Source organism: Antechinus flavipes, chromosome 2, assembly GCF_016432865.1.
Source record: "Antechinus flavipes isolate AdamAnt ecotype Samford, QLD, Australia chromosome 2, AdamAnt_v2, whole genome shotgun sequence".
NCBI classification, from domain to species: domain Eukaryota; kingdom Metazoa; phylum Chordata; class Mammalia; order Dasyuromorphia; family Dasyuridae; genus Antechinus; species Antechinus flavipes.
This window is the reverse complement of record NC_067399.1, coordinates 453,898,859-453,970,947: the sequence shown is the minus strand read 5'-3', so window position 1 is coordinate 453,970,947 and position 72,089 is coordinate 453,898,859. Positions and strand designations below refer to the sequence as shown.

At 36.5% G+C, this 72,089-nt stretch overlaps 1 protein-coding gene across 1 annotated transcript; it reads left to right on the top strand.

The window, feature by feature from the left end:
* Nucleotides 1-24,784: 24,784 nt before the first annotated feature.
* On the top strand, nucleotides 24,785-56,510 carry NSFL1C (NSFL1 cofactor). The gene is made up of 9 exons (XM_051979497.1): nucleotides 24,785-24,912; nucleotides 26,458-26,555; nucleotides 34,155-34,229; nucleotides 37,557-37,722; nucleotides 38,816-38,908; nucleotides 41,177-41,286; nucleotides 44,771-44,908; nucleotides 53,612-53,776; nucleotides 56,080-56,510. The coding sequence occupies exons 1-9, from the start codon at nucleotides 24,811-24,813 to the stop codon at nucleotides 56,240-56,242; spliced, it is 1,110 nt and encodes a 369-aa protein (XP_051835457.1). The 5' UTR covers nucleotides 24,785-24,810; the 3' UTR covers nucleotides 56,243-56,510.
* Nucleotides 56,511-72,089: the final 15,579 nt, after the last annotated feature.

Below are 72,089 nucleotides of genomic sequence, written 5' to 3'. Positions count from 1 at the left end.
TTTAAGAGAAAAATTTTAGACAACTTCAATTTATGGTGAAACTTTTCCCATCTCATTGAAAAGTAAGAAGGGAAAAGTGAAAAGGGGAAGGAATAAGCTAAGCAGAAGGGAATACAGAAACTGTGAGGAAAAGGAGTAAGATAGAGAGAGGAACTCTAAGGCGGAGGAGGGATATTAAAAAGGGAGAGCTGTGAGAAGTAAGTGGTGCTCACAAGTTTAATACTAGGAAGGAGGGTAAGGGAGAAAGAAAGGAGAAAAGCATAAACAGGGGTTAACAAGATGGCAAGTAATACAGAATTGGTAATTTTAACCATAAATGTGAACGGGGTAAACTCTCCCATAAAGAGGAAGCGGTTAGCAGAATGGATTAAAAGCCAGAATCCTGCAATGTGTTGTTTACAGGAAACACACCTGAAGCAGAGAGATACATACAGAGTAAAGGTAAAAGATTGGAACAGAATCTACTATGCCTCAGGTGAAGTCAAAAAAGCAGGGGTAGCCATCCTGATCTCAGATCAAGCAAAAGCAAAAATTGATCTAATTAAAAGAGATAAGGAAGAGCACTATATCTTGCTAAAGGGTAACATAGATAGTGAAGCAATATCAATATTAAACATATATGTACCAAGTGGTGTAGCATCTAAATTCTTAAGAGAAATTAAGAGAGCTGCAAGAAGAAATAGACAGCAAAACTATAATAGTGGGAGATCTCAACCTTGCACTCTCAGAATTAGATAAATCAAACCACAAAATAAATAAGAAAAAAGTCAAAGAGGTAAATAGAATACTAAAAAGGTAAGATATGATAGATCTCTGGAGAAAACTAAATGGAGACAGAAAGGAGTACACTTTCTTTTTAGCAGTTCATGGAATCTATACAAAAATTGACCATATATTAGGGCATAAAAACCTCCAACTCAAATGCAGTAAGGCAGAAATAGTAAATGCATCCTTTTCAGACCATGATGCAATGAAAATTACATTCAACAAAAAGCCAGGAGAAAATAGACCAAAAAAATAATTGGAAACTAAATAATCTCATGCTAAAGAATGATTGGGTGAAACAGCAAATCATAGACATAATTAATAACTTCACCCAAGAAAATGACAATAATGAGACATCATACCAAAATGTATGGGATGCAGCCAAAGCGGTAATAAGGGGAAATTTCATATCTCTAGAGGCCTATTTGCATAAAATAGAGAAAGAGAAGGTCAATGAATTGGGCTTACAACTAAAAATGCTAGGAAAGGAATAAATTAAAAAACCCCAGTCAAACACTAAACTTGAAATTCTAAAAATAAAAGGAGAGATCAATAAAATTGAAAGTAAAAAAAACGATTGAATTAATTAATAAAACTAAGAGTTGGTTCTATGAAAAAACCAACAAAATAGACAAACCCTTAGTAAATCTGATTAAAAAAAGGAAAGAGGAAAATCAAATTGTTAGTCTTAAAAATGAAAAGGGAGAACTCGCCATTAACAAAGAGGAAATTAGAACAATAATTAGGAGTTACTTTGCCTAACTTTATGCCAATAAATTTGACAACTTAAATGAAATGGAAGAATACCTTCAAAAATATAGCTTGCCCAGATTAACAGAGGAAGAAGTAAATATCCAAACAGTCCCATTTTAGAAAAAGAAATAGAACAAGCTAGTAACCAACTCCCTAAGAAAAAAACCCCCAGAACCAGATGGATTTACATGTGAATTCTACCAAACATTTAAAAAACAATTAACTCCAATTCTATATAAATTATTTGAAAAAATAGGGATTGAAGGAATCCTACCAAACTCCTTTTACAACACAGACATGGTACTGATACCTAAACCAGAAAATTATAGACCAATCTCCCTAATGAATATTGATGCTAAAATCTTAAATAAAATATTAGCAAAAAGATTACAGAAAATCATTCCCAGGATAATACACTATAACCAAGTAGGATTTATACCAGGAATGCAGAGCTGGTTCAATATTAGGAAAACTATTAGCATAATTGACTATATCAATAACCAAACTAACAAAAACCATATGATCATCTCAATAGATGCAGAAAAAGCATTTAATAAAATCCAACATCCATTCCTAATAAAAACACTTGAGAGTATAGGAATAAATGGACTTTTCCCTAAAATAGTCAGGAGCATATATTTAAAACCATCAGTAAGCATCATATGCAATGGGGAAAAACTGGAACCTTTCCCAGTAAGATCTGGAGTGAAGCAAGGTTGCCCCACTATCACCATTATTATTCAATATTGTATTAGAAACACTAGTCTCAGCAATAAGAGTCGAGAAAGAGATTAAAGGAATTAGAGTAGGCAATGAGGAAACCAAACTATCACTCTTTGCAGATGATATGATGGCATACTTAGAGAACCCCAGAGATTCTACTAAAAAGCTATTAGAAATAATTCACAACTTTAGCAAAATTGCAGGATACAAAATATCCCCATAAATCCTCAGCATTTTTATACATCACCAACAAAATCCAACAGCAAGAGATACAAAGAGAAATTCCATTCAAAATAACTGTCTATAGCATAAAATATTTGGGAATTTATCTACCAAAGGAAAGTCAGGTAGTATATGAGCAAAATTACAAAAAACTTTTCACACAAATAAAGTCAGACTTAAATAATTGGAAAAATATTAGGTGCTCTTGGATAGACTGAGCAAATATAATAAAAATGACAATACTCCCTAAACTAATCTATTTATTTAGTGCTATACCAATCAGACTTCCAAGAAAATATTTTAATGATCTAGAAAAAATAACAACAAAATTCATATAGAAGAACAAAAAATTGAGAATCTCAAGGGAATTAATGAAAAAAAAAATCAAATGAAGGTGGCCTAGTTGTATCTGATCTAAAACTATAATATAAAGCAGCAGTCACCAAAACCATTTGGTATTGGCTAAGATATAGATTAGTTGATCAGTGGAATAGGTTAGGTTCACAAGACAAAATAGTCAACTATAGCAATCTAGTGTTTGACAAACCCAAAGATCCTAACTTTTGGGGTAAGAACTCCTTATTTGACAAAAACTGCTGGGATAACTGGAAATTAGTATGGCAGAAATTACGCATGGACCCACACTTAACACCATATACCAAGATAAGATCAAAATGGGTCCATGATCTAGGCATAAAGAACGAGATTATAAATAAATTAGAGGAACATACGATAGTTTATCTCTCAGACTTGTGGAGGAGGAAGAAATCTGTGACCAAAAATGAACTAGAGATCATTATTGATCACAAAATAGAAAATTTTTATTACTTCAAATTAAAAAGCCTTTGTACAAACAAAACTAATGCAAACAAGATTAGAAGGAAAGCAACAAATTGGAAAAACAACTTCACCATTAAAGGTTTTGATAAAGGCCTCATTTCCAAAATATATAGAGAATTGACTCTAATTTATAAAAAAATCAAGCCATTCTCCAATTGATAAATGATCAAAGGATATGAACAGACAATTTTCAGATGATGAAATTGAAACTATCTCTACTCATATGAAAGAGTGTTCCAAATCACTATTGATCAGAGAAATGCAAATTAAGACAACTCTGAGATACCACTACACACCTGTCAGATTGGCTAAGATGACAGGAAAAAATAATGATGAATGTTGGAGGGGATGCGGGAAAACTGGGACACTAATGCATTGTTGGTGGAGCTGTGAACGAATCCAACCATTCTGGAGAGCAATCTGGAATCATGCCCAAAAAGTTATCAACCTATGCATATCCTTTGATCCAGCAGTGCTACTATTGGGCTTATACCCCAAAGAGATACTAAAGAAGGGAAAGGGACCTGTTTGTGCCAAAATGTTTGTGGCAGCCCTGTTTGTAGTGGCTAGAAACTGGAAAATGAATGGATGCCCATCAATTGGAGAATGGTTGGGTAAATTGTGGTATATGAATGTTATGGAATATTATTGCTCTGTAAGAAATGACTAGCAGGATGAATACAGAGAGGCTTGGAGAGACTTACATGAACTGATGTTAAGTGAAATGAGCAGAACCAGGAGATCCTTATACACTTCAACAACGATACTGTATGAGGATGTATTCTGATGGAAATGGATTTCAAAGAGAAGATCTAACTCAGTTTCAATTGATCAATGATGGACAGAAGCAGCTACACCCAAAGAAAAAAACACTGGGAAATGAATGTAAACTGTTTGCATTTTTGTTTTTCTTCCCGGGTTATTTCTACCTTCTGAATCCAATTGTCCCTGTGCAACAAGAGAACTATTCAGTTCTGCACACATATATTGTATCTATACTGTGACATATTTAACATGTTAACATATTTAACATCTAGGGGAGAGGATGGAGGGAGGGAGAGGAAAAATCGGAACAGAAATGAGTGCAAGGGATAATGTTGTAAAAAATTACCCTGGCATGGGTTTTGTTAATTAAAAAAAAAATTAAAAAAAAAAAAAAGACACCTCCCCCCCCCAAAAAAAAAGAACTCACCTCCTTTCTCTTTGATATTAGTCTATTAGTAGGTCTATTCTGATGCATATTGGCCACAATTAGGATTGGTTAAGGGATAACAATTGGAAAAAAGAGATCCAGTAAGATTTACCTGAAGTAATTGGGCAAAAATTAGGAAAATACTTGGAAACAGAGCTGGATGAGAGCATAGGAAATGGAATGGCAGTGCAGAATGAATTTGAGAAAATAGAACACAAAACATGAGAACTGAAAAAGACCTTAGAATATCAATGTAACATCATGGAAAGAACACTAAAATATGAGGGCTCACCAAAAGAGAATGGGATTGGTTATTTGACTCTCACAACCCTGAGTGCTCTTCCCTTCTGAAGTAGAGAGTCTTGGTTCTAGTGAAAGACAAGAAGTCTCCACTAGTGTGGAGGACTCTTTAGTAACTTCAAGAGCTTTCCCTTCCTGGGAAGGGCTCAACTCTAGATTATATACTTTAAATGTGGAAGACTAAAATTCTGAATGCACTATATAGTGCATATATATAATTACTTTAGATGAAAAGGAAAAGTAGAAGTTTTGTCTAATGTGACTGATATAACTGCAAAAAATGAATCCAATTTTAGCTTTTTTAAAACATATCTAGAGAAGATGGAATTGAGGCCAGGTAATGAAGAATGAATATAAGAATAGTGTCAGGTGTATTGAATCTCAAAATGAGATGAAGCTAGTGAAAAACATGAAAGAAAATAAAAATAGTTTTTTTTTTTTCTTTTCACTGAGACAGTTTGAATTGTGACTTGCCCAGGATCACACAGCGAGGAAGTGTTAAGTGTCTGAGGCTAGATTTGAACTCAGGTCTTCCTGATTTCAGGGCTGGTGTTCTATCCACTGCACTACTTAGCTACTCCTAGTTGCTTTTTTTTTCAAAGTTATAACTAGGGGATCAAATAAACTTACATCTTCTTCTAAGGGTGAATGAGACACTGATTATAGATGATGGAGAAAAAATAGAATTACTCATTCTGTTTTCCATGGCAAAATGATCTTTGGACTGAAAAGAACAAATGAAACATGGATAATAGAATTGATATCTAAAAATAAATCCAAATAATGAGTTGATATCCAAAATAAATCAAGAAAACACAACATCTTTCTGCTCTTAGTAGATTCATTTCATCAAACCCAAATGAACCACATATCAAGGAACTGAATGAGTTGTCAGATGTAGTTCCTGAACTATCAGTAACTGATTGAGCATTGTGAGCATTGTAAGTACTGATGGGGGTGAATCCTGAAACTGTGTCCCCTTTGATCTGTAAAAAAAGGGTGACTTGGGGTCCCAGGCTCTCCCCTGGGAAAAGCATACCTTTCCCAGACAAGCCATTCCCAAGTTAAGTGGCTTCATTCAAGTGTAGATCTTGGTCAAATCACCCTCCATTGAAACTGAGATCTTTTGAGGGGGGAAGGAGAGGGGCCCAGATCCCCTTTAGGGAATTCCCAGACTCTGGGAAAAGTCTTCAAACTCTCAGTTAAGTGAATTAATCTAGGCCTGGGGCACTGATCACATTGAAGGATGGATTCCATGAAGGATTCCATTTTGAATGGAAGCCCAAGCCTCAGACTGCTAATAAAAGAGAATTCTGAACTCCAATTCTCTACAGAAGTCTGAAACAGGATTATGCTTGCTAAAGAAGCTCTCTTCTTGACAAAGTTGCCTGCCAGGACACTGCCCACTGTGAAGATATTATTTTCTCAGTGTTAACCCTTGCCATTTTCCCTAACAGGACCTTTTGCCACGAAGAAGTCTGTTTTCCTAATAGGCTGGCTTCTAGTGAACAACTCTTTTCTTACCACAAAACACATTTCAGGTTTGTGAATTCTTTCACATTGGATTTGCTTCCACCAGAGGGGATTCCCCACCACAATTACCACTAGCACAGCATCAGTACTACAGGACAAAAGTAGATAAATGTCTCAATTTTTAGAAAAGAAAAGGAGACTTTGCAAAATCACAGGCCAATGAGCTTGAGTTGGATTCCTACCAAAATTCTATAAACATTAGGAAAAAGGATAGTAAATCGATCACTTAAAGTGAAAGTGGTGGTGATCACAAAAAACCAACAGAATTTCAACAAGAGGTCCCATAACCCTCTAAACTTACTAAATGACTTTAAGTAAGTCACTTAAGAACAATGGACTTGAATTTCCTTCTCAACAATTAACCAATGTGAATTTATTAAGTACCTTTAATGTGTCAAACACGGTTCTAGGAGCTAGAAAAACAAATATAAAAGTGAAACAGTTTCCGTTTTCAAGGAGCTTACAATCTATTGTATTGGGAGTGATACAATATGCTCACAAATAAATAACTATTAAATATATATATAAAAACAATAAATAGTGATTGCACTAACAATGAAGTAATCAGGAAAGGTCTAGTGATGGAAGAAGCATTTTTTTTTTATTATATCTTTTTATTGACAAAACATATGCATGGGTAATTTTTTTAACACTGACCCTTGCAAAACCTTCTGTTCCAAATTTCTCCCTTCTTCTCCCCACCCCCTTCCCTAGATAGCAGGTAGTCCAATATATATTAAATATGTTAAAATATATGTTAAATTCAATATATGTATACATATTTATACAGTTATCTTGCTGCATAAGAAAAATCAGATCAAGAGAAAAAACCAAAAGCCTGAGAAAGAAAATAAATTGCAAGCAAACAACAACAGAAAGAGTGAAAATACTATGTTGTGGTCCACACTCACTTCCCACAGTCTTTTCTCTGGGTGTAGATGGCTCTTTTCATCCCTGAACAATTGAAACTGGATTGAATCATCTCATTGTTGAAGAGAACTACATCCATCAGAATTGATCATCATATAGTCTTATTGTTGCTATGTATAATGATCTCCTGGTTCTCCTCATTTCACTTAGCATCAGTTCCCGTAAGTTTCTCCAGGCTTCTCTAAAATCATGCTATTGGTCGTTTCTTACAGAACAATAATATTCCATAGCATTCATATACTATAACTGATTCAGCCATTCTCCAATTGATGGGCATCCACTCAGTTTCCAGTTTCTAGCCATTACAAAAAAGAGCTGCCACAAACAATTTTGCACATGTGGGTCCCTTTCCCTCCTTTAAAATCTATTTGGGATATAAACCCAGTAGTAACACTGCTGGATCAAAGAGTATGCACAGTTTGATAACTTTTTGAGCATAGTTCCAAATTGCTCTCCAGAATGGTTAGATTTGTTCACAAGTCTACCAACAATGCATCAGTGTCCCAGTTTTCCCACATCCCTTCCAACATTCATCATTATCTTTTCCTGTCATCTTAGCCAATGTAAGAGGTGTGTAGTGATATCTCAGAGTTGTCTTAATTTGCATTTCTCTGATCAATAGTGATTTGGAGCACCTTTTCATATGACTAGAAATAGTTTCAATTTCTTCATCTGAAAATTGTCTATTCATATCCTTTGATCATTTATCAATTGGGGAATGGCTTGATTTCTTATAAATTAGAGTCAATTCTCTATATATTTTGGAAATGAAGCCTTTATCAGAACCTTTGAATGTAAAAATGTTTTCGCAGTTTATTGCTTCCATTCTAATCTTGTCTGCATTAGTTTCGTTTATACAAAAACTTTTTAACTTAATATAATCAAAGTTATCTATTTTGTGATCTTTTTGGTCCCAAATAGAAGCATTTTTAACTGAGACTTTTAAAAGCCTTTTCAGGGCAGCTAGATGATACAGTGAATAGAGCACCAGCCCTGAAGTCAGGAGGACCTGAGTTCAAGTGTAATCTCAGACACTTAACACTTCCTAGCTCCCTTAACCCCAATTGCCTCAGCCAAAAAAAAAAAAAAAAAAAAAAAAAAAAAAGCCTTTCCAAGAGGAAGAAATGTAAAAAAGGACCAGATTACAGGCATAGAACAGGCACCTAGGTAGAGATAAGAGAAGAGTTGTTGTCAAAAGGGAACAGAGTAGTAGCATATTTGGTTAGAGCATAGAATATATGAGAGAAGGGAATAATATTTCTGCAGGAGAGCATTTTGTTCAGAGTAAGAACATTCACACAGGATTCTCTTTAAGTCAAAGTTTTATTTCTTTTATTTATTACCAAATCAGGTGGGCCAAATCACATGGGTAACTATTGGCAATTAGGGTTAGGAAGAAGAAAGCTTTTAGACCAAAATTTTGGCTCTAATCCATATTAAGAATACTAAAGATGCTAAAAACAGAATCCTTTTCAGACAGTAGTATAGTAACAGGATGTGTTAAAAACTGAGTTAGTTAAACCAGCAACTTGGTTACCTGGGGTTCAAGGAAATATTTCTTAAGCAAGTTGTTCCTTCTGTAGGCTCAACAAGTCTAAATATACTTATGGTAATGATTTTAGAAAGTGTGCTAGTAATTTTCATAAACTAATCAAGGGTTCAGGGTCAAGGTCCAGTATGTCCTCTACAATATGGCATCAATCTGAAAAGACAGGCTAGAATTAGTTTGTTGTTATTGCTGTCATATCTGATTCATCATGACCCTATTTGGGGTTTTGTAGACAAAGATACTGGAGTAGTTAATCACTTCCTTCTCCAATTCATTTTACAGATGAAAAAATGGAGGTAAACTCAATTAAATGACTTGCCCAAAATCACGGTTATTAAATACCTGAGGCCAGATTTGAACTCAGAAAGATGAATTTTCCTGACTCCAGACCTGTCACACTATCTATCCACTGTACCACCTAGTTCCCAGAACCAGCTTGTAAAGAGCTATAAATATATAACCCAGGCATTGTTTAACTCCCTAAGGATAATGTGGAGCCACTAAAGCTTCATTAGCAGTACAGATACATGCTTTAGGAATACTAATTTGACAATTGTATGGAAGATGCACTAGAAAAAGGAGAGAATAGATGCAGAGAGACTAATTAGGAGACTATCACAATAGTTCCAGAAAGTTTGTAGGCAACCAAAAAGAACCAATGGACAAGGGAAGACTGAAAATTGGGAAGAGAGAAAGGATGACCAAATGCAAGCCTCTGGAAGAGACAGAAGGGAGGGAGATCAAAGGCATAATGAGAAAGACTAGCCTTAGTGAAGGGAAAAGGCAACTCATTCTCTGAGATTGGGAGCAGTCATGGAGAATATGGGAAATGATGCTGCGGATTTTTGAAATGTGGAACTGGGCACTAGAATCAGCTTGATGCAGTTAGCCTCAATTTTTTTTTTTTTTTTTTTTTTTTTTTGCTTTGCAAAATATCTCTCTCCCAGAAGCTAGTCTAGTGTTCTGTACCTCCATTCTCTGCAACATGTTCTGCTAAATAAAGTCTTTTTTTAAAAAAATTCATTCAATAAGCCTTTATCAAATACCTGTTTATGTGCCAAGGATTGTATTAGGTTCTGGAAATGCAAAGACAAAAATAAAAATGTTCTTATTCTCAAGAAGCCTGCTTCCAAAAAAGGCATTATTTGTTTAAAAAAAAAATTGCCAAATCACTTAACTGAGGCTTCTCTCATCTCCCAATTTTCTTATCTGCAAAATGGGGACCATTAAAATCTGCCATACTTACCAAAATTAAATCCTATTAAACAAGCATTAAATTCCTACTGGAGATACAAATAAAAATGAAGCAAAACTTCCCCTCCCCCTCAAAAGCAAACATTCTGCTAGATGAACTACCATCCATATAAGTGCAAACAAGAGAACTCTTCGGTTCTTCACACATATACTGTATCTAGGATATACTGTAATCTATTTAACATGTATAGGACTGCCTGTCATCTAGGGGAGGGGGTGGAGGGAGGGAGGGTAAAAATCAGAACAGAAGTGAGTGCAAGGGATAATGTTGTAAAAAATTACCCTGGAATGGGTTCTGTCAATAAAAAGTTATTTAAAATAAAATAAAATAAAAATAAGTGCGAGACAGAGAGTGACAAGCAGTTTAGAGAGAACAATGATTTGGATGCCTGAAGGAAGGCAAAACAAGGCCCCTGAACCTCCCCCAATAGTCTTGCTAAGAAAAGCTCCCAAAACAATTTGTTTGGACCCAGACTAGTAAAAAGAACCAGGAAAGAATTGAAAAGAATATACAAATCCCAAATGAAATTGAACAATTGGCTCAGATTTGCAACTTGAGCAAGAAAGTAAAAGTTCAAAAGACAAGGAATCCAAATTGTTAAACCTAATCTAAGGGTTTTGCCAGTCAGATCGAAGAAGATGTGGATCTAATTCACAAAAAAAAAAAAAAAAAAAAAAAAGTTGGAATAGTTCCTGAGGCTATGTATGGGCTAATTGAGGTGAGACATCTCTATTTTAGAGAAGAAGCCACATGGTGACTACAATTCAGCAAAACAGCAGCAGATATCAGCTGTTTTACACAGCAAAAAGATCTGCAGAGGAGAAGTTAGTGCAAATATACCATAAATATACAGTGAGAAGTAGCCTGGATAATAATCTGGCAGAGAACAACTATAGCTTGCCACTAAATTGGAAAAGAAAAAAAAAATTAATCTTTGGAGACAGAGAGGTTGCCACTGAAACATAGCTCTAAGAGTCAGTTTTCCTATATATGAATCCCTTTCTGTGTATATTCCCAGATGTGTCTCCTTTTCTCCTGTGTTCCATGACATATGAATTATTGAGAAAGTATACCCCTTTGAATATGGTTTATTTTTCTTGCCATTTAATTAAATACCTTTTACTTTGAACTAAGTTTTCTGATTGTCCTGGCAAAAGAGAAATAATGACAGAGACTAGTGAATTGAGATTGAGCCTAGCTTTCAAAGGGCTCATATTTGAAGGGAATGGGCTGTAGGCTAAATAGGAAAAAAAAATCCTGTCAAAACACTTGAGAAGAATCTGAACTCTGAAAGAAAAGAAGAATTATGAAAATAGATGAGGAGAAAAGTTATTCTAGGAATGGAGTATGGTCTGTGCAAAGATTCCGAGATGGGAGACAGCATATTGAGTTCAGTGAGCAGTCTAGTTTGTCTGAAACATGAAAAGTAATAATGTGAAATAAATCTATAAAAATGGATTGGAGTCAGATTGAGAAATATTTTATATGTCAGATTTATGAGTCTGTATTTTAACCTACAGGCAGTTGAGAGACACAAAATTTCTAGGTCAGACAATAAACATGGTAAAAAACAAAACAAAACAAAACAAAAAAAAAACCCTTGTATTTTAAGATTATTTTGGTAACTATTGAAAGATGAATTGAATAGGAAAACAACTGGAGACAGGGAGACTTAAGAGACTTTTATAATAATTCAGTCAAGAAGGGATAAGCATTTGAACTAGGGTAGAAAGTATGGAAGGAAAGCATAGAGGGGAAAACTGAAAAATGTTAGGGAGATAGAATCAGTAAGACAGGAGGAAACATGGTGGGGAAGTGGGGCTAAGGAAGAGGATAGTGTAAACAGAAAGAGAAAAGTCAAAGATAACTCCAAGGTTTTGAACTTAGGTGACTACTTTAATGGTGGTTCCATTAACAGATTTGAGAAAGATGATGAATTTGAACATGAATTATTTGAGATGCTGACAGGACACCTACAAACAGGTTTGTATGTGTGCTGGAATTTATGTGTACCTGGAATTCAGGAAAAAGATTACAGTGGAATATTTAGATGTGAGATTCACCTACAAATTTGAGAAACATCTACAAACACTGATGAGATCATCAAAGGAATAGAGGATGAAAAGAAGACCTAAGGCAGAGTCTTAGGAAGCATCCATATTTAGAAAATGACTGATAAGCCAACAAAGGAGAAGGACAAGGAGCAATCATAGAAGTAGAAAGAAAACCAGGAGGGAACAATGTCATTAATGTCATTAAAAGTAAATCAGGTGGGGAAGCGAGGTGGCGGAGTAGATAGAGCACCAGCTCTGAAATAAGGAGGACCTGTGTTCAAATTTGATCTCAGACACTTAATATTCCTAGCTATGTGACCCTGGCAAGTCACTTAATCCTAACTGCCTCAACAAAAACAATAATAATAATTTTTAAAAATAATAAAAGTCAGGGGAAAAAATGTTGGAGACAGAAGGATTGACTGGCTGGCAACAGTGGCAAAAGGTGCAGAGCCTAGTCAAATAGAATAAAGATTCAATAAAGGTCACTAGATTTAGCAATTAAAATGTTACTAATAACTTTTGCCTGAAAAATCAGCTGATATCAAAATGAGGAATTGAGGGAAGGAAATGGAGGCATTCAGTGAAGATTGTCTTTCTTGGAGTTCAGCAATGAAAGAAAGAAGAAGTATATGACAACATTTGAGGAATTGTCAGGGTCAAATGAAGGATTTTTTTTAAAGATGGGGGAGACCTAAACATATGTGTGGGCAGTGGGGAAGAAATCAGTAAGAGAAATGAAGGAAATAATCATTTACATTACTTCTCCTATGTACTAGGTACTGTGCTAACTGCTTTTTACAAATGTGATTTCATTTGATCACTAGTAGGCAAGAAAACTTGAGAATGGGAGAAAGAACGTGACAAAGCAAATTACAAGAGGAGCCAAGAGAGGACTGGATCAGGAACACAAAGAGAGAGATTAGCTTTGGCAAGAAGAACCACATCATGATCTGAGACTGGAATCAAGGAAGAGATTATTATGAAAATTATTATTATTATTATAAGATTATTATGAAAATCAAGTGAGATGAAGTGTACAAAACATTTTGGAGATCTTATAAATGTCTATTGTCAAATCATTTTTTTAAAAACATTTATTTCCTAGTGTTTTTTCTTTTGGTGTAGCTGCTTCTGTCCATCATTTATCAATTGAAACGGAGTTAGGTCTCTTTGTCAAAGAAATCCACTTCCATCAGAATACATCTTCATACAGTATTGTTGTTGAAGTATATGATGATCTCTTGGTTCTGCTCATTTCACTTAGCATCAGTTCATGTAAGTCTCTCCAAGCCTCTCTGTATTCATCCTGCTGGTCATTTCTTACAGAACAATAATAGTCCATAACATTCATATACCACAATTTACCCAGCCATTCTCCAATTGATGGGCATCCATTCATTTTCCAGTTTCTAGCCCACTACAAACAGGGCTGCCACAAACATTTTGGCACATACAGGTCCCTTTCCCTTCTTTATGATCTCTTTGGGATATAAGCCCAGAAGTAACACTGCTGGATCAAAGGGTATGCACAGTTTGATAACTTTTTGGGCATAATTCCAGATTGCTCTCCAGAATGGTTGGATTCGTTCACAAGTCTACCAACAATGCATTAGTGTCCCAGTTTTCCTGCCTCTTGTCAAATCATTTAAAGATGTCTATTAACTCTAACACTATGCTCCATTCTAACAGCCCAATTGGCTCTAACATTCTATCTTCTAGGTCTCCTTTCAGCTCTGATCTCTCATGTTCTTCAGACTTCTCTCTAGTTCCATTAAGAGAAAGGAAAGGAAAAATAAGAAGTGAAAGGAAAGGAAAAAAAGAAAGCAGTAATAAAAATAGGAAGAAGTCTTAGAAAGTAAAATTGATGCTTGCTTCCCCTCCCCCAGCCGAGTTTTGCACTGTTCATTTCTTGTTCATTTCTGAAGGCTTATTTTAAGTACCGCTGGCTCTAGGAAGAATCCTCACTAGACTTCATTACCTGAGTCTTCATGGAAGTTGAAATTGCAGGACCAAATTCAATGTAAATTGGGCCAGAGGAAAGCCAGTAGGGACATTGCCTTTGGCCGTGAACTCATTAGACAGAATGGTATAAGTGGATAGAGACCTGTTCTGGGTGTCAGAAGACAAAGTCCTGATTCTAAAAAGTTACGTGATGTTAGAGAAATTATTTAGTATTTTGGGTCTCAATTTCTATAAAATAAGAGTCATGCTTGATGTGTTCCTAATGTTAGAATTTTTAGTTCTGATGTTCAATAATTCTGAGTTCAAGAGTAAAGAAGAATGTGATGAAGATATGATAGAGTTTCTCCTGAGCATTTCTTCTCTGACCCTATGAACTCCAGTGATGTGAACTCAACCCAGTCATTCCATCCTATCTTATTGTCAAGAATGATGAGAACTTTGAGTCCATCCTGTTCCTATAGTCAACCACAAAAAAAGGCCAAATTCTTGGGACTGTCTTATTAGCATATCTAAGGCACACTCAGCTGTCTCATCTTTCAGTTGCTCACATAGACAATGTGCATTCCAGTTGTTCTCTCCCTAACTCCTCCTCAACTTTCTAGACCCTGCCCTTACTTCCCGTCTCCCTCTTCTCTCTGACCTTAAATAGCCTCGCTTCACTCACAACCCACACTAAATCAATTTTGCCTGTAAGCTTTTTCACATCAATAAAAGGCCCTTGTGACTATGTTCATAATGTTATGGATTTTTCTCATTCCAAACCCACTCTCCTACAACCTGGTTTTTCATCACATCTATCTACTATTTCATCATCCAGGTCACATTTAAAAGGCAACTAAGTGACACAGTGGATAGAGTCCCAAGCCTGAGTTCAAATCTGACCTCTGATACTTATTAATCATGTGACCCTGTACAATTTAATCTCTGTCAAAGTTTCCTCATCTGTAAAACAGAAATAATAATAGCAATTACCTCCTAGGATTGTTGTGAGGAACAAATGAGATACTATTTATAAAACATTTAGCACAGTGCCCCTCACATAGTAGACACTATACAAATATTCGTTTTATTTTATTTTGCCATCCTGGTACAGAATGCAGCAGCTCTAATTCTTTTTTTATCTTCCAGAGAAGATAATCAGTGTGAAAAGTGATGGTAATGTGGTTCCACAAAACCAGTTACTGCCATCCACCTCCATTTTTAAGACCTGATAAGCAAATGTCTCCATCCAATACAGAAGCTTAAATTTCCTTCCCTAGATAAAGTTCCTTCTCCAATTTGGAATGTTGGCCACACACACACACACACACACACACACACACACACAGTCCCACAAAATTTAGCGCGTGTTATAAACTGTCTTAGATTGTTCCCTAATTACTGAATGTGTGTAAACTAAACTGTGAATTCCTTAATGTCAGGGAATAAAGAGTTTTTAGGACTAGAAGGAACTTTAAGCAATATCAGTCAGCAAATCAACAAACATTTGTCAAGTGCCTACTATGGCTCTGGCACTGTGCTAAGCAATGGGATATAAAATGAGGCAAAAGAGTGCCCTCAAGAAGCTTATAATCTAATGAGGGAAATATCACGCAAACAAACACATACAAACAACAACTCTAAACAGGACAAATAAGAAATAATAACAGAGGGAAAGGATTCCTGTAAATGATGGAATTTTAGTTTGAACTCGAAGGAAGCCAGAGAAGTCAGTAACAGAAGCAGATGAGGGAGAGCACTCCAAACATAAGAAGTAGCCTGAGAAAATGCCCAGATTCAAGAAAGGGAGTGTCTTATTTGTGGACGAGCCCGGGAAGCGCATGATACTGGTCACTGAATGGAGAAGCACACACTGGGGAGTAAGGTGTAAAAAGATTAGAAATGTAGGAGGGGGATAAATTATGAAGGGCTTTGAATGCCAAACTACTTTTTGTGTCTGATCCTAGAGATAATAGGAAGCTATTGGAGTTTATGGAAGGGGGGAGGGACAAATAGACATGGACTTTAGGTTGAATGGAGAATAACTTGGCATGGGGAAAGACTCAGGGCTGGCAGACCTATCAGCAGACTATTGCAAGGGTTCATATATAAGATGATGAAGGTCTAGACCATCATCCACTCCATGTTCTAAGAGCCCAATTGGCTCTAACATTCTATCTTCTAGGTCTCCTTTCATGTTCTTAATCGCTCATGTTCTTAAAACTTTTCTCTGGTTCCATTAAGAGAAAGGAAAGGTGGATGGATCAGAAGAGAAAAGAGGAAGTATTCAAGAGAGTTTGGAGTTGAGGATGACTTCTAAATTTTGAGCCTGAAGGACTAGAGGACTGGTACTTCCCTCTTTGGTAATAGGTAAGGTAGAAGGAAGGTGGGTTACAGGGAAAGCTCATAAGCTCCATATCTGACTTCTTGAACTTAAGATGTCTACTGGACATCTATTTTTAAATGTGTAATAAGCAAATGAAGTTGTGAGATTGGAAGTCAACAGAGAGTTTGGGACAGGATAGATTTGGGAACAGCTAGATGGAGCAGAGGATAATGCACTGGGCCTGAAGTCAGGGAAGGCCTGAGTTCAAATCTAACCAGACACTTATTATCTATGTGATCCTATTTGTCTCAGTTTCCTCCTCTGTAGAATGAGCTAGAGAGGGAAATGGAAAACCACTTCATCATCTTTGCTAAGAAATAGATCACAAAGCATCATACACAAGTGAAACTATTGAACAGCTACTGGTAGATTTGAACATCATTAGCATGGAGATGGTAATTAAATCCAAGGGAACTGATGAGATCATCAGATGAAGTCATATAAAGAGAGAAGAGGTCCTAGCTCAGAGCCCTGACAGATACCTTGATTACGGAACATGTTCCAGCACAGGAGATAAACAATCTTTAGAATTTAATGTTTAGCTCATTCATTCACAGAATCAAAGAATCTCTGAATTAGAAGGAAGATCAGAGGGCATTTCATCCAACTCCTTCTTAAATCAGAATCCACTTATTATTGCATGCTCTCTAAATGTTTGTTTGATTTCCTAAGCAAGTTATTTAAAGACCTCTAGAGGCCTATTAGCTAAAAAGACTGATTTTATTGTTGATTAAGGCTCTCTTCCACTCCCCTCCCATACCTCTTATTCCTCCTATCTTCCCCATTGCCACTTCCCATCCGGACCTAGAGAAGTCTAAAAATTAAATCCACCAATTCAATGAAGAAGACCTAAAGATTTGTGCCTCCAATGTGAGTGGATTCAAAGGAGTTTCCTCATTTAATAAATTGAGGACCATTAAGGGCCCTTCTAATTCTAGAACTACTCATTTATGAGCCTATGAGTGAAACTAGGAGGCAACCAAGCCACATAAAGGGTTTAATCCAAGTATTAGACTTAGATTATTGATAGGGCACTCCTTAAAGGCTGGGTCTGGAAATAAGGAGGAAAAAAAAAGGAAGAAAGGAGAAATTATTAACTTTGGGTGCTTATTATATCCCTGACACTGTATTAATTGCTGCCCCTATAAAAAGAAAAAAGAAACAAAGTCTTTAGGAGCTTGTGTTTTAATTGAGAAACACTACAGAAGTAGAAGAGTGATGACCAAGGAAGCTAAGTGTTGAAAGTGAATAGAATACCAGGCATGCAGTCAGGAAGACTCATCTTCATGAGTTCAGACACTTACCTGGGCAAGTGTATCCTAGGTAAGTCATTTAATACTGTTTGCCTTAATTTTCTTATATCTAAAATGAGCTGGAGAAAGACATGGAAAACCACTACAGTATCTTTGCCAAGAAAACACCAAATAGTATCATGAAGAATTAAACCCAGTTGAAAAAATACTGAATAACAACTGACTAAGAAGGAATCTTGTGAGCTAATGGGAAAATAACAGAAGCAATTGAGTAAGGTGGGACAAGATGGCCTGGGTGATTAGATACCATGTAAAAAAGAAGCATCTTCTGTAACTAGATGGACTAGTTTATATTTCATCATCAACTCAAGGGCAAAGAATGCCACAGATGAATGGATGAGTTTTCCCTAGAGACTTAAGGTCATAAAACCATAGGAACAGATTTTGAGAACTAGATAGAGACCTTAGAGTTCAATCCTCCATTCTAGAGTTTGGAAGATCACAAAGGCAGTAAAGGTATACTTCCAGAAGAAGATATCTACTTGCAAAAACCTATACCAGATTGCTTAACTAACTTAGGAAGTACGGAAGGAAATGAGAAAAATTTGTAACTCAAAATCTTTCAGAAAATGAATGTTGACAATTTTGTGTAAAATTTTAAAAAATGAAATGTTAATGATTTTTTTAAAAAGGAAATGTACTATTGTTTCAGTGAGATTTGGGGAAATCCAGCTTACTAAAAGCAGTCAGTATTAATTTTCTAATGAGCAGAAGCTGGAAATAATATAAAAACTCATTTAAATATATCTATTTAGGTTTCAAAATCACAGAACTAGAAAGAATCTTAGAGGTCATCTAGTTTATATTCCAACAGTAAAGAACAATCAAATTATAGAAGGAAGATCTGGGGTTGTATTCCCACCTCTATTGTATATCATGTAATTTTGGACAAGTGACTGTACCTCTCCAAGTCTGTTTTCCTCATCTATATATTGAAGGAATTGGGCTAGATGACCAAGTTCTAAATCCTGTGATCTCTCCACAACAGCCTTGACAAGTGCCCACACTACCTATTTTTGGAAGATCAATAGCTCCTAAGACAGTTTATTCTACTGCAAAGCGCTCTAATTACTAAGAAGTTTTTTGATGTATTGAGTAAAAATTGGCTCCTCTGCCAATTTCCTGGCATAAGACTCTGGATTTCATATCAGAAGCTTTCACTTCTGCCTTCTATTAGGCTGGTAATTTCACTTGTTTTCTTCTCTATAAAATGAAGGGGGGGTAAGTTAGGGGGTACAGTGGATAGAGCACCAACCCTGAAGTCAGGAGGAACTGAATTCACATGTGGCCTCAGACACTTAAACACTTCCTAGCTATGTGACTCTGGGCAAGTCGCTTAGCCCCAATTACCTCAACAAAAAAATTAAAATTAAAATAAAATAAAATCAAGGGAATAAATTAATAACAACAATTAACATTTACGCCCACTTTGTGCCAGGAGCTATGCTAAGCACTTTACAAATATTTTCTCATCTGATCCTCTTCAAAACTCATCTTTCCTCATTTTACTATTGAGAAAACTGAGGCAAAGAAGTTAAGTGACTTATCCAAGTACATAAATACTTGTCCAAGGTCACACAGTTAGTTAGTGAAGTCAAATTTAAACTCAAAAGTTCCTGAGTCTGGACTCAGTTCTGGACCAATGTTCTATCCATTGCACCACTTACCTATTTCCTGAGTAGGGAGAAAGTATTTTCCATCTCTAAATTCAATGATCAACAGCCATGACAGTATAATGAATACTGGACCAAGGAACAGTTGGATAGGCACTGAATTACTCAATGCAGAGCTGAGGGAAAGTAAAATTTTAAATGGGCAAAGGCAAAGATTCTAAGGAGCCAGAAGGAAAAAAAATATCTTTTTATGTCTTGCTTGTTCAAAACTCTGGGGAGAAACCCAAGAAGTCCCTAGATGTTTCTGCAAGCTTCTCAGAAACTTTTAAAAATGCTCAAAAGTATAGAAGACAAGGTCAGTTAGAGAGAGAGAAAAAATTTGAAGACACTAGAAAAACTAATAAGGTTTATTTTGAAAGAGAATTGAAAACCTACATACCATCTATAGGAGAAACAAAAATCCCATTGCAATGAAGAGGCCTCTTTGAACTTTTTAAAAATTCTGTTCTGAGGGCCATCCAAAAATCAAAGCAGAAAATCCTGGTCTTCCTATTGGAAATGTGGGCAAAAAAAATTGGGAGACATGAAATAACATTGTTCTAGATGACAAGCAATATTATGAAAAGAAGACTACTAATCTGAAGGGAAGATATGAAAAGATTATCACTGCACCTGCTAGTGGATAAAAAGAGAGGAATTGTCAAAGCTGAGAAGGTCGTGAAAAAGTAGAAGAAAGAAAAAAAAGGAAAATGAAAATAATGAGGGAGATGAAGAAAATGACAATGAATAAGTTGGTTCTAGAATATTTTTTCTTTCTTGTTTATAAAGCATTTAAATACCCTGTACACAAGTCACTCCTTTTAAAGAAAAAAATTGAAATGTAAAACTGCATGAGATTTGTTTTTTAAATTGTACAATGTATTTTTTAATAGCTAACACACTACTATCTTTAGAGAACCTTGTCAAAGTGGTCTTTTTAATAGCCATTAGCCTTGTCTAGTATAGAATAGGGGTAGAGGAGAGGTAAATTTGCATATGGAAATTTAAAGAGATTCTTATTGGTTTTTAGCCCAAATTGGTTTACATATGAGGATATGTCATTTTCATCAGCATAATGAAATAACATGTTCTATTAACAGAAGAATAGAAATAAATTGCAAACAAAAAGAAAACCACTGTAGCTATTCTACTGATATTATGAATGCTTCTAAATAACTCTATTTATTTTTAATTTAAATAAAACCTTATGATGCTATAGCCACTATATTCATTCATTCATTTATATAAACATTGTCAGGCATTTGTGAGAGTTGTTCAGTTTTTTTAGTCATGTCCGATTCTTCATAACCCCATTTGGGTTTTCTTGATAGAGACACTGGAGTGGTTTTCTATGTTCTTGTCCAACTCATTTGACAAATGAGGAAACTGAGATGAATAGGTCTAAGTCACCTGCCAAGATCCCACAGTTAGCGAGGGTCTGAGGCCAGATTTAGACGTCAGGCCTGGTGCTCTGCCCACTGCGCCACCTAGTGGCTCATTTAAGAGAGCTGTGAAAAGTTAGCTTGGTAGGGGAAAATAAATCAAGCAAGCAGGCATTTATTAAGCACCTGCTGCACATCAAGCCCTGCGAATCGGGCCATAAAGAGAGCCCCAAGTGCTGTGAGCTCAGAGTGAGCTGCCATGGTCATTGCTGGCTGGAGGCCCAGGCCAGGAAGGGAGAAGAATGGCAAATTAAGGGAAATCTGGTTGGAGGAGGCACCTGAGTTAAACTTCTGTAATGCCGGAGAAACAGAGGGAAGATAGAGATTAGAGAGTTTTTAATATTTTATTTGGATTTCTGAGAGGGAGAGATTTTCCTGGACCAAAGGATTCATTTTGGCCCCAGGGCTGATGTCTCAAAGAATTCAGCAGCATCGAATGTGAGATTCCAATGGTTTTTATATACGTGGCTCTAAGCGATATGGGTAGACAAAGGCAGGGGCAGAGTCAGAACACTGAGAGTGGGAATTTCCAAGAAGGGACCATCAATCCGGTTCTGACAGGTTGGGGGTAGGACCATAAATTCTGATGTTAGAGACAGAAAGTCTGGAACTTAGAGATAGAGGATACAATTAGGTATCTGAGTAAGAACATCTGGAGTTTTATCTTTTGGAATGCCAGATCTCTATGGCCCTAATTATCTCAGTCCTAATGGTCAGGAAAGGGGGTTGCAACCAGGGGATTGAGACAGAACAATTCAAGGAACTGAGGCAGAACAATTTAGGGAAACCGAGACAAGACAATAAAAGGACAATAAAAGGAAACTGTGGCACAACACCTCGAAGATAGGTAGAAATTCTACATATGGGCAGGGTGAGGAGGGATTCTAGACATTGGAAGTGGGTTGAAAAGATGGCACTTAGCCAAAGGAAAAGCTTTGCTGACTGATTAGTGCAAAGATGATGCAAGACTCCCAGCACTGGTCCCTGAAACCTTTTTGTGTCTTGGGAGAATCAACAGGAAGGAGGGGGAGGCACTCTCTGGGAAAGGTAGAGCTGAGATGGGAGGCATCTCTAACTGTCTCTGTTTGTCTGTCTCTCCCTCTCAATCTCTGTCTGTCTGTCTCTGTTTCTTTTTCTCTTTTTTTCACTCTCCATTTCTCTGTCTCTCTCCCCTCAATTCTCCTGAAATAAAGCCTCTGTGTTTTCATCTATTCACCCAGATTCCTGAAGACCTCCTGCCCTAGCCTCTACAGGACAGAGGTCCCCTGCCCTCTCCCTTGAAGCTGACACTGGATATGCAACTTCTGTATTAAACTCCTTTTAGAGCCAGGCCATCTCTTGCTCCTCTTCCCTCTCCTATACCTCCCCATCCTCCCCATCACTTCCCTCCTCTCAAATCTGCTCCTTCCTTCTTACTTTTTCCCTTCTCCTTTCCCCCTCCTCCTCCTCTTCTGACAACCCCACCTCTCTTTCCTAAAGCATTTCTAGGACTTGTGAAGTGAGGACAGAATTATACCCCTGTGATAAGACACATAAACATAATTAGAGAAAATGATGTAAGGTTATAGTGAAGCACAACATTTGGAGGCAGATGATCTGCCCTCTTCTTTAGGTGGCCATGGACAAGTCATAAAACTTTCCTGAGTCTGTTTTCTCCACTATCAAATGGAGGATAATAACACTTATTCCACTTACCTGGAAAGAATATTAAGACTATTACCTGGAAAAGGCTGTGTCATCAGTCAGTCAGTCAATAAATATTTGTTAAGTACACTATGTGCCAGGCCTTGTTCTAAGGGATGGCTTAGTTAGTAACAGAGTCTGCTACAGGAGAACCCATACTCTTGGATACTGGACCTGATCTTCTTTCATCTGAATGGTAAAAAGTCCTTTATCTATTAAGAAATTGTACTCTCTTAGTTGAAGGAAGATTAATTTAACTTTTACCTACTCTTCCAAGCATTCAACAAACATTTATAGTATGCTGAGATCTTTCCTGATTACTGGGAGAAATATAAAGTATACTTAGATCAGACATTGATTAGAGTAAGATTAAGCAGATAGGTGGCAGAGTAGAGAGAGTGCCACACCTGAAGTCCAGAACACCTAAATTCAAATATGACCTCAGATACTAGCTGTGTGATTCTGGGTGGGTCATGAAGACTCTGAGATGACTGAACAATAAATAATAGCAATAACAAAAGATCTAATCAGTGTTCAAAAGAAGGAGGAAAATAAATAGGAATACAAATCACCATAATACACATTCCTTTTTGAATCTGTTGTCAAGCTCCAACTAGTTGACCTTCCTAACATAAGAATCATTCTGTCTTCTGACATATATATCCTTATCATCTCATGCCTGAGCTATTAAAATAGCCTTCTTTTTTTACCTCCCTGCCTCAAATCTCTTTCCACTCAGCTATTAAAATAATCTTCCTGAATTGCAGATCTAAACATTTCACTCCCTTATTCAAGAGACTTATTTGAGACACTAAAAATGTCTCCCTATTGTTACCATGATCAAAGATAAAATCTTGTTTTGCTTTTAAGGCCCTTCATCTCTTGTCCTGTTCCTACCTTTCCAGTTATCTTACTCCTCTCCACATATATATGATCCATTAGTTGGCTCCATACTGTTCTTCACAAGAAAGTCCAAGGCATTTTCATTGGCTAAAATTTTCATTTCATTTCATTGGCATCTTCCATTTCTGAAGTTCCCAGTTCTTCTGCTTCCTGGTTTCCTTCAAGTCTCAGCTAAAATTCCCCCTTCTTCGGTCACCTCTGGTGATTACATCCTGTATATATCTTCCAACACAGTTGTTTGAATATGTCTCTGTAGTTATGAGTTCTAAAGACAAGGGCAAAATTTGCCTTTCTTTGTATTCTCAGTGTGCTTAGCAAAGTACCTGGCAGATGGAAGGTGCTTAATAAAAGCTTGTTAACTTATACTGCCTAAAAACTTCATTAAATGTGTGCAAAAGTTATAGAGGATGGAGTGGCTGTGTTTGGGCTAAAAGTGAGATTCAAAGGGAATCAGGATTTTAATTGGGAAGGGTTGGCAGGAAAGAAAACTGGAGGAAAAAAATTTAGGTCGATTTTGGAAAACTACATGAATCGAGTCTCAGAGGTTTCTAGAATGGTGAAAGGAACCCCGCAGAAAATAAATGGCCATATCCCATTCTGGAACGCTGGCAGATTTAATTCTTGATTCTTTAAGTGGACATGGTGGGAAGGCTATGCTTTCTTCCGTGATTTTTGTATGTGCTTCAGGAGATGGGAGGAAGGAAGGGGTCGTGCTTTCTCCGTTCTGGTTCTCATTTTGAAATAGGGTGTTTTCACCTCAAATAACCAGGCTGAAGGAGTAGGGGTCAGCATTAAACTTGTCCTCATCTTTCCTGACTTTTTATGAGCACGAGTGAAGACATAACCACTATGTCTATTGATACCAGGGCCCCGTTTGATGAGGATTTCCCGAATCACCCATAGAAATATTCCTTATGAGGAGGAAAGTTAATAATGCGTGCAGTGTCTGAGATGTAAGGCTAGTCCAGTTGGTTCATTTTACAGGTAGGGAAACTGAGTTTCCAGGGGGGGAAGGGGGAGCCTACAGAGGAAGTAATGAGTATCGTGCTCGGGCTCTTCCAAAGTCGCTTCCAGTTCTGGCAGCCTGTGATTCTGGGACGCTCCCCTAAATCGCAAGGGATGCTGTAACCAGACTAGCTAGGCCATCAGTGTCCTGGAGCGCGCCACGAGACTGAAGTTACTTCGAGAGACCCGCCAGGGGGCGCAGTGAGGTCCGAGCGGCCGCGGGCGTTTCCCACACGGAGGGCATTGTGTGGGACACCACGCGCGGCCCAGGGCGGGAGGGGGCGGGGCTGCGGCCGGAACGCCGCGGCGGAGGCGGGGGCAGCGCGGTGCCGGCCGGAGCGGTTTGGGCGGCGCACCGGGGGCAAGATGGCGGAGCGGCAGGAGGCGCTGAGGGAGTTCGTGGCGGTGACCGGGGCCGAGGAGGACCGGGCCCGCTTCTTCCTCGAGTCAGCCGGATGGGACCTGCAGGTAGCAGCGGGGCTGGCGCGAGCGGGCGAGCGGGCGGACATGGGGCTGGGGCGGGCAGGAGAGGCCGCAGCGACCGAAGCGCAGAGTCATCCAGGGGCTGGGGGAGGCCGGGCCGGACTGGGAGGAGGTGGTGAGGCGGGGGCGGGGACCCTCGGCTCCGGTCCCAGGCCCCGCCCCCATCCTCGCCCCTCACCCTCTCCTGAGAGACCCAGCCCGAGCGGGCTCCAGGACAGCGTCTCCCCGGGAGACGGCGGGACGCGCCTGCCTGTGGGAGGGCTTCTCTGGGCTTCGTCTACGTCTAGGGACGAGCAGGCCTGACCCAGCCCAGAGACACACACGTACACGCCCTGGCAGGGCCACGGAGACGCGGGGTGCATGTGTGTGCGTGCGTGTGTGCGTGTGTGTGACACGAGCCGTGCACGAGTGGGCAGAGGCACCTGTCTGCGCTAACACTGCAGGGACACACACATGGGGACACTCAGGCAGACGCCCACCTTCCTCCGGCCCACGCAGATGCTGACACACCGTGAGCGTCACTGACGCAAATACAAACACTGACAGACAGGAAAGCTGAGTGACATTCCTCCTGGAGAGATCCAGGTTGCTTGTACACTCGTGATAATAATTCCCATGACCACAGCGCTGTCAGGTTGGCCGGTCCATTAGCCCCAACAACCCTGTGAAGGAGGTAGTGCAAATATTCTCTCCATTTTGCAGATAAGAAAACTGAGGCTGACAATCTGGGACCTGCCCAGGGTAGTACATCTAATAAGTGGCAGATTGAGTCCACATCTTCTACCTAAGTCCAAGACCATCTCAGCCATGATGTCCACCCTCCCCTCAGCCATTGCTAATTCACTTACCCTCTCCTCCCCACCTTTCTTTGCTTTCTCATCTTTTACCACACCTACACCCCTTCAAAGAATTCAGACCAATTTCCTGGATAGTATCTAGGGGACATCTTGGTTTATCCCCCAGCCTCAGCCCAGGCAAGGTTTTTCAGTCTTTTTTTTTTTTTTTTTTTTTTTTTTTTTGCCTTTTCTTGGTAGCATTTCCCAATAAAGAGACACAAAATTTCTTCCAGGAGTAGAGTTAGTAAGGAAAGCTAGCCCAGTTTAAGTACTCAATTAAGACAGTTCTTAAATTGCCCTGAACTGAACTATTTTCCTCCCCCACTTCGAATTTGTGTTGGGGAATACAACACTGTTTTAAGTTTGATCTGACCCAGTTACTACTGTCTGTGTCTTCTGCATAATATTTACTTCCTCCTAGTCAGGATCAATTAGAATTTGTGTTTGTGATAATAGAAAAGCAAACTTTGTTTGGGCAGAGCTTATGGATTGTCACAGGTGGTTGGGACCTTAGAAGCCATATATTTTACGGAAGAGAAAATTCAAAGCTGCTTCTTAGTTTCTTCCATAAATCTGTACCACCAGAATAAGAATTTGATTTCTCTGTGGTGTTTCTGATTTATACCAGGTAAATGAAATGAAAATATCAGATAAATGAAGGGATGTTTCTAAGGGACTAGTGACTCTCTTTCAGATTGCCCTGGCCAGCTTTTATGAGGATGGAGGTGATGAAGACCTTGTTTCACTTTCCCAACCAACACCCAGTTCGGTGTCCAGAGGCACAGCCCCCAGGTAAGAACCAGTTTCTGATCTTATCAATCCATACTAAATGAATTAGTTTTACAGGTCATTTATTATGTTCCTGATAAAGTCTGTGTTCCTCATCCTAGTATCAAAGACTCTGTAACTTACCCACAGTCATTTCCAACATTGCTTTCTTCTTTTTTTTTTTTTTTTTTTTAATTTTAATATCTTTTTATTGATAGAATGCATGCCAGGGTAATTTTTTACAGCATTATCCCTTGCACTCACTTCTGTTCTGATTTTTCCCCTCCCTCCACCCTCTCCCCCAGATGGCAAGCAGTCCTTTACATGTTGAATAGGTTACAGTATATCCTGGATACAATATATTTGTGCAGAACCGGACAGTTTTCTTGTTGTACAGGGAGAATTGAATTCAGAAGGTATAAATAACCCGGGAAGAAAAACAAAAATGCAAGCAGTTTATATTCATTTCCCAGTGTTCTTTCTCTGGGTGTAGCTGCTTCTGTCCATCTTTGATCAATTAAGGCTCTCTTTATCGAAGAGATCCACTTCCATCAGAATACATCCTCAAACAGTATCGTTGTTGAGGTATATAATGATCTCCTGGTTCTGCTCATTTCACTCAGCATCAGTTCATGTAAGTCTCGCTAGTCCTCTCTGTATTCATCCTGCTGGTCATTCCTTACAGAACAATAATATTCCATAACATTCATATACCACAATTTACTCAACCATTCTCCAATTGATGGACATCCTTTCATTTTCCAGCTTCTAGCCACTACAAACAGGGCTGCCACAAACATTTTGGCACATACAGGTCCCTTTCCTTTCTTTAGTATCTCTTTGGGGTATAAGCCCAGTAGAAACACTGCTGGATCAAAGGGTATGCACAGTTTGATAACTTTTTGAGCATAGTTCCAAATTGCTCTCCAGAATGGCTGGATGTGTTCACAATTCCACCAACAATGTATCAGTGTCCCTGTTTTCCCACATCCCCTCCAACATTCCCCATTATCTTTCCCTGTCATTCTAGCCAATCTGACAGGTGTGTAGTGGTATTTCAGACCAACATTGCTTTCTTAGGTAAACTCTGTGCCCAGATAGACTCTGCTATTTGCCATTCTTTAATATGTCCCAAATTTTTCCTTTGTTTCAAGCTGCTTTCCTTTTCTAGGAGTCTATTACCACCATGAATTGTTCCCCTTCCTTCTCCAAACATAAAGATTTTCACTGCTGCCCATTAAAATTTTATCCCTTCTTTAAGTCCTAATTCCCCTGACATTTCCTTCATGCAGTCTTTGCTGTCTTCAGCATCCTGATATGACCTTTGCGTCTTACTTATGGACTTTAGTTCTTTGACTTATTTTATTTAGCCTTTTAAACTATAAGCGCTAAAGAGAAAGAATGTGTTTTGCCAATCTTTTTTCTTTGGCATCTGCCCCTAGAACCTGTCAGAGCTTTGTAAATATATCAGTCACTCAATAGACTCTTAATTATATAATTCAGTTAATGCTCTTAAAAGTATGGGGTGGAACTGCATTATTAGAGACCCTCTAATGGTACAGTTTGTAGATCTCCCTAAAGCCAGGAAGTTCAAACTGTGTCTCAGATATTAGTGATATGATTAAGCATGTCACTTATGATTTCTCAGCTTTAGTTTCTTATCTGTAAAATGGCAATAATAATAGCACCTACCTCACTGAAGTTTTTGTGACAATCAAATGGAATAAGGTAGAAAACTCTCCAAAAGCCTTACAGTGTTATATAAATATATTGGAATCACTGAATAAGAGCAGAAAAATCTAGTTTTTCTTGAAGTTAATTAAGGAAAAACCCTCATCTGCATAGGATTTTTTCAAATTCCATATTTCTTTTTAATGCATTTATGACTCTGAATGAGAAAAGGATTAAGTACTAAGTTTATGCTAGCATAAAAAATAAAAGAGATTAAATTCTCTATCAGAGGAAATGTTACAGCAGAGACTGCTAACATACTTACATTGGGGATTTCTACACTGTCAGGGAATCATTTCTAAGGATGTCTTTGTACTTAGGGCTTCCCTGAAGTATGGTATCTTTGCTTGGAATCATCCCTAGGGTTTCTGGGATCAAGTTAAAATGAACAAGATTCCTTGAAGGGAGAAAAAAAAAAGGTCTCAAAAGAGCACGGTTTGTAGGCTGAAAACTATGTGTGTAGAAAGAAGGAGCTCCAGACATTCCTCTGAATGAGGAGGACTGGATTTATGAAGTAATTATGTGTATGAGCTTTCACATGTTTTGAAGTCATTAGTCAGCAATGCTACTTTCACCTATATCTATTCTCTCTTGATCTGATCCCCAAAGAATGATTTTGTGAAATACCTGTGAACTTCCTGATGGAAGGGAAGGAAAAGGAATAAGTATTTGTATAGTACTATGTGTCTAAGTGCTTTTACAAATATTATCTCATTTGAACTTCCCAACAACTTGGAAAGTTAAGTGCTTTTATTATCCCCATTTTATTTCCATTGAGGAAACTGAGGCAGACAGGCTAAATAACTTCTCTTCTGGGTCACACAGCTAGTCTAAGGATAGATTTGAACTCAAGTCTTGCTGATATTAGGCCTAGTACTTTATCCACTGTTCCACCAGTAAGAAAGTATTTTTAGTAGCTGTTTTGAAGAACAGATTAGCCGGATTCTATTATGACTTCATTTATTTCTACTCACTATGATTTATTTTGTACAGAAAATAATATACTTTTATTATCCATCCTCTCTCTCTCCTTCTTTCTTTTTCTCCTCTACTTTCCCCCCAGACACACATATATGAACATATGCATACACATAAACACATGCATGCACACCCACACAATTTCTGCATCTGGACATTTGCATTTCTTATTGCCAATTTTACCTCTCAGGAATACTGGGACTCTCTTACTGTCCTTCACTTCTGCCTCCTGCAGGTCTGAAATGTTCAATTCAGGACACATTTTCTTAAAGCCCTAATATGTAGGAAGTACTGTGCTGAGTAGGTGCTGGGGATACAAAGATGACCCAGTAGCAATCTTCCCAAACCTTATAGGAGCAAAATAAAATTAGCATGATAAAAGAAAGTGTCATGAGAACATGAAGAAGGTAAAAGATCACTTTCTTTGGGATTCAAGATTAGTCAGAATGTAAAATGAGAAGCATTAAACCTTGAAAGAGGGGAGGGTTTCTAAAATACAGTTGGAAATATTGAATTCTGTATCACTCTTAGAGAACAGTGTGAACAGAGGCAGAAAAACGGGGAAATGAAAAGTCGTCTAGTTTGACTAGAACACAGAGTACATGAAGGGGAGTAGGATGAGATAAGGCTAATGTTACAATAATAGTTTCCTGACATTGTTCTTTTTCTAAGGTGTCCAGGATGTTATAATCAAAGCCTTAGTCCATCACAACTAATAACCTCAAATAGTTGGGGTTGGAAATTTCATAAAGTCTGAATTCAAGTCTAGGAATTCAGATCATTCTTGCAAGTAGGGATCATTTCATTCTTTGTACTTATATCCCCAGCATTCAGCATAATAATTGACATATAGATAATTAATGCATTCTTAATGATTGATGTTAGACAATCAATGGATACTTATTGATTCAGTTACTTCAGTATTTAGTTAAATTAACTAAGCCTTCTAGTTCTTCAGTATCTTTCAGGTCACTTCCAAGTCTAAATTCCGCATCTCATTATTTCTCTGTCCAGTCCATTGTCTCCGCTATCTTTGGACTATAGTAGCAGTCTCCTAATTAGCTCTTCAAACTCTTGTCTTTCCTCTACACATGCTGCCAGATTAATCTTCCATTTTTTTGATTGTTTCTTTCCTCTGCCTAAAAACCTTCCATTTATTTTCAGAATAGAGTTCAAGTTCTTCTGGCTTTTAGAGTTTTCCACAGTTTGTCACCCAGTTTCCTTCCCAGTTTCATCCAAAATTCACCTTTCTTTTTCCATTTGCCTCAGTCAAATGGTTCTATTCCTAGTCTCTTGAATAGCCTTTGAATTTCCCACTCAGCATGCTGTTGCTCTGCCTAAACCTGATGAAAGGTTGCTCAGTTCAAATTCAACAAAAATTTCATGTTTACTAATGTACAAGGGCACTATGCTTAGTTCTGGGGATACAAAGATGTAAAAATTATAGCCTTTGAGAAGCTCATATTATATTTGGGGAATTAGTCTTGTGCACAGATAAATCTGATACAAGATAGAAAGTGTTGGGAAGAAGGAGTCAGAGGACTTTAGTAAGATTTGAAGATGGAAGACTTTAAGAAAAAGGGATACATTCTAGGCATAAGAGGAGTGATCTGTAAGAAAGTAGAACTAGAAGGTAACTGTTAAAGTTGATTTGAAGGCAGTCTGCATTCAGTGTTTCTACTTTTTTATTTTTCTCTTATTTTTTAACTCTTAGCAGTCTGGGTTCCAAACTCATCATTCAACTGAAATGAGACTGTTTAAAGTTACCAATGATTAAAGTTGATTTGAAGGCAGTCTGCATTCAGTCTTTCTACTTTTTTATTTTTCTCTTACTTTTTAACTCTTAGCAGTCTGGGTTCCAAACTCATCATTCAACTGAAATGAGACTGTTTAAAGTTACCAATGATTATATAATTGCCAAACTTAATGGCCTATCCTCAGTCTTCATCACTCCTGGCCCCTAACCTCTTTATACTCTTATCTCTGGGTTTTCATGACTGATCTGTCTTGGTTCTCCTATGTGGCTATTCCTTCTCTGTCTCTGTTGCTGGATCTTCATTTAGGTCATGCTAGAGTATTCCTGAGCTTCTGTTCTATTCTCTTCTTCCTCTATACATACATAGAATTAAGAGTCATCTGCATAGCAATGTGATGGTTGTTTCTGCTGGAATGACTGAGCTCAAGTGAGGGATTGTAAAAGAAAAAAAGAGCCTCCACTTAGAGGTAGCATAGGAGGTTAATGAAATAGAAGAACCTGGAGAGAGCATTGATACAAGCTAAGGTAAGAGATAGTCCCCAAATGGTTAGAGTATCAGAAGTTATAGAAAAATGAATATGAAAGACCTTTGCATTTAGCAATTAGGAGATCATTGGTGACTTGAGAGAAGCCTTTGAGTATAGTACTTAAGGGTTACAAGCCCAAATTACAAGAGACTCGAGAATGAAAGGTGGTAAAGTGTATGAAACAAATGGAGACCTCTCATTCTTTCTAGTTTCACAATGACTGGGATAAAAGATAATATAGATTGATAATATGGGAGGATAGTGGCATTGAGGAAGGAATGAGTAGTCAGTTTGAAGACTGGTTTTCTGTTTATTTTAATAGATACTGTTTTAAGCCTCTTAATTTAAAAAAAAAAATTATCTTGAGGGATGGACTTAGGGACAAAGACATTGGCCAAAGTCAATGACTCAGAGAGAAAGAAAGTATTTGGATAACTTTTAACATCACAGACACAAGATTTGTTCAGTCTTTTGAAGGGGGCTTGAGTTTGACTGAAATCTAACAAAACTTTCTTAATCATGAAATAAATTAGTGAAATTTATCTCTCATGAAAAGTCGTAGAATCATCATTATTGAGATCATTAGAATTGTCTTGGATGCAAGGTCTGGGGAACTCAGCCAGCCCTGGCAGGGAATCGACTTGCTGATTCAGTCCATCATTGTCCTCTTATTCCTAGAGGATGGAACCTCAGAGATTTCTTTCTCCCAATTGTACTCATTGTTGTGAATGTTTGGTCTTTTCCTCTCTCTCCCCTCCAATTCGGTTTGAGATTTCTTTTTAGTGAAACAATTCCTTCCTTTATATCTATCCTCGTTGTTCTGTGTGTTTTTTTTTTTCTTTTTTCTATGTTACAGTGAATCTGAATTTTTTCTTTATTCCAAAATACCAAGGAAAGATAGTCTGTCTGTAACTTGGCCATCTGAAAAACTCAAAGTAATATTTGAGGACAAATTTATACTAGGAAAACTGCACCAAAATTATGGAAAGTGAATTAACCCCCTTTTGACTAATCTAGTTTAGTTTTATATATGTTAATAGTGATTTTATGGAATATTTTTTAAAAAAAATATACTAGTAAATAATTCCAGCTCATTAAAAGTAAATTATTTACATTTTATGTACCTAGCTTCTGTGAGAGGTTAAATTAAGGTATTTTTAAAAAATATATATTAGTAAATAATTCCAGCCCATTAAAAGCAAATTATTTACCTTGTATATACCCAGCTTCTGTGAGAGCTTAAATTAAGATGGCCTATTTAAAAGGGATAATAACATTGCTCCCCAAATTTCATTGGTTCTCTCTCATGTCCCTTGAGGAGAAAAATGTAACATTGTTTTGAACAAGACAAGGATGGAAACCATCCTTTCATTGATAAAAACAAGTCTTAAGTGAGGTAATTCCCTTTCTTCATTTAGCTCAGCACCTTTAATGCAAATTATAGTTTTTGAGAGTTGCCTGGAGCAGTGATGTCAAACTCAGATAGAAATAGGGACTACTAAATCATATGCAAAGATCCTATGGGTCACATTTTGACTTAGAAAAACACCTATTGAGGCAACTAGGTGGCACAGTGGATAAAGCATGAGCCCTGAAGTCAGGAGACCTGAGTTCAAATCTAGTCTCAGACACTTAACACTTCCTAGCTGAGTGATTCTGAGCAAGTCTCTTAATCCCAAATGCCTTTGCAAAAAAAAAAAAGAAAGAAAGAAAAGAAAGGAAAACAATCTATTAACATTATCCATGTTTTATTGTATTTTTATTTATTTTTGTTAAATAATTTCCAGTTATATTTTAATCTGGTATGGGTTGGCAGTATTGTGAACTTGCATGTTTCTGACAGCTCTAGCCTAGAAAACTAAAAGGTTAAGTAAGTTGCTCATTGTCACAGCCAGTATATTGGGGGCGAAATTTGAACCCATGTCTTCCTGACTTCAAGGCCAGCCATAGCACATTGTCTTTTTGAGCTAACCCTAGATATTATTAATACATGGATACATAACACAAAAGTATTTCAGGTAGCTCCATTGTATCTCTCAGCTAGAGGAAACATGTTATAGTGCAAAGAGCACTGGATTGGAAGTCAGATCCTGGGTCTGAATCCCATCCCTTTTTCTTTACAAGCTGTGTGATCCTGGGGAAGTCATTCAATACTTCTGAGCCTCATCTGTGAAGTGAAGATAATAATTTTTGAACTACCTGATTCTTAGAGTTATAAAGAAAGTGCTTTGTAAATGTGATTAGTTGCTATTATTATTTTTAGTAATAATATTAATTTAAAATAAGTCTCTAGACCACAAATTTACTTTTGTGTGTGTCCCATAGAACTCTTTCACAGTCTGGTCAAGCTTTTGGACCTTTTATTAGAAGAATTTTAAACAAAATATTTAGAAAAAAAAATTACATATCCCAAATTAAGGTGGCATAATGGATAGAGTAACAGCCCTAGAGTGAGTTTAAATCCAACCTCAGATACGTACTAGATGTGTGATCCTGGGTAAGTCTCAATTAACCCCTACTGCATCCCTCTCACCCTCCCCTCCCAAAAAAAAAAAAAAACACCTGCTCTAGAAGTAGGAACTTAGTGTCTTTTGGTGCAGAACATCACTTTATCTCTTTTTGATTCTTCAGTGACAACAGGGTGACATCATTCAGAGACCTTGTTCATGCTCAAGAAGATGATGATGATGATGAAGAGGGTCAACGGTGAGTGAGTCTTTATTAAAATATTCTGTTAGTCCTTTGAAAAGGACACACTTGCATTATGAGAACTACAGTTAATATGGTCCCATTAATACATCCATAAAGTAATCCAGTTAATATCATTCATTATGTTAGATAATCCTTCTCAATCTGTGTTCCCCATAAGCTCCTTTGCCAAAAAAAGTTCTTTGTTGCTTTCACATTGGTCACAATCTCCTGTTTCTCAAGGTTCTGAGATAATTTTATAAGGAATTCCATAACCTAGTAAGCAGAACTTCTTTAATAGAAGAATAACAACTTGCTTAATGTTATTCATTGGTTCAAAGGGGACAGTTCTGAAGAAACAATGCTGAAGCAGAAAAGAAAGGAGAAATAGAAGGATAAATAGAAGAAAGGAATCGTTTAGTTAACATCCTGAATCACAGAGTAGGATTTAGTTGGGGGAAGGAGGGGAGTAGTGAGGGGGAAATTAATCTCAGCAGTACAGTAAGCTGTGTGATATTTAATATTTAACAAATTGTTTTTATACTTAAATACAGCAGTGAGCTGATCATATCACCTTTCATATACTTTAGTATGTTTATTTATTCAGTAAACACCAAACCATGAGCAGAAAACATTCTCTTACACTGAGGAGAATACAAAATGATATCTTTTAAGGAAATATTCTAACTCCATGGTTACTACTTAATTGAAAAATATAATGAAAAATCATAGCTTTAGATTTGGAAAAGACTAAAGACCTCAATTTTACAAGTGAAGAAACTGAGATCTGAAGAGGTAGAAAGAAATTAAATGTCTTGGCCATGGTCATACAGGTAGCAAATGAAAGACTTGGATCATAAGGGACTCCTTATGATTCACTATGTGGTCTACAAGTTCACTGGAGAATCATAACCTTAAGAATGGGTGGGATTTTAGGGACTTGTGACCATCTTGTTCAACCTTCTTCCTTTTAGAAATTAGAAAACTGGGGTCTAAAGAGGAGGGAAAGGTACTTGTCTGGTAGTGTTGGGACTAAAATCTTAAGACTCTTGATGCCTACCTCTAGATCCTTTCTCACTATACTAGTTAGAAAAATCTGTTTTAGAATCTAATTGTTACATGATGGGATTGCAAGAAAATTGATATTGAGATAGAAGGCTTCTGTTTCTTACCTTTACTATTGTACTTCATTAATACTTTTGGGACCTTGAGCAAGTCATATAATGTCTCTAGCCACAGTTTGCTCAGCTATCAGTTGACGGGGTTTGAACTAGATTACCTCTAAGGTGGTCTTATCAACCGTAAATCCTCTGATCGCTCCAGACCAGATCTGCTGTCTTATTGGTGGAGGATAATATCTGCTGGGGATAATAGCTTGTATGAAGCCAGTTTAGCATTTCCTCTGCAGCTCCTCCTGTTACTTGGAAGAAGTAAGAGATCCAGTGAATTTCCTAAGGCTATACATCTCAGAAATGAGACTTGAACTAATCTGTATCAGAAGGGTCTCTGTCTGAGGCCAACTCTGTGTTATTCCCTGACCCCACTTAAGCAGTCGTAAACTTGGTTAACAAATAAGCTTATACTAGGACTTTGATATCTCTGAGTTCAAAGTACGTTGATTGTCAATACCTATATTTCATTCCCCTTGTCCGTTTCCACACAGTATGCCTTCCTCAATCCATGGCTCCTCCCCTCCCCCATCTACTCCCAAGACATTTCAGTACTCTGATCCCGACACCTGCCTTGTAGCCTCAATATTTCACATGGGAAGTGATGCTTTTGTATTAGGCTGCTGAAGATTTTGGCCACACATTTTCATCACCAAAGGAACAAATCAGGGAAATCATTTAGCAGCTCAGATTACCAAAGGCAAAAACTGGTTTTCGTAGCTGGCCAGCTGTGTGCTGTTGACAGAATCACAGAGTGGAACAGGACAGAGGAATGAATGAGCTCTGGCCTGACAAGCTAGCAACTTTACTTTCCAGGCCATGGCACAAGGTACTGCACAAACTCAAATGTCACTGTCTGCACTAAATCTGCCCCAATTTCACATCATGCTTTTTTTTTCTTTTTTGCATCTCTAATGTTGATGTTGTATATTTAATCTGTGTGACTATGACTATTTAGACTATGAGCTCTTTGAGGACAGGAATCATATCTTGTATAAGCCTTGTTGCTTCTTAACATGGTGCTCTGTATACTCAAGTCATTTAACAAGTATTTGTTGTACTGCAAATAACAAGAGAAAACCTTACCCATTAAAAAAAAAAAACCAAAATTTCTGAATTATCCTTATTTTGAGAATGAAGTAAATAAAATCAAGATATGCACTCCAACCTCACTTAGCCCTTCTCTTCTTAATATCCCCTAGCCATACTGACCAGACCTAGGGAATAAGGGTAAAAAAATGTACTACTGTGTGACTTCTCTGAGCCTCAGTTTCTTCTTCTGTAAAATGAAGACAATACCTGTGCTTCAGAGTTGTTGCAAGGATGAAAATGAGTAACACTAATAAATTCCATTTATTGAAGGCAAAGCTTTCATTTATTTATCTTTGTATTCCCTCCCCCCAGTACCTACCACAATGATCTGTTTCCCACGACTTATGTACTGACTTTATATAGTGATTATATTATATTTTCATATCATACTCTACAGTTTTATAATATCTTTTGTAATTAAGAAGTCTGAATTTTAAGTCATATAACTTTTAAGCTTCAGTTCTCCCAATCCTGAGATTAAGAAGAGTGATGCAGTGCTTCCATCACAGGATTAAAATGAGGAAAATGCTTTGTAATCTTTAAGTTTTGTTTAGATGTTAATTATTGTTAGGTTATCTCATTTGAGTTTTATATTCCTGTCAGAAAGATAGGACATTCTCTAAAGAAAAAAATGAAGCCCAGCGAGAGATGGCTTATCCAAGCTCACATAACCAGACGATTTCTTCTGTACCATATTTAGCACTACCAATATAAAGCTGCTAAAAAGTTCTGAATCTAATCCTCAGTGGTTATTTGGTTTCCAAAATATGCCCTTGCTAACTAAGCCCTGTAGCTGTCTCTTGGAAAGTTATTGATCAAATGGATAATTAATAACTTAAATTTGCATAATGATGGTTCAAAGGCCCTTTCCATACATTGTTCATTTGGTCCTCATAATTGTTCTGTAGCTATGGAAGGAAGGGATTAATATTCCCATTTTAGGAACTTGAGGTTCAGAGAAGTAAAGGAAGCTTCCCACAGCCAGTAAGTGATAGAGCTGGGACTCCAACAGGTTGGTTGATTCCAAGCTCAGTGCACAATCTAATCCCAGACCTTCAATATCAGAAGCCTTTCTTCCATGCAGGTTTTATGCCGGAGGCTCAGAGAGAAGTGGACAGCAAATTGTTGGCCCCCCAAGAAAGAAAAGCCCCAATGAGTTGGTGGAAGATCTCTTCAAAGGTGCCAAGGAACATGGAGCAGTGGCTGTTGATCGAATGGCCAAGAGTCCTGGCGAGAGTAGCAAGCCAAAAGTGAGACGGCTGCAGTCATGTTTGCTTTCTGCACTGTTTTCTTTTTGTAAAGGAATTCTTCCTGAAAATAACTATAACTTAACTCATGTTTTAATAGCTGCAAAGCATTCCATGTCCCTCACCTAACTTGATTCTCTGAGTTCACTAGGGGATGCATGGCTGATTTTTTTTTAGCCCTAGTTTTCAGATGAGGAAATGGAAAGCTAAGAAAGATGATTTAATTTGCCCAAGTGACTGTTTCTACCACAAAAGTGACTTTCTTTTTGTTCCTAATTAACTGTTGTAATTACCCCCTTTTTAAAAAAGTTACTGTCTTTTCCATCTTGGAAAAAAAATTAAAAGCCAAATCAGTAAGCATTTATTAAGTGCCTTCTCTGTGCCAGATACTTTGCTAAGTACTGGGGATGCAAAGAATGCCTCACAAATAGGCTCTCCTCTCAAGGATCTTAAAGTCAAATGAAGAGATGGCTTTCAAACAACTATATGAAAAAGATACATACAGCCCTCCATCTAAAATGCATTGTTTTAGAATCATAGAATTAGAAGGGACCTTAAACAGCTTATAATTCAACTTTTTCCCTTATAAAGAAATCCTTCCAACAACATTCCTGTCTCTGCTTAAAGAGGCAAGGTGATAGAATGGAAGGAATACTAAATTTGGATGGTGGATCCTATTACTTAAATACTTTCAACCTTAGGGATAGTCATTTAATCTCCATGGATCTTAGTTTCTTTATCTGTAACCTGAAGAGATTGAATTGAATGATAGCTTATTTTGCTCCAAGATCAAAATCCTTTGGTTCTGTGACCTTAAGTTACAGAATAACCATTATTTCATAAGATAAATAATCTGTTGTCAGACCATGCTAATTGTTATAAAGTTCTTGCTTAGATCTTCCTCTTTTGTCTTTTGATTAAACCTAGTTCTCTTCTTTGGCTGAAATATCTGATTTCCCATCTCCATGTCAGCCTGTCAAATATTTAAAGACATTAGTTATCTTTTAAGTCATTGTCTTTAATAAAATTCCAGCCATTGTTTAAGATGTTGTTCATAATTCCTATTATGCTCATAATTCTTATCCATCTCTTGTAGCCATTTGCAGGGGGTGGATACCGTCTTGGGGCAGCCCCAGAGGAGGAGTCTGCCTACGTAGCAGGAGAAAGACGACAATATTCTGGCCAAGATGTGAGTATGCTTCTCACCTCTGTAGGGACACCCCTCAGTATGGTTTGTTTTTTTTTTTTTTTATCAGAAGGAAATTCTCTCTTATTTAGATACCTCTGAAGGGAAACATAGCAATGGAGTACAAGAAGCTTTTTCTGAATTATAGAATGAGAGTTAATAGAATAAAAATTTCCAAGGACTCATTTTAAACTTATCAGGCTGAGTCATTTGAGGAATAGGGTTGAAAGATGAAGATGAAATGAATAGTAGAAAAGAGGATATTTAATGTATTTGCATGGAAGGAGCAGAAGACAAGAGAAATTGTCAGCAAGCATTTATTAAGCACTTAGTATATGCTAGGCACAGCAGGCACAGTGCTGCATGCTGAGGAGATAAAAAACAGAAATGAAACAGTTTTGTCCTTGAGGAATTTACAGTCTGACTGAGGGAGACAGTATATATGTGTGTAGAAATAATTTGAGGAGAAAGCACTGATAGCAGTGAAAATCAAGTAGAGTCTGTTGTAGAAAGTAGCACCTGCACTGAACCTTGAAGGAAATTAGGGATTTCGAGAGCCCAGGTTAAGAAGTAAGTTCTCTCCTAACAGACATGTGACACATACAACCTATGCAAAGGCACATAGGAGGGAAATGGAGTATCATGGAAGAGGAAAAAAGAAGAAGGCAAATTTGTAGTACATTGTGTAGGGAATATAGTAATGTATAATAAGACTGGAAAGGTAGATTGGGACCAAGTTGTGAAAGAATTTAATGTCACATAAACTGTTTTGTTTTATGCTTTAAGGTAATGGAAAGCCACTTCAGTTTATTAAACAGGGGAGTGACATGATTAGACCTGTATTTTAGGAAGAGCACTTTAGCAGCTGAGTGAAAAATACAATGTGCCAAGGAGAGACTTGAGACAAGGAAACCAATTTGAAAGAAATAATTCAGGTGAAAGGAGACGAGGGCTTAAATCATAGAATGAGTAGAAAGAGATGGGCAGGAGATAAAGATGTGGTGATAATAATAGCTAGTATTTACATAGTGCTTTAACGTTTACAAAGTGTATTACCTGTATATCTTATTTAATTGTCAAAATTTCTCTGGGAAAAAGGTACTTTTGTTATTCCCTGTTTTACAGTTGAGGAAACTGAGACTCAAAAAGCTTAAATAATTTGCCCAGGATTACACAGCTAGTGTCTGGCTTTAAACTCAGGTATTCCTGACTCACATCCAGCAATGTGGTAAAGATAGAAACAATAAGATTTAGCAACTGAGTGGAGATATGGAGTGAGTGTAAGTCAATAGTGATAACTGAGGTCATATCTGGTTAAATAGAACAAGAGTGGTGCCCTCATTAACAATAGGGAAGTTTGGGAGGAGGTGAAGGTGGTAAAATCAAAGAAAATGAGTTCAGTTTTGAACATGCTGTGTTTAAAATGAATACTAGACAACCAGTTTGAAAATTCCAGTGGATAGTTGGTGAGGGAAGACTGGAGCTCAGGAAGAATGGATATATAGATCTGGGTAGAGATGATAAGTTAATCCCATAGGAATTTCTGAGATCACTTGAAGAAGAATGTGTAGAGAAACAAGAAGACCCAGGACAGAGCTTTTATGGACGTCCACAGATAAATAGTATAATATTTTTGATGACTCAGCAAAAGAGACGAGTAGGAGGGGAAGACAGACAAGGAAAACCAAAAAACAGTTCCAAAAACCTAAGGAGGAAGAAGTATCTGACAAGAGATCAAAAAGGATGAGGGGGGAGGCGGGGGATGGAAACCGTGAGATTTAATGATTTTAAGATCATTGATAGCTTTGGAGAGGACAGTCTTGTTGGAGAAGGGAGATTGTAGATGGTTGTGTAGTGAAATTCTTGAAGAAAGAAGGGGAATGACCTGGAAGGTTAATATCTGGATGCTAGTCTCAGCTCTGTTGTTTCTTCTTTATGTAATCCTTGGTGAGCCTTCATTTTTCTAGCCCTCCATTTCCTCATCTGAAAAAAATAAAACATTTAGGTTCAAGTATTTCTAAAGACCCTTTCAACTCAAGTTATTTTGGTCTAGGAAGGATAGTTGGAGCTCTGGTGAGATAGAAAGATAAGAGAACTGAATGAAACTAGTGTTAGGCACTTACGAGTAGGGTGATTGTGAAAGCTCTGGGAGTAAAAGATAATTTTGGCAGATTTTGAGTTTAAATTTTTAGTATGGAAATTAGTCATTTGAATAAGCTATTTGGCTTACTGCTGAATTATTCTAAATGTGCTGTCTTCTTATAATTCCAGGTGCATATAGTATTGAAGCTCTGGAAGAGTGGATTCAGCCTGGACAGTGGTGAGCTGAGAAGCTACCAAGACCCATCTAATGCCCAGTTTCTGGAGTCTATCCGCAGAGGGTAGGCAGCAGCAGCCTTTGTACACAAGGGTGGTGGTGGTGATGGATATCTGGCTTTTTTCTTATGTATCCATTCTTCTGTAAGGCAATTCCACAGCCTGTATTTGTATAATCATTGGAGTTTTTCCTCAGGCATCTTACCTAAAGATATATAAGGTTAACCATTTCGACTTCTTCATAAATCCACCTGGAGCCCTTTCTTTCCATCTAATTTATATTGTTCCACAACCAAAATATCATGTCTAATGATACCTTGCATGTTATGGGCGACATCCCTTTGAGAGTTTGAATGAATTCTGATTGAATCAGTTACAAAAAGTAACTTTTTTTGGGGGGGAGGGGGTAAAAATTCTATCTACCTACTTTGCCACCAAGCCATAGTCAAGTTCTTCAAAAAGAGCAGAAGAGAGGTTGGGCTTGGGTAGAAAGATTCTGATTAGTCCGTCTGTAGGGAGACTATTTATGACCTTAGATAAATCATTTGCCACAGTTTCTTTCTCTATAAATTAGAAGTTTGAATTAAGTAATCTCTAAGGTCTTCTAGTTCTAATATTAAGTGGAAGTCTGATACAGCAACCTTGAAACTAGTCATAGGGGCAAAGAGAGTAGATTCTAAATATAGACAAGTAGTAAGTTGATTAATAAATATATAAATAATACATAGATATATAAATAAATGATTTAAATTAATGATAAATTAATTAAAATAATATAATGAATAATTAATAAATTAATATGCACCAGGTACCATGCTAAGTGCTAAGGATGCAAAAGGAATTCAATGACAGTCCTTACCCTCAAGGAGCTCACATACTAATGGGGAGCAGGGAACAACATGCAAACAAATACAAACAAGCTTTATACACAATAAATTGTAAATAATTTTGAGGGAAGGCCCTAGAAATGAGAGGTTAGCAAGGGCATCTTATTAAAAATGGGATTTTAGTTGAGACTTAAAAGAAGCTAGGGAAGTTAGTAGTTAGAGCAGAGAAGAGAAAGTATTCCAGGAATGGAGGACAGCCAGAAAAAAATGCTGAAATCCAAGACATGAAACTGTCTTATTCATGGAATAGTAAGGAGGGCAGGATCTCTGGATGAAAAATACATGGTAGAAGAGTATGGTATAAGAAGACTAGAAAATTGGAAATGGATAGATGTAAAGGATTTTGGATGCTATTATTTTATATTTGATTCTAGGGAGCTGCTGGAGTTTATTGAGTAGGGGAGCAGGACAGGGCAACACACCCAGACCTGAGCGTTAGGAAAATTACTTGAGTGGCTCCATGGAGGACAGATTGGAATGAGGAGAAACCTGAGTCAGGCAGACCTACCAACAAGCTATTGCAGTACTCCAAGTTTGAAATGATATGGCTCTGTATTAAATAGTGGCAGTAGTAGGAGAAAGGAGCTGTTCAGGAGATGCTTCAAAGGTGAAATCTACAGGTTTTGGCAACAGCTTGGACTGGGGTAAAAGATAATGAAGAATTGGGAATAACATGTAGGTTACATACCTGAGGGATTAGGAATATGGTGCTGTCCTGTATTGTAAGAGAGAGAATTTGGGGAAAAGATATTAAGTTGTTTTAGACATGTTTACCTTAATATGTCTACTGGATATCTAGTTTGAAATGTCTGAAGACAATTGGAGATGCAAAATTAGAGATTAAAAGAGAGTTTGGGGCAGTATGGGTAGGTTTGAGAAATGTTAGCCTAGATATAATAAATTTGGGGGGCATTAATGAGAAGAGAAGAAAGTCCAGGACAAGAACCCTGAGAGACACTTAGGGTGTAGATGTAGATGAGGGTCCAGCAGCAGAGACAGAGAAAGGGTAGTCAGATAGAAAGGAGAAGAATCAGGAGAATGGTGTCATGAAAATTTAGAGAGAAGAGAATATCGAGGAAGAGAAGCCCAACAATGTCAGAGGCTGAAGAGAGTTCAAGAAGATTTTAGACTGAAGGGAAAAGGCCCATAGATTTAGTAATTATGGAGATCATTGGAGAGAGCAGTTTCAGTGAGATGATAAAATTAGAAGTCAGATTGTAAGGGGTTAAGAAAAAAATGAGAGGAAAGAAAGTTAGAGGTACCCATTGTTGCCAGCCTTTTCAAGGAGTTTAGCTACAAAAAGAGAGGAGATAAAGGATAAAAATTAGGATGGAAGGATCAAGTGACAGTCTTTTCAGGATGGAGGTGATATGGGTATATTTATAAGTGCAGGAAATAAGGCAGTAAAGAGAGAGAATTGGAAAATCAGGGAAAGAGTGGAAATGAAAACGGGGCAGTCTTGAAAAAGACAAGATGGAATAGAATTGCTTTGAGCAGAAGAGGAATTATCCTTAGAAAGGAGTAAGGCTATTATATCAGAGGAGGTGGGAGATGGTGGCAGAAGGCTTTAAATGATAGGGTATCAAGAGGGAGTTCATTGTGAATGATCTCAGTTTTTTCTTTGTAAGGTCAGGTTTGAGGCAAGTAAAATAGAGAGGAGAGGAGGGGAGGCCATGAGAAGTTTAAGGAGGAATGAAAAAGTTTGGAGGCTTTACTGTGGAGAGTTGGATAGTGAGTTGAAATGACAGATGTAGAAGAATCATCTTACAGCAGTGAGGAGCCAGTTGAGATTTTGTAACAAATTTGTAGTGGACCTAGTCAGAATGATTAGTGTGATTTTTTTTTTTTTTCCAACTTCATTCAGCATGTGTGAAGTAGCAAAGATGGCGATTGGTAGGAGTGATCCAAAACTGAGGCTTGGCTGGGTGTAAATGGATAGTAAGAGAGGTAAGGATTTAAGAGAAGAGGAACAGTATGGAATTAGTTCACTAAGGAATCAAGATAGGGAAAAGAAAGTGGCTAGTTCAAGGGAGATGGCCTAGGAAAAAATTCAAAGCTTCAAGAGTTTGGAAGTCACAGTGAAAACTAAGAGTAGATTTTTGTAAGGGAAGTCAGAAAGAGAGGTAAAAAGCTAACAGATTATAGTTGGGTAAGGAGATTGCAGCACTCTTGAAGATGGAAGGTAGTACATATGTGAGACTAATGACAAGATCAAGGATATGATAACCTTTATCTGTGGCTGGAGTAGGGTGGATGAGTAGTTCATGGGAAGTCAATAGGATTCACAGCAATGGCATTGAATAAACAGAACAATAATTCTCATGGACCTTACAAAACACCCCACTATTGCATTTTTTGTGTGTAGGATTGTACATTATAACTATCTACATTTTTGTCTTATGCGTCTACTTGAGTGTAAAATCCATGAAGACAAGAATTGTCTTATTTAAATTTTGTGTCTCCCCTAGCATCAACTCACTATATATTGCACATAGTAGGTACTGATAAATGTTTGTTGACTTGACTGAAGGAAAAAGGTCGAACTGTTACCTTGTAGATTAATCTACCCCTGTAATTCTTCTCCCCCTTTTATTTGCACTGCCACTACTATAACAATTGCTAACTTCTCTTTTTGAATATCATGGCTTCCTTTCTTCTCCAGTGAAGTACCTACAGAGCTGCGAAGGTTATCACGTGGGGGACAGGTCAACTTGGACATGGAGGACCATCGTGATGAAGACTTTGTAAAGCCCAAGGGAACCTTCAAAGCATTTACTGGCGAGGGTCAGAAACTGGGCAGGTAAGAAAGATACAAGCAGAGACAAAAACTGTAATAGCCTTCCATCAGTGCTAGTTAGGCTCTCTTTCAAGTGTCAAGAATTTGGTTCTTCAGTGAGCAAACACTGATCAAGGCTCATCACATAATGTGTTTTGATTGAATAATAAAATTCTGAAATTTAATGGGGCTTTAAAATTCCTATCAGCCAAATGCCTCCCTTCTCATTTTATAGATGAGGAAATTAAAGCTCAAGAGGTTAAGTGATGCTCGTGATCATAAGCTTAGTATGTGATGGAGCCAGAACTGAAACTTAGGTTTCCTAGTAGAATATAAGCTCTTCATGGGCAAAGACTGTTTAATTTTTCTTTGTAATTTCAACCTCTAACACAGAGCCTGACACTTAAAAAGTGCTTGATTAACTTTAGTCTTATATCACCCCACCATTACAATATTGCTTCATGATTAAAAAAAAGTATTCTTCCTGAGGAGCACATAATTAATTGACATCCCCTTTAGCACTCTCCACAACTGCCTGAGGTGGTCAGCAGCAGCTACATCAGTGACTTTCATTCTCAATACCTTTTTCCATTAGTCATCATCACCTTTTGAGGAGTTCAAGAGTAGCTCCATGTAAGAAAAGGCTTAGAGATCAGAGTAGGTACTGACTTTTCTACTGGTTAGCCTGGGCAAGTCATTTAATTTCTCTAGACCTCAGTTGACATCTCTTTAAAATGGCAACTCACATATATACAGCACTTTTAAAGTTTGGAGATTGACGAGGAGAAAAGATGATTCCTCAATTTTGCTTTATACATCTGCCTAATCATCTCTGATATAAAGATGAGGCCTGTGAGTAGGTGTAGTGAGACAAATGTTTTTAAATATAATATGGTTTGTTTTTTTAAATTAAATAAGTTCTACATGTCATAGAAGGTTCTTTGCAACTGTTACATTAGGACTTTAAAGAACATGCAAGCAATGGAAAGTAATAAGTACTTTAAAGAAAAACAAATCATTTTACTCCAGATTTATTTTTCTTTATCCTAATTGTGAGACATTTGTGAAGAGAGACAAAAAAGACACTGAACCATGAAAATTGTCCCTTTTTTTTTCACGTGTTTCCTCCTTTTGAACCTATCCCACCTTTCTTATGGATGAAATGTTATCAGTACTAAGACAATCCACCTTTTTAGAGAAACAGCTCACTTTGGATAGCATGAAGCTGCTCTTGAGTAAAATGTACCTAGCTATTGGTAGTTTAGTATGATACTATTTTGCAAAGTAAAAAAGATTTTGAAAGTTGTATACTATACTGCTGGGAGCAATATAAAATAAGACTGACACTTGAAATACCAAATATATTCTTTTCCTGACCTCCCTTTCTAGCCTGTGGTAATAAAATTGATTAAGTTATGATAGTGATAAGCTTCTAAGTGATATAATCTGGACAAAAAATTTTAAGTCTATATGAGTAAAATAGAATCCTAAGAAATAACCTCTTGATGAGTAGTAAAAATTTCTCTTATCTGGTGGTTGTTCTTCCTTAACATAAGAGTCTAGACAAGCTTAGGAAGAGTATTGTTGTGATGTTTAAAGAAGTACATTGCCAATGCTGAGAGGTTGCTGCTTGGATATAACAGTCACTCTTTAATCAGTGTGAATGAGGGAATAGTGAAATCCATAGAGCCTGCCAGATAACTCTAGCCCTCATTGATGTCCCTCTTCTCCTAATTTACAGAATCCTAGGCAACCTAAAATGGAAGCACCTTAAAATGTAAAAGGCTTACAGTAGCAGACCCTTAGAACACAAGAATCTATGGGCTTGATGGCCATAATCAACATCATAGTAAAAAATAATTTCTAAGCACCAAACTGAATCAAAAGACTTGATCCACACCATCACTGATTCATTTTATCATCTCAGGCAAATTGCTCTGGGCCTTCTCTGGGTTTCATCTCCTTCCTCTACTTATGAAGGGATGTGATAAACTTCTAAACCTTTATTAGTCTATGATTCTGTTTCCAATCCTATGCACCTTTGCTCCTTTGAGGCCTTTGTCTTGTTACTGGTTGCCATTAGTATTCTAGGTCCTGTAGGTGCTGTCCAATCCCTGTGGCAATAGTGTTTTGTCATCTTTCTCAGGAGAGGACAGGAGCTGAAGAGATTTTTTAGTAGGTAGGCTCTCCCTGACTCCTACTTCAACTTTTTTCACTTGCAAATGCTGGAGCAGGGGTCATAAATTAGGCCCATTTGGAAATGATGACTCTCTAGACGATTTACCAACATAGACTACCAAAAATTACAAGAAAAGGAATTTATAATCTCTTGGGAGGCAAGATAAAGTAATAAAGTGCTATGTTGTACAATATATAGTAAGCACAAAATAAGTAGAAAAGGAAAACATATAAGCATTGTGAGCTCAGGTCATTAGGATTAATTTTTATAGACTAAGAATATTAGAGCTGAAAGGGCCATTAAAATTTATCTGGTCCAATGGAAAGAGTGCTGTAGTTGAAACATCTACCTTTGACATTGCTTACCAGAATGCCTAGGCTCTCACACTACTTATGTCATATACTCTCCATTCCAACTAAATTAGATTATTTACTATTCCTATATTCCAGAATTCCCATTTCCTGCTTTTGCCTTTTTACAAATTTTTCTCCATTCCTAGAATATATTCCTTCCTCATCTCTATCTTTTAGAATCCCTAGCTTCATGTGTATGGATTAGATTGCAACATAGTTTTGTGACTTTGGACATATTACTTACTTAGCTTCTTAGTTATGATAACTGTAAATGGAGATAATATTTGTACTTCATATCCCACAGAATTGTTGTGAAGAAAGTATCTTATAAACCTTACCGTAGAATTGTGAATTACTTATCTTTATCATTCCCTCTTAACAAGCCTTTACATGTTTAAAGATAGATCCTGACTTCTCTTCCATCTTCTCTTCTCCAGGCTAAACTTAGATTTATATAGTACTTAAGGTTTAAAATCACTTCCCTCTTAACACTATGAATTAAGCAGTACAGATGTTATAATCTTCATCATACAGATGAGGAAATTGAAATTCAAAGAAGTTAAAGACTTGCCTGTGGCCATACAACTAATAAATGTCAGAATTAAGATGATTCTTATTTTCTTCAGTGATATGATGTAGACAAAGTTCAGCTTGTCAAAGTCCCACCTAAAATTTGATATCTGGAAATAACAGCTCTACAGATGACATCTAACTAGTGCAGAAAACCATAGGAATGACATCCCCACATTCTACACTTTTATGTTTGTAAATCATATTTGACTCTTCCTCATCCCATTTGGGATTTTCTTGACAAAAATACTAAAGCGGTTTACCATTTCCTTCTCCATTTAATTTTATATATTAGGAAACTGAGGCAAACAGGGTTAAGTGACTTGTCTAGGATCATATACCTAGAAAGTGTCTTGAGACTGGATTTGAACTTTTGAAGATGAGTCTTCCTGACTCCAGTCAAAGTATTCAATCCATTGTACCCTCTGGCTGCCCTATTCTACACACTAGATTTCTGTTAATGTAGCCTAAAATTCATTTTATGCTTTGGCTCTCTTCTGATACTTTTGTTCTTACTGAGCCTGCAAATGAATTAAGATCCCTTTTTTAAGGGGGAATGCAGTTTAGCAATAGTATTTGTGAAAAGAATTTTGAAGCACGTTTCTTTGATAACGTTCTCATTTCTCAAATGCATAGGGAACTGAGTCAGATTTGTAAAAAATAAGAGCCATTCCCCAATTTAAGGGAGAAGGACGTGTGTGTGTGTGTGTGTGTGTGTGTGTGTGTGTGTGTGTGTGTGTGTAGCAGCTCTTGCCTCTTTACCTTTGGGTAAAGAATTGGGAATTGAAAGGGTGCCCATCAATTGGAGGATAGCTAAATAATTTGTGGTATGTGAGTATGTGGAGTATGTGGATTGTTGTTCTATGGGAAAGAATAAGCAGTATTTTCTCAGAAAAAACCTAGAAAGTCCTCCATTAATTCAAGCAAAGTGAAATGCACTGTGTACAGAGTAATAGCAATGTTGTAAGATAATCAGCTGTGAATGACTTTGCTATTCTCAGCAGTACAGTGATCCAAGACTATTCTGAAGGACTTATGATAAAAAATGCTGTCCATACCCAAAGAAAGAACTGGTTGTGTCCAAATACAAATTGAAGCATACTTTTTATTTTTCTTGAGGGTTTTTTTTTGGGGAGAAATCTATATTTTTTTTTCACAACATGATTTTTATGGAAATGTTTTGCATAACTCATATGTCCCTTCTTACTATGGGGAAAATCCACAACTCAAAATTTTGATAAACGTGTAAAAAATTGTTTCACATGTAACTAGGAAAAATAATTTTTTTTTTAAATATAGGAAAAAAAGATCCCTTATATTAAGGTCCACTTTAATGTGGAAAAGAAACTAAAATAAATAGAAGAGAGACCAAATCTAGACAGAAGTAAAGGTTTTATTCCTCAATGAGAAGAAGGTACTGATTGAGCAGGAGAGTGTTGGTGAAGAATAAGTAGATATGTTAGGAAAAGTGGAGCCAGAATTTTAAGAGTCTTGTCTGCCAATTAGCACTTTTATTTTGGTGCCTCAGAGATAAGATTATTGAGCAGCAAAGTGATATGATAAAAGTACTCCCTAATCATCTTTGTCCTTTAGTTTCTTCATCTGTAAAAATTAAGGTATTAGATTAGACAACCTCAGGGTTCTATTTTAGCTTTAAACATTTTATTTACTAATGCTCTTTCCAGCTCTACGTTTAAGATTGAGTACACCTAGGGTAGAAAGTGTGTAACCCTTCTTTAGCATAAAGAATTGTATCTGTGTTCCAAGAATCACAGTATAGTCAGAGCACTAAAAATAAGTTGGCTGTTAAAACAAAAAAGGGGGCAGCTAGGTGGTGCAGTGGATAGAGCACCAGCCCTGAAGTCAGGAGGACTGAGTTCATATCTGGCCTCAAGACACTTAACACTTCCTAGCTCTGTACCCTGGGCAAGTCACTTAACCCCAGTTACCTCAGCAAAAAAAAACAAAAAAAAAACTTACGAAAGAAGTTTATTAGTCTGTTAGAAGATCACTTGTCAGGGATATTGTAGAGCAGAGAAGATTCTTGTTCCAATAGAATTTGGACTAAAAGGCTTCAAAGATCCTTTCCAACTCCAAGATTGTACAGTTATGGGGTTCTTGTTGATAATATCTTATTGGCAAAAATGTGGTTCAAGATAAAGGCTTTCAGTTTAGAAGTGTAAAACAAGGAGTTATCCTTTTGGTGGTAAAGTGCTTTCTTCACAGTGCGATAAGAATGCAGACATTCCAAATGAAGATTCTACAAATGAAGATGAAAGAGAGGAAATGACTTGTCCATACTTCTATAGCTAATAAACAGCTGGGCCAAAATTTAACCCTTCATGGTCTCCTAACTCCCAGTCCAGTGTCCTTTCCACTCTACCATAGTGGGAACAGATTTGACTGGTATTGTCACCTGATTCTTTAACTATCCTTATGCACGAAAAGCATAGCCATCCTAGAGATACCAGGCATGGATTTTGGAAACTTCAGATAATTTTTCTCTTCTCTGTTGGGTTTCCCAGTTAAAGGCTTCTTTGTCTTCTGTACTTCTGATGGTTTCACAACAATTATCTTTTGTCTTTTTCTCAAAGAAGCCTGATGCAATATGCCCCATTTGGTTTCTATACTACCTCATTCCAACTGTGGTTGCTATTTCCCTAGATGCAGTTGTAGTTTTTATTTTCCCAATATGAATGAGAATTGACCAAATATCCCCAGAAGGTTTGCTTCTAATCAGAAGAGAGAACATCATGTGCACTTCTGGTAAAAATAAAATCTTAATATGAATTGCAAGCTCCAAAGTAGGAATACCCTAAAAAGAAGTTGCCCACACTGACGTTTTAGAAAACCCTTAAGAAACATTCTAAAATTTCCCTGACAATTTGTCATTCAGTCTCTGCTTGAAGACTTCTAGCAAGGGGAAACTTTTTACTTCCTGAGACAGCATATTTCCACAGTTGTCATTTTAGAAAGCCACCACTGAGAAAATTCCACCCATATCTCCTATTTCTACCTTCTAGAGACACACAAAATAAGTCTAAACTCTTTTTCACTTGACAGTCTTTCAAATCACTTGGAAGACAACTATCATGTTTCCCTGGAAATTTCTCTTCTCCAGTCTAAAAGTTCTTAGTTCATTCAGCCTATTTTCATATGCCATAGTATCCAATTTTTTCACTACTATGAATCATCCTAAGTTTCATGCTGTATTGAAGAAATTTCAATTCCATTCTCATATGAAATCTTCTTAGGCAGTTATATGTTTCAGGTATTCCTTTCTCTTCTGAAATCTCTGTCTTCTCTTGATTGCAGTGATGAAGATAACATACGCTTAGTAGGTCTCTTACCCAAGACTTCCAATTCAGAATGTCTAATATGCAATTAAAAATGCAAAATATGAACTCAAGTGAGAGGTAGGATTGGCTAAATAGATATGGGAATCATATGATTTGAGATGATAATTGAGCCTCTTGATTTGATAAGATCTCCAAAAGAAAGAGCATATAGAAAGAAGAGAAGATAGATTTTTCATTTATGGTAAGTCGATATGTAGCAACCAAGTAACCACTATTTGTGTTGTCTTCTTTCTCTAACCATCATTGTATGTCCTCTCCTGGTGATTCCACATTTTGTATGCATATCATCATTTCTTGGACCTCAGAATGCCTGCTCTGGCCCAGTTCTCAGTTCTAAAGGAAGATTCTTATAACTGTTAAGATAGCTCCAAGTGTTTAGTGGTCATTCTTCCCTTCCTTTTTCTGGTTACATTCTTCTACTTCTTCATTCTCCTTACACAGCTTAATGATTTCATTCTGCCTCTACAAATACTTTTTCCTTCTTGAAACATTTATTCTCTTCCTTCAAGGAACACTTCATTTTCTCTAATAACCTAGGGAGAAGACATTTCTATAGCTATTTACTTTCTTTTCTGTGAGGCAGATTAACCTGTGTTTTGTATGCATGTTATGGCTATTTGATACTGTCAGACATACTGTCTTACCAATTTTTTCTTTTTCTTTTTTCCTTTTTATCTTTTCTTAATAAGATGCTGCCTTGCTCAGTTGCCTTTCATTGGCAATTAATTCCAACTGTTGTCTTCATGTACTCTGGTCCTCTGGTACTTTAATTGGTCTTTGCCTTGAATAGAGTTAAGTCCTTCAAAGCTGTTTATTTTTACCATGCGGCTAATTAAGTGTTTTCCAGGTTCTGTTCACTTCCCTATATATTAATTCATAAAAGTCTTATATTTCTGTATTTCTCTGAAATTATCCCATTCCTTATTACTCAGGGCAATTCCATTACATCAATATAATGTAATTTGTTCAGTTATACCCCAAATTGAGGGGCACATTATTATCCCTGACTTAGAACAGATATAGAAATTGAGGCACAGAGGTAAAAGCCATGTACAAGGTCACATAGCTACTGAGCAGTTAGAGTAGGAGTTCAGAGCATGGTCTGCTGACTCTACATCTAGCATTTTTTTCCACTGTAACCCGCCTCTTTAACTTTGTTTTGTACTGTGCCCTTGTTTTCTAGCTGCCCCTCCATTTATTCCAAGCAAGTCTTTATTTCACCAATCTTACCTGGTTATGTGTCTAATTCTACTGATGATTATATTTTTTCTTCCTGACTAGACCTATCTCTTTTATCCTCTATTGACATATTAGCCATTCAAGAAATATTTGTGATTTGATTCAGTACTTTGGTATCTCAATATCTTGTCCTTCAAGTGTCAGCCCAGTAACTGAGAAGCCAAGGGATATAGATTTGTTTGGGCACAGTCAGATTTGAGTCTACTTTCTGCCACTTACTAGCTAACCTGGAGCAAGTCAAATTAACCTTCTTGTTCTCAATTTCTTTGTCTCTAGAATAAGGATAATAAGATTTTCTGCATATTATAGTGTTGTTTTAAGGATCAGATGAGGTGTGTATATATAAAGTATTTTGTAACCAAAAAAGTGCTGTTTTATTGTTATTAGTACTCAAAATGATCTGTTTTCATTGATTTGGATATTCCCTCCAGCAGTACAGATCACACTCCATCCATATCTGCCCATTTTGTGCTACTTTTGACTATGCCTTAAGTAGATCACAGAGATTCTATCAAATGCAATTTCTTGAAGACACATTTTTTGCTCCCCTTCTTCAGAGTTCCTAATTTGTTGAAGGCTTTTCATACTCAACTATCTCCTTTTCGCTGCTGTTGTATGGAATGCTCATTTTTAACTCCTTAGTTCCATTACTTATAGCCATGTAACTTATGTTTCTAATTACAGTCTTAGTAATCATAACAATTATTAAAGGGAAGCATAGCAGGTAAGTTGCCAAGCAAATTATCACAAACTCAAGATTCAAAAGGATTAAAATTAGAAATTTTAAAAGAAATTAAATGACAAACAAAATTCAAGGATGGAGTGCTAACGTGACATACAGCATAAAGATATTAATTACTTTGGCCATTTAATGGATACCCCCATTATCTGGGTCATTGTGAAAATACCAGAAACTACAGGAAAGAAAACATTTCTGTAGAGCTGGTATGAAACTTGAATAAGAATTTAAAATGCATTATTATAACAAAATGTGAATGTTTCTGTGCAAAAATTTCTCCTTCCTCAGCACTACCCCCCAGGTATTGAACACAAGCTCTCCAGCCCAGCAAGCTGAAAATGAAGCCAAAGCCAGTTCCTCCATCGCAATTGATGAATCAGAGCCCACAACCAACATCCAAATCCGGCTCGCTGATGGAGGAAGACTGGTGCAGAAGTTTAACCACCGTCACAGGTAAAATAGTAGTTTTTCTTACCCAGAAGTTATCTTTGAGAGTGGAGACCACTTTTTTCTTTTTTCCTTTTAATTTTATTTTTGGTTCCAAATTTTCTCCCTCTCTCTGGCCCTTCCCCTACCAATTGAGAAGATAAGAAATACAATATCCATTATACATATGAAATAATATAAAATGTATTTCTACATTAGCCCTGCTACAGAGGGAAAAGATAGAAAAATAAAGAAATAATATACTGCCCTACACTCCAAAGTTCAAAAATTCTCTCTGAAAGTGAATTTATTTATATCATGAGTCCTTTGAAATTGTCATAGATCATTTTATTGATCAGAGGGAATAAGTCTCACAGTTGTTTATCATTACAATATTGCTGTTACTATGTACAATATTATTTTAGTTCTACTCCCTTCATTTTGCCTCAGTTCGTACAAGTTTTTTCAGATTCTTCTGAAAACATCCCTCTCACAATTTCTTATAACACAGTAGTGTTCCATTATAATCGTATGCTACAATTTATTCAGCCATTCCTCAGTTCACAAAAAGAGCAAAAAGAAGTGCCCCTTCTAATAGAATCAGATAGGCATCCCAGTTCATTAACAGAGTTAGTATAGAAAGGGATGCCAGTCTGGGCAATCTTAAGAGGCATTTGGCCTCTTAGTTCCTCAGATCAGGGAACATTTCAACCCTGAGAATATGTACCCATAAACATTGACCTTCCTTTATGAACTGGAACTGTTGAATCTCTGTTTCATCAGTCTGTGCTCTGTACACAGACATGTAAAAATCGATACTGTGGACCCAGGGGGAAAAATATATTTGCTGGAAGGTTTTTATTTTTTTGAGCTTTAAAGACTTGAATGCATCAAACATATAACTCCTCTACTAGTAACAGTAATAGCTAAGCACATGAAATAAAAAGGAGCAGCATATATTGGATTAAATATTCATATGACTTGGGTCAGGTCATTTCAACCCTCAGATGATATTTTTATCACCTACTTTAGGATTGTAAAAGAAATGGCCTGATGCCCATATACTATGTTCTTTTCTAAGGTCAAAGTATTTTATAACAGATTTCACCTGTCTTAAATGGGAATCTGAAACATATCTCCTGAAGGAAGGGGAAAGAGGAGGAAAGGGTCCAGCTAAATCTGATGGTTTACAACTACTAAGGCATTTCTGTCAAAAAAGTACTGGCCTGGATCATAGTGTCTGTCACTAACTTATGTGACATTGAGCACATTGCTTTTTTATTATTATTATTATTATTATGTTAAAGTTATAAGTTAAATACAATATATGTATACATATCCATACAGTTATTTTGCTATACAAAAAGAATCGGACTTTGAAATAGTGTACAATTAGCCTGTGAACAACATCAAAAATGCAGGTGGACAAAAATAGAGGGATTGGGAATTCTTTGTAATGGTTCGTAGTCATCTCCCAGAATTCTTTCATTGAGTGTAGCTGGTTCAGTTCATTACTGCTCTATTGGAAGTGATTTGGTTCATCTCATTGCTGAAGAGGGCCATGTCCATCAGAATTGATCATCATGTAGTATTGTTGTTGAAGTATATAATAATCTCCTGGTTCTGCTCATTTCACTCAGCTTCAGTTCATGCAAGTCTCTCCAGGCCTTTCTGAAATCATCCTGCTGGTCATTTCTTACAGAACAATAATATTTCATAACATTCATATACCGCAATTTATTCAGCCATTCTCCAATTGATGGGCAGCCACTCTGTTTCTAGTTTCTGGCCACTACAAAGAGGGCTGCCACATTCTTGCACATACAGGACCCTTTCCCTTCTTTAAGATTTCTTTGGGATATAAGCCCAGGAAGGACACTGCTGGATCAAAGGGTATGCACAGTTTGATAACTTTTTGAACATAGTTCCAAATCACTCTCCAGAATGGCTGGATGTATTCACAATTCCACCAACAATGCATCAGGAGCACATTGCTTTTTCATACTTAGTTTCTGTTCCTTCTTCAAAGGTTCTTCCCAGGTCTAGAGCTCTGATCCCATGGCTAGAAAAAAATCTTAAATACCCTTCTGGCTCTAATATTCTGTGGTTCTTTTAATTTAAAAGTTGTTGTCCTCAATAGTATTTATAAGTGATGGTCATGTGTGCTGCCCCCATTTTTAGGCAGTAACAATGGTAGGAGGACCCTGGGAAGGGGAGGAAGGGAGGGGGCAGAGGCTCAAAGAGTCTCTTCCTTTCTTTTCTATTACTACCTTCCTTAAGCATCAGAAAGTGTACCAGGATGACATTCTTGTTTTTCTTTCTTGTACCAGGATCAGCGATATCCGGCTTTTCATTGTCGACGCCCGGCCAGCGATGGCAGCCATGAGCTTTGTCCTTATGACCACCTTTCCAAACAAAGAGCTGGCTGATGAGAGTCAGACCTTGAAGGAGGCCAACCTGCTCAACGCTGTCATTGTCCAGCGGTTAATATAACATCTGCCCTCTTCCCCCACCCCATTCCCCTGCACACACACACTCTCTTTTTCCTCTTGTTTCTGTCCACAGCTGTCTGCTGCACACATGCGTCACTTTGCCCTATGTGCGCACCGTGCAGCACAGTGTCACGTCTCCCCTTAGCTCTGGATTCTTAGATCTTGGTTGGACATTTTGTTTTATCTTTAGTTGCATTTACTGGGTTTTTGTGATGATCAGTGAACTTTAAAAAAAATTTAATAAAAACAAACAAAAAAATTTGAAAGAACATCACCAGCCTGTTGTGGGAAAAGCCTTTCCCACTGAAGTAGGTCTCATTTGCTTTAAGATTACATAGCTCCATATCAGGGAAAGTGAGTCTCCATTATGCTGCATGGAAATTTTTGTCTCTGACTATCTTTCCTCCACTGTTCATCTGGGTATTATGGCAAGATTTTCCATCGTCAATCAACAAGCATGTATTAAGTGCCTACTGTGTCCTTGATTCTGAAGATATAAATACAAAAGAATGAAACAATCTTCCCTCAAAAGGAGCTTACATTCTGGAAAGGGAGGGAGGGAAACACAAATACATACAGAAATTAGACAGGATAAGAATAAAAATGAATAAAAGGTAATGCTTGAGCTGTATTTTAAGAGAGGGATTCTGAGGCAGAGGTAAAGAGAGAAAGCCTTGCCACCATGTGGAATGGCCAGTGCAAAGGCAGTGTTGTGTGAGAGGATGCAAGAGAAGACCAATTTGGCTGGATCACAGTGCTAAAGGTGGTAATGTCCAAGGAGAATAGAAAGATATTTTGGGACATGGCTGTAGAGGTCTTTAAAGGTTAAACAGGGTTTATATTTTATCCTGGAATAGAAGTTGATTAAGTAAGGAAATCACATGGTCAGATTTCCTCTTAAAATCATTTGGACAACAATATGTCAGTGGCCTGGTGTGGATGAGACCTCAGCTAAGGATACCAAGTAGGAGGCCCTTGGAGTAATGTAGATGGAATTCAATAAAGGCTTGAATATAGCAGGTCACACTTTTTTATTCCCATTTGGACCATTCTCTTAGTCCCAGAAGAATTTGTTCCTCTGCTAGTTTTCTCTCAGAAGCATCATACCCATTTCTCTTGTATTCAACAGGTTTCAAAATATAGCTAACAATGTAAACATAAGTAACTAAAGGGTGTGTTAGTCACAGACTAATATAAGTGATCCTAAGGGATTAGAAAGAACACAGAATTAGAACTTTGGGCATAAGAGGGAAGAAAGAGACATGGGTTTTAATCCTAACTTATATTTACTGGGAATTTAGCTGAGTAGGTCAGTTCTACCTCAGTTTTCTATCTATGCATTTCAGTTTTCTAATCTGAAAAATAGAAATAATATATCATCTGATAGGGTTGTTGTGAGACTTAAATCAGACCAAAGAAAAGAGCCAGTAATGAAATCTATGCCTTAGGTATTTGTGCAAAGATAGATCAAGCATGGACCAGAAGCAAGAAGAATCAGATACAAGGAAACAATTTGATCTCATAGGTATAACTAGGATTTGGTTGGATGAAATGCATAGCAATTATGGTTCCAAAAATGCATACCTTATTCATAATTTTTAAATGAAAGGGTGAGGCAGTATATATTAAGGGATATGAAGAAATCAAAGAACAAGAAGAAATGTAGGACATTTGAAGACCAAGGGGAAAAATTTTGTCATCAGTGATATAGACCAGCCACCTCTTTGGAAAAAGAATATGTCTAGCACTGAGTCAAGATCAAGGAAGAAAAACAATTTTGCAATATAGATCATACATCTTCAGAAAGAGATGAGCCTAGTGCTCAGTCATGATGTATTAATGGAGATCTTTGGTTATCATGACAGCTGCTGGTGTTTTTGCTCTATCAAATGCAGAATATCTAAGAATGGTCTTGCTTTCACCATTTAAAAGGCTAATAAGTGGACAAAATTCTGTTTTGAATCAAATTCTCACCAACAGGGAGGAACTGGTTGTTGAGGTGAAAATGAGAACTTCAAAAGTTCCATCCTCAAATATGTGATAGAGAAAAGAAAAGTTGAATCTGACATTTCGTTTTGGAAAGACCACTTTTAAAGACATCAGCAAAAAAGAATGAAGATGACACAAACCATTCCCAGGAAAAGGAAAAAATATCTGAAGAGTGGATGTTCGGGTTAACTTGGCCAATTTAGATTTAAAAAAAAACATGCATAGAAGACTAAAACAAGAGCAGGTAGCATTATAAAAGGAATTTTATTCACTCTAGATGGAAAAGACAGTTGCTCAGATGGACGGGATGATACCTGACCACAATGAGAAGGCAAAACTGCTGAATTTTTACATTTTTCTATGCCAAGAACAATCTGTGTAATGGAAAAGACACAGTTGAGACCAAAAATAGAGATTGTAATAAAGCTAGCTACTAAAGATAAGCTCAATTCACCAAATGAATGATATTTTTTAAAAACTGGAAGAATTGGCGACTGGAATGATAGTTTGCTTAGATGTTAGCAAAGTCTGACAAAATCTCATGCTATTCAGCTGAATGAGATGGAGAGATGAGCACTGGACAGCATATTTGGAGGTGGTTGAATGAGCAGACCCAAAAATATTCATTATTAACTTGGAAAAAGGTCTCCAGTGGAGACCCCAGGGGCCCTCTGTTATTTCATGTTTTTGACAATTGGGATAAAGATACAGTTGATGTGTTTATCAGATTTATAGGTTACTGAAGCCAGGAAGAAAAACTAAAGTATTTGTCAAGATTTTTAAAGATCTTAATCAGCTGTAACACTGGGCCAAATAAGATTAATAAGGGTAAATGTAAATTTTTGTACTTGAGTTAAAATTAGTTTCACAAATACAAGGTGAAAGAGATATGAATAAACAGTTTGGAAAAGTTGGGAGGATAAGTGGTGCTAAAGTTAGCAATTACAAGCTCAAAGTGAGTTAATTGTATAATGTGGCAGCCAAAACAAAAACAAAAGCACAGTTCTAGGTTGCCTTAAGAAATGCATACTGTTTTGGAATTTCCAAGGTGATAGTCCTACTGTGGGCTCTGCTCTAGTCAGACCACAAATGAAGTATTATGGTCATTTTGGGTTGCTACAATTTAGAAAGGATGTTTGTTAATAGACTGAGAGGCACCAGAAAGGAGCAACAAGAATTGAAAGACCTCAAGATGTTGGAACTAAAACTGTTTAGTTGGAAAAGATTTAAGATGGGCAAAATATCTTGAAGCATTTTGAAGGTAAGTTATTTAGGAGAAGCATTAGATATGAACTGTTTGGCCCCAGAAAGCAGAAGCAGAAGTAGTGGATTAAATCTAGACTTGATCAAAGGAATTTTTCAGTAACAAATAGAGCTGTTCAAAAGTGAAATTTCCTCAATCCTCTTTCTTGAAGGGGGCAAGTTGGCCACTGGTGTATCTTATCAAGCTGGTTACTTTTCTTGACTGGGTTAAATTAGATGACTTCCAACTGAAATATGGTAGTAGAAGGGAAATCATTTTGTGTGGCATTTTACAGGGTAGGAAGGCATTTGTGAAAGCATTGAAAACATAACCAAATCATTTTACAGATGAGAAAACAGCAGAAGGGGAAAAGGCTAATGAATTATAAAATTAATACCCAGAACTTTTGGTTCCACAAGACTTTTTTCACCATGTTGTCCAGGTTTAGTATAAATAATTTAACATCTAAGAAAATCATATTTCTTGTAATCATTAGTCACAAACATTTACATAGTGCTGTAAGTTTTAAAAAGTGCTTTTCTCATAACTACCCTATGAGATAGATGCGTAAGTATTCTCATTTTAAAGGGGAGGGGAAGTCAAAAAGGAAAAGTGATTTCTTTGTAGACTCAATAAAGGAAATACTTGAGATTTTAACTCAAATCTCGAGAGCATTTAGTTCTTCAAGGGTAAGCACTTTTTAAAAATATTTAATAAAAATGAATTTTTCTCCCATCACTACCCCTATTGAAATAAAAGTAAACCCTTGTGCAAGCAAAATGAATTCAAATACTGGCCATGTAGAAAAATTATATGTCTAAATCCTTTGACAGAAGATGGACATTTTTTATAACATCTCCCCTCTGCAATTGTGAGTAGTCATTGATCATAGTTCTTAAGAGGAGTTACTTGTCTTTAACATGTTTGCTATTATATAAATTATTCTATTTCTACTTGGTTCACTCTACATCAATTCATACAAGTCTTCCCAGATTTCTATGTAACCATAAATATCAATTTTTATACCAAAATAATATTACATATTTGTACACCATAATTTATCCAGCCATTCCCCAATTTCTAGGTATCCCGTTAGAATCCAGTTCTTTGCCATCATAAAAAGCTATTATGAATGCTTTTGTATATGTGAGTCCTTTTCCTCCTTTTTTGATCTCTTTGGGACGAAGACCTAAAACTGCTGTCACTGGGCCAAAGGGTACACAGTTTAGTAACTTTGGGGGCATAGTTCCAAATTGCTTTTCAGAATGACTGGGCCAACAGAATGACTGTTGCTTTGAAGCAACAGAATAGTACATTAACGTGTCAGTTTTCTCACAGCCCTTCCAACATTTGTCTTTTTTTTTTTGTCTGCCACCTATGCTATAGTGAAGGATGTGAGGTGATTCCTCAGACTTGTTTTAATCAGCATTTTCTAATCAGTGATTTGTAGCATTTTTTAAATAGAACTTGGAATTCTTCCTTTGAAAACTGCTTATCCTTTAACCTTTATATCAATTGAAAAAATGGCATTTTTACAAATTTTAGTTAGCTCTTTAGATTTCTTAGAAATTGGACCTTATCGGAAATACTTGGCTGTAAAATGTTTTTTCCCCAATTACCTGCTTCCTTTATAATTTTAGTTGCTTTGGTTTTGTTTGTGCAAAAACTTTTTAAATTTTATATAATGAAAATTATCATTTTAATTCTCTATCCCTTGTTTGGTCATGAACTTTTCCCTTCTGCATAGAGCTGACAGGAAATGTCTTCCTTGCTCTTCTAATTTGTTTATAATGAATGCTATTCTTGAATGCCATCTTTTGTATGTAATTCAAGTATCTATTTGGAGCTCATTGATATATGGTGAGAGAGTTTGATCTATAACTAATATCTCTCAGACTATTTTCTGTAGGTAATCTTAAAAAGAGTGTGGAGGGAAGTATGCCAAGATGGAGAAGCAACAGGAAATACTACAAGCTATTATGCCCTATGTCCCTTTCAAACTCCTCCAAACAAATCTAGAATATGCACTAAAATAAATTCTGATTAGGAAATGAAAGAAAAAAAGTAACAGCGAGTTATATTTACAGTACAGATTGACAAAGGGAAACAAATAGAAGTATGGACTCTAGGGACTGGATCTGACCAAGGGTATTCTAACAGAGCATTCTACACAGGAAGAACTTATATACCACAGTAAGAGAAGGTCCCAGCTCCAGCATTTGGGAACCTAAGCTTTTATAAAATACAGGATTTGGTGCCAAGTGTCAATTGTTGCTTATATCCAATTCTAGGTCAGGGATCCAGTTGAACTGAGAACACCTGTGCCTACAGGTGACATTCCATAGTGAGAAAGAGTCAAGGACTGTGAACTGAGGGCAAAGAACAAGTTCAGAAGCAAGCAATAGCTTAGTGTTCAGATGCCAAGAGAGGAGGGAGCAGTGTCAGTTTAGCTGCTTGTCCAGTCTGAAGCCTGAAAAGGAATAATTATAGCTGTAATCCTAGAACAAAGAGAAGCTTACAGTTCTATCACTCTGGACCAATAGAGCTTTCTAGCTGGCTAATAATGACTAGATCCAGCAACAGTCCACTGTTACTCAGATCCAAGCCCAGGAACTTGCAGAATTCAGACCACAAAGGCAGCAATCAGATTGTGCTGGAATTCTGAAAGTTCACAGGTCCCCAGTTAGGACTGTTTCTGAAATGTTGGAATAACATAACACTCAATATCCCCAAGAAAGCAACAATAAGGTCAACTCAGACCTTGCCTATAGAAATGTGCAGACTTGGCCCTAATATCAAGTTAGAAAGTAGGCTAGAAAGAAAACAAGAAAAGAATACCATAAAAAGCTAGATTAAAAGTTAAAAGAATGACTTTAAAATACCTATAAGCAAAATCTCAAAGAAAAATGCAACCTGGCCACAAATTCAACTGGAATTCCTGGAAGATATAAAACAAGTATTTCTCTTAAGTTTAAAAAAATTAATGAAATTAGAATAACAGAGTAAAAACCGGAAAATTGGAGTTAAAGGAAGAAAGATTTGGAAAGGGAATAAATAGGTTGGAATAAAAGATACAAGACCTTGTCTCCATAAATAATTCCCTGAAAATTTTGATGAAACAAATAGAAGCTAGTAACTCCATGAGGCAAAAAATACTAACACAATGTAAAAAAACTGAAAATATAAGAAAATATAAATTATGACAAGAAATTACCTGGAAAACAAATTAAGAGAAAATGTGAGAATCATTGAATTACCTGAAGACTATATTCCCCCAAAAAAGCCTAAACATCTCTTTTCAAGAAATCATAATAGAAAACTCACTAAAATGCTTAGTACCGCAGGGCAAAGCCCACTGATCATCTCCTCAAAAAAAAGTCAAAATGAAAATTCCTCGGAACAGTATAACCAAAATCCAGAGCTTCTATGTCAAAGAAATAATATTACAAGCAGAAACAGCAAGATAGATGTCTGGTACTGATTAGCCACCATCAAGATCACACACAATTTACCAGCCACTGCTACTAAAATCTCAGAATATGCTTACAATCAAAAATAATTTGCCCAGCAAAACTCAGAATAATAGAGAGAAATTGACCTTTAATGAGGATTTCCAAGCATTCCTGATGAAAAAAAAATGATCAGGATAAGTAGAAACTTTAAGGTGCAATCAATAGAGTTGAGAAACATTAAAAAGTAATCATGAATAATTATAAGGGTCTAAACCTTATCACCATCGGGCCTTGGAGTAGTTCTGTTATGTCTTCATAATCTTAAAAAAAAGAATAGAAAGGGAAAGAATTATAACCTAGTACAATAACAGTTTATAGAAAATAAATGCTGAAAGAAAATTCAGAGAATGGCAGAGATTTCTCCCAGGTCATGTGCTGAGTTTATGGCAGAACTAGAACTAAAACCCACCATCTCTAGCACCACATTCCATTGCCTTTTGCAATACTAAAACTTGGGTGCATGTTGCAGGTGAATGAATTGTTTTAAAAGTAAATCTGAACTAATTTAACTTCAAATTTTGGGAAGAAATGTGGATTATATTCCTGTTCTTGTTATTGGTTTGTTTCCCCCACCTTCCAGTCCTGATATCATTCTCAAAAGTAGCATATCAAGATGCTGCACTCATAGTATGTTTATTACCCCTGTGTTGACTGAGATACTACATTGTGGGAGGAAGCAGTTATGTTGGGTAAAGTTAGAAAAAAATTGGTTTTCCCTTGCTTATTCACAACTATTGAATCTCCCCATTTCTAAGGAACTTATTCTTCAAGATTTTATTCCTTATTGAACCATAGGGGGGCATCATTCTCAAGCAGCATTTCTATCACTGGCTTCAAATCTTTCCAAGCTGAAGTCATGATTGTCAGACATGGAAGTAGCCTTGGAATATAAAATATCGAAGTTAAATGGAACCTTAAAGATCATTTTAGAAACCACTTCACTTCTAAATGAAGAAACCAAGACTCCAGGAGTAAAGTTGGAGGCCGCCTCCAACCCAGCCCTGACCTCTTTTCTCCTGCACCACATTACATCTCTTTAAAAATAATTTCCATAGTATCTTGTTATTGGTATGTATGGTAGGTGTAGAGACAAAGACAGTCTAAAAGCAGGTACAAGTGTGGGAGGAAAATTCAGATATTTCATTTCCATAGCTAATTCAGGTTGAGTAATAGAAAGTTTCAAGATGGCTAGTTGAAAGTATCTATGCTAGGTTTAAAATAATCTCTTACTCTAAAGCACTATACTTTCCAAAATTTTATATCACATATTTTCAACCACTCTGTGACAAAAGTAAGGAAAACTATCACCATTTTACAGACAAGGAAATAAAGATTTGAAGATTTTTAAAGTAAACTTCATGAGATCATGAAACAAATTAAACTAGATTTGCTTTCCTTCTTCTCATACCAATGCACTTTCCACTATGCCAGGCTGTTATCCAGGCAGCAAGAAGAGTCATATCCTGATTATAGGAGGAAGTGAAAGAAAAATTCACTATCCTTGATGTTATATGCAGAATTTATTTGAATTAAAAAAGAAACTGTTCTCATAGGACACAGATGAATAGAGAGGGCAGCTAGAGGGCAAAATGGACAGAGCTCTGAGTCTGGAGTCAGGAAGATTCAAGTTGAAATCTAGCCTCAGACACTTATTAGCTATGCTACCCTTGAGCAATGTTTGCCTCACTTTCATCATCTATAAAATGAGCTGGAGAAGAAATGGCAAACCACTCCAGTATCTGCCAAGAAAACAACAAATAATGTCCCAAAAAGTCAAATGTGATCGAACTGACTGAACAAAAAAGATATACAAGGTGGGAAACTGATAAGTGTATAACAATAAAGAATATGGGGGGGGGGATTTGCAAATGTACATGATATTAATAGTAGAAAATTCCATTCTCCACAGCCCATTGAATTTGATTTTTGTTTTCAGGTCCCATGTGTCACAGTAAAGGCTTAAAATTTCCTATCAATAATAATCTCCAAATAGAATAAGTTTCAAGCTTGATTTGAGGCATCCAAATGAAGCACCTTGGCTTGTTTGTTTATGTCAGTCTTATTTTGTTTTCAGTTTCATGTTTTCTTCTCATTACAAATATGTATAAAGTTCTCTATTAACTCTTTTTTTTTTTTTTTTTTTTTGCTGCCCCTCTATTAACTCTTAACATTTGTAATTTGTCAGGGCAGTTAGGTGGTGCAGTGGATAGAGTACCAGCCCTGAAGTCAGGAAGACCTGAATTCAAATGTGACCTCAAATACTTAACACTTCCTAGTTGTGTGACCCTGGGCAAGTCACTACCCCAATTGCCTCAGGAAAAAAAATTGTCATTTGTCAACTTTGTAATTCTGATTGATGTGAGATGGTAAGCTCAAAGTTGTTTAATTTGCATTTCTTAATTAGTGATTTAGAGCATTGATTCATATGGTTTTTTATAATTTGCATTTTACTTCTTAAAATTGTCAATTCATATCATTTCATCACTTATCTATTTAAAAATGATTCTTATTTTTAAAAATTTGAATCAATTCCATATATATGTATATATAAATAAAATTTTTTAATGTATGAAACATGAACTATCAGAGAAACTTGCTGCAAAGACTTTTCCTCCTATTTACCTAGCTCCTTTTCTCATTTTGACTACTTTGGTTTAGCTTGCACAAAAACTTTAAAAAATTTCATATAATCAAATTATGCATTTTATTTTTTATGAGTCTTTCTGTTCGTTGGTCATGAACTTTTACTGTATCCATAGCTCTAAAAGGTTTGCTTCTTCCTTGCTCCTCTAATTTATTTATGATGTCACTATGTTTAAATCAAGTTCCTATTTGGAGGTTACCTTAATTTATATTGTAAGATATTAATCTATATCTAGTTTCTGCCAGATTGTTTCCAATTTTTCACAATAGTTTTGTCCAATAGTGAATTCTTGCCCTAATAATTGGGACCTTTAGGTTTATCAAACACTAAACTACTATGCTCAATTGCATCTATAATGTTACATATCTAATCTGTTTCACTGATCAACTGATCTATTTCACTGATTCACTAATCTGTTTCTTACCTAGTACCAAATTGTTTCAATTTGTACTGTATTGTTATATAGTTTGAGATCTAGAATTTAGATCCCTTTCTTTCCCATTTTTTTCATTATTTCCCTTGAAGTTCTTGACCTTTTGATCTTCCAGATGAATTTTGTAATTGTTTTTCTCTTTCTATAAAGTAATCCTCTGGTAGTTTGATTGGTATCACACAGAATCAGTAAAGTAATTCAGGTAGCATTATCACTTTTGTTATGTTAGCTCATCCTATCCACGAGCAATTTTTATCAATATTTCTCCAGTCATTTGGATACCTCTTCATTTGTATAAAGAGGAATCTGTAGTTGTATTCATGTTGTTTCTATGTGGGTTTTTTGTCAAGTAGACTCCCAACTCTTTTATACTGGTATTTTAAATGGAATTTCTCTTTCTCTTCCTGTAGGATTGTGTTGGTAGTATTTTTAAAATGCTGATAATTTTATGAGTGTATTTTAGATCCTACAATATTACCAAAGTTACTAATTGGTTACATTAGCATTTTAGTTGATTCTCTAGGGTTCTCTAGGTAAATCATATCATCTGAAAAATAAAAAGATCATTCTGTTCCTCTTTCTCAATGTTTATAGCCTCAATTTCTTTTTCTTATTGATACAGCTAGCATTCTAGCACTATCTTGAATAGTAATGGTGATAATGGACATCTTTACTTTACCCATAATTGTACTGTTAAGGTATATAATTTATCCCCAGTGTAGAAATATTGATTCTTGGTTTTACATAGATATTATCTATTATAATTAAGAAATTTATATCTATGCCTTCTAGTATTTTCATAGGTTATTATGTCATTCCAAAAGCTTTTTTGCGCTTTTACTGACATATCATTTATTTTTATATTAATGTGATCAGTTATGATTTTTTAATTTTCCAATATTGAACTATTGTTCTTAATAGACTTAATAGACTTGTTTATTGTATATAATCTAGGTTATATGTTATCATAATCTCCTTCCTAATATTTTATTTAAAATGTTTGCAACAATATCCATTAGCACTGTTCTACAGTTTTCTTTCTCTCTTCTGAATTTTCCTGGTTTAGGTATCAAAATCATATTTGTCCAGCAATATCACTACAAGATCTATATCCCCAAAGAGATCAAAGAGAAAGGAAAAGGATCCATGTATACAAAAATATTTATATTAATTTTGTGATGACCAAGAATTAGAAACTGAAGGATTACCCATCAGTTGGGTTAAATAAGCTGTGGTATATGTTTGTGAAGCAATATTATTATGCTATAAGAAATGACTAAAAGAATGCATTAAGAAAAACCTGGAAGACCCATATGAACTGATACAAAGTGAAATGAAAAGAACCCATTGTATATACTAATAGCAACACCGTAACAATAATAAACTGAAAGTCTTCACTACTCTGATTAATACAGTAATCCATGACAATTCCAAAAGAACAGATGATGACAAATACTATCCACCTTCAGAGAAAGAACTGATGAATTCTAAGGAAGACTGAAACATTCTTTTTTTCTTTATTTTTCTTGCAATGTGACTTCTGGAAAATACACTTTGCTTGACTTCATATGTATAATAGGTATCATATTTCTTCCCTTCTCAGTGGGATGGGAGGGTGGGATGGGGAAACAGATAAAGGAAGAAAATCTTAAATTGAAAATAAAAAAAATTAGATAAATTTTTAAAAAGAAAAGAGGCCATATTTATAGCATAGGCAGAATTTGACAGGACTTTTCCCTATTTTTTCAAGCATTTTATGTACTATTAGAATTAATCATTCTTTAAATGAATCATACAATTCCCTTTTAAATTCAAGTCCTAAGTTTCCCCTCTGCTTTTTCAGAGTTCATTTATGATTTTTTCAACTTATTTTGCTAAAATAAGGTTATTTAAATCTTCTATTTCTTGTTCTGTTAATGAGCAGTTTATATTTTTTTAAAATATTCATCCTTGGGGCAACTAATGGATAAAGCACCAACTCTCAAGTCAGGAGGACCTGAGTTCAAATCTGTTCTCAGCCACTTAATACTTACTCCTAGCTGAGCAAATCACTTAAGCCCAATTGCCTCTCGAAAAAAATTCATCCTCTATTAATAGACAATTTTCAGACAAAGAAATTAAAGCCATTCCTAATCATATAAAAAATGCTCTAAATTACTATTGATTAGAGAAATGAAATTAAAGCAATTCTGAGGTACCACTTTGCACCTCTCTGATTGGCTAACATAACAGGAAAAGATAATGATAAATGTTGGAACTGAGTAAGTTATAGTATATGAATGTAATGAAATATTATTGTTCTATAAGAAATGATCAGCAGACTGATTTCAGAAAGGCCTAAAGTGCTAAGTAGATAGAACCAAAAGAACATTGTACACAGCAACAAGATTATATGATGATCAACTATGATGGATTTGGCTCTCTTCAACAATGAAGTGATTTGGGGAAATTCCAATTATCTTGTGATAGAGAGAGCCACCTGCATCCAGAGAGAAGATTATGGGGACTAAATATGGATCACAACATAGTATTGTAACCCTTTTTGTTGCTGTTGTTTGCTTGCTTCTTTTTTTCATTCTCATTTTTTCCCCTTTTGATCTGATTGTTCTTGTACAGCATGATAAATGTAAAAATATGTATAGAAAAATTACACATGTTTACATATATTGGATTGCTTGCTGTCTACAGAAGGGAGTAAGAGAAAGGAATGTTTTGCAAAGATAAATGTTGAAAACTATCTATGCATGTGTTTTGAGAAATAAACTATTATTATAGAAATATTCATCGTTTTCATTTAGAGTGTCAGTTTTATTGGCATATAATTTGTCTAATAAGTTCTTTCATTTTTTTCTTCACTAGTTGTGAATTTACTTTTTTCATTTTTTATACTGGTAAATGGGTTTACTTGTTTATTTTAAAGTAAATTATCAAAGGCTGCCCTGCAACTCTTCCAGATCTACAGTTGTTAGGGGGAAAATATATGTTTCTAAAGACTCATCAATAAAAGAGATAAAGAGTAAGTTAATGAATTGGACATGCAACTGAAAAAATTAGAAAAGGAAAGAGGTCAGACAACTCAATGGCCTCTCAGAGAGGTCAAAGAACAGCAACTGCCTCTCAGTCTTCTTGTATCATCCTTTCACAAAAGGAGATCTATTCTGGGTCGGACCTCCAGCAGCCACTGTCAGGTGGCTCCCGTGTATTCAACAAAGATGATTTTATGTAATCATATAAAACAAATTTCCTTATTAGTCATGTTGTAAAAGAAGATAGCATGTGAGCATTTTATGCTCTATAGCATGATCATTGTTTTAAAGATGCAAAACAGTTGAGAAATAAGCACGTCTTTCTATTCTCATTCAATAATCTCTAGAAGTCTATCACATCTAATTTTTCTAAAATTCTACTTTGGTCTTTCTTTTTTGTTTTGTTTTGTTTTTTCATTAAATTTAGCTATCTGGGCCTGAAAGGGGTAAAATGAGTTCCTCCACTATTATAGTTTTACTGTGTATTTCTCCTCATTATATAGACTTCTAATTCCACATCCCAATTACATAAAATAATTTTCCCCATCCTTTCTCTCTCCCTCTCTTCCTTCTATTTCCATTCTTCTTTTAAAATCATTAAAATATAACAACTACTTCCATGCCACTCTCTAAATCCTGAGGCTGATAGAATTCTAATGAAATATATGTATCATCTTTTTATATTAAATAAATATTTTGTCACTGATTAGTTCCTCATTCATTTTGACTCTTGTGTTTGTATTTCAAATTTTTTATGCAGCTCTACTCTTTTCAGTAGGAATGCTTAGAAAAATTTTTCTTCATTAAAGAACCATTTTTTTTCCTTTTCAGGATTATACTGAGTTTTGCTGGATAAGTTATTCTTGGTTGTAAATCTAGAAGTTCTTGATTTTTTTACAATGGTGTCTATTAAATTATGTGTGATAATCTATCTTCTGTTCCTATGGTCTAAAGGCACATATTTTTGTTTGTTTCTGAATTGCTTCCTCATTAAATATAAAGCCTGAGGTCAGTAAGTGATTTTCACTCCAGAGATCTCTGCCTCAGTCTGCCCTAGATCTATGACATAAAACTAGGTGATGAACAACAGATCTGCCAAAATTATAACTACTCCTGCACCCTGCTCTGGTGGCCAGACCGCATCCCCTACTGCTCTACAGACCTCTCTTTCATGCCAAGCTTGGCCAGATAAATTACTCACAGTGATTTTTTTCCCTAGATTTCCCTAACAGGATTTTTATTTTGGTACATTTTCTAGATTTTTATGGAGAGATTTTCTTGGGGGAACCTTGGTAGAACTTCTGTGACTATCATCTTAGCTACATTCTCTATACTTCTTGATTTTTCACAAGCCACTGGAACATCAATTAAGTTTAACTTTCTGATAATTTCCTTGATCTGATTTCTAACATTGAAGCTCAGGAGCTAAGGAAGAACATAGTGTTCTCGTTCCCAAACTTCAGTAGTAACAACAGTTCACATTCCTGTGATGCTTTACGAGTTTTTTTGCAAAGAATTTTCATTACACCACCACCAAAAGATGAAAATAAAAGTGTTGTGATCTCCATTTTTCAGATAGGATAACTTAGTCTTAAAGAAAGGAAATGATGGTTCAAGTGGCTTGAAAATGGACAATCTAACAATGGAACCCAGATTTCCTGACTTCCAGACTGGTGCTGTTTCTATTTTTCTTAGGAAATGTGATAAAATAATTCTGGTTTTCTAGGTGCTCAGAGGAGAGCAGGATATTTCCACTGGAAAGGCAAACTCAGGATGGCTAAATTATCTATTTCTAGTCTTTGTGCAGTGTATTTTCCAATATTTGGGTATTTATGAAAAACACTAAATGTAGAATCAGGATAATGTGTTCAAAACCTACTTCTGATGCTTGTTGCCTGTTTTCTCATCTGTAAAACAGATTAGATAGCTTCTGAGATTCCTCTAGATCTATGAATTAGAAGACTGTATTCCAATCCCAGCTCTGTTTAGGAAAGTCATTTAATTATTCTGGGCCTCAGTTTTCTCATCAACAAAATGAGGGGAGTTGGACCAGATGATCTTTAAGGTCCTTTCAACTCTAGTGGTTCCTGTTCCTCTATAATTCAAAGTAGAAAAGGGAAATTGACTTACCATCGTTACCCAGTGAATTGGTGGCAGAGCTTGGAAGATTTGTTATATCTCCTGGTTTCCAGTCAGTGAGAAAAATTTGGTTTTTACTTCCCATTTTCCTTTCTTCTGTCATTCTTTCTCCATTATCCCATGTTCTTCAGTTCAATGTTATTATCAAACTAGCTCTCTCTTCTTGACAGGAAAAAGAAGGAATTTCCTTTTCAGAGATATAAACATGTTTTAAAGAGAGAGAGACCAGAGAAAGCAATGCTTCAACCAAAGGAAGGAAAGGACAAGGGAGCAACTTTAAGTATCAGTGAAGGAGACATTCTTATATAGAAACAGTTTGCTCTCCATCATCCCTATGAGACAAGACAGATGGGGCTTAATTAACAGGTGGGTCCAGCAGGGCTTGATTTACAGATGAACTTGATTTGAGCTCTTGTCAGATTTATGTGACTTCCAAAACAGAACACTAAACCCTCCTTTCTGCTTTTTCTACTCTGCCCATAATATTTGGGAGGTAAAACCAAAACCCTAACATTCCCACCCATCTCTCATAGTCCAGAAAGAGGCTGAGACCCCAGAGTTTTGTGCTGATTTCTCTCACTACTCCTAATTTGGGTAATGTTGTTGTTCTTTGATGAAAAAGTAACTCCTTCCTCAGCTCACTTTTCCAACATACAGCTATTTAACAAGGAAAAAAATCTTTGGGAGACACTACAGAGGCACTATGGAGTCCAGATTTTATATATATATATACACACACACACTCAACCACCACATCCTACATTAATTCTTTGATCCTTTTGGTCACATCTTGCCCTCTTCCAGAAATTCTTTTTTTTTTTTTTTTTTTTTGGCAAGGCAGTTGGGGTTAAGTGACTTGCCC

What these genes read in the sequence shown, in the direction of transcription:
- NSFL1C (XM_051979497.1), top strand. Translation starts at nt 24,811, where the DNA reads ATGGCGGAGCGGCAGGAGGCGCTGAGGGAGTTCGTGGCGGTGACCGGG. An exon ending in CAGCCGGATGGGACCTGCAG is followed by an intron (nt 24,913 to 26,457) that starts GTAGCAGCGGGG and finishes ACTCTCTTTCAG; the next exon opens with ATTGCCCTGGCCAGCTTTTA. An exon ending in GAGGGTCAGAAACTGGGCAG is followed by an intron (nt 44,909 to 53,611) that starts GTAAGAAAGATA and finishes CTCCTTCCTCAG; the next exon opens with CACTACCCCCCAGGTATTGA.